This window comes from Beta vulgaris, chromosome 4, assembly GCF_026745355.1.
Source record: "Beta vulgaris subsp. vulgaris cultivar EL10 chromosome 4, EL10.2, whole genome shotgun sequence".
NCBI classification, from domain to species: domain Eukaryota; kingdom Viridiplantae; phylum Streptophyta; class Magnoliopsida; order Caryophyllales; family Amaranthaceae; genus Beta; species Beta vulgaris.
The window spans coordinates 12,758,153-12,829,594 of record NC_079205.1 but is presented as its reverse complement, the minus strand read 5'-3'; the positions used below and the strand labels follow the sequence as shown (position 1 = coordinate 12,829,594).

The 71,442-nt window shown below is 35.6% G+C and overlaps 6 protein-coding genes and 2 long non-coding RNA genes across 15 annotated transcripts; 4 read left to right on the top strand and 4 right to left on the bottom strand.

The window, feature by feature from the left end:
• Nucleotides 1-481: 481 nt before the first annotated feature.
• On the top strand, nt 482-3,047 carry LOC104891483 (protein PLANT CADMIUM RESISTANCE 2). 2 transcript variants are annotated; one of them, XM_010677180.4, is made up of 4 exons: nt 767-1,296; nt 1,596-1,667; nt 1,958-2,170; nt 2,727-3,047. In XM_010677180.4, exons 1-4 carry the CDS (start codon nt 1,146-1,148, stop codon nt 2,801-2,803), a joined length of 513 nt encoding a protein of 170 aa, XP_010675482.2. In that variant the 5' UTR covers nt 767-1,145; the 3' UTR covers nt 2,804-3,047. The 2 variants fall into 2 exon arrangements, with proteins under 2 accessions (XP_048498768.1, XP_010675482.2); XM_048642811.2 differs by lacking the exon at nt 1,596-1,667 and having other exon boundaries at nt 482-1,296.
• A 14,380-nt stretch (nt 3,048-17,427) lies between these two features.
• Nucleotides 17,428-18,102, bottom strand: LOC125496488 (uncharacterized). The gene is made up of 2 exons (XM_048641959.2): nt 17,997-18,102; nt 17,428-17,885 (listed from the first exon to the last, which is right to left on the bottom strand). Exons 1-2 carry the CDS (start codon nt 18,100-18,102, stop codon nt 17,428-17,430), a joined length of 564 nt encoding a protein of 187 aa, XP_048497916.2.
• Nucleotides 18,103-19,844: 1,742 nt separating this feature from the next.
• Nucleotides 19,845-23,145, top strand: LOC104891542 (photosystem II D1 precursor processing protein PSB27-H2, chloroplastic). 3 transcript variants are annotated; one of them, XM_057394197.1, is made up of 4 exons: nt 19,885-20,014; nt 20,988-21,081; nt 21,643-22,040; nt 22,914-23,145. In XM_057394197.1, exons 2-4 carry the CDS (start codon nt 21,006-21,008, stop codon nt 23,049-23,051), a joined length of 612 nt encoding a protein of 203 aa, XP_057250180.1. In that variant the 5' UTR covers nt 19,885-20,014; nt 20,988-21,005; the 3' UTR covers nt 23,052-23,145. The 3 variants fall into 3 exon arrangements, with proteins under 3 accessions (XP_057250178.1, XP_057250180.1, XP_057250179.1); XM_057394195.1 differs by lacking the exon at nt 20,988-21,081 and having other exon boundaries at nt 19,845-20,014; XM_057394196.1 differs by lacking the exon at nt 19,885-20,014 and having other exon boundaries at nt 20,021-21,081.
• A 3,662-nt stretch (nt 23,146-26,807) lies between these two features.
• On the top strand, nt 26,808-29,423 carry LOC104891484 (hypothetical protein). Its single transcript, XM_010677181.4, has 2 exons — nt 26,808-27,238; nt 29,182-29,423. Exons 1-2 carry the CDS (start codon nt 26,936-26,938, stop codon nt 29,347-29,349), a joined length of 471 nt encoding a protein of 156 aa, XP_010675483.2. The 5' UTR covers nt 26,808-26,935; the 3' UTR covers nt 29,350-29,423.
• A 10,032-nt stretch (nt 29,424-39,455) lies between these two features.
• LOC104891486 (hypothetical protein) lies at nt 39,456-47,431 on the bottom strand. 4 transcript variants are annotated; one of them, XM_048642803.2, is made up of 9 exons: nt 47,036-47,431; nt 44,586-44,669; nt 43,266-43,403; nt 43,058-43,150; nt 42,883-42,972; nt 42,728-42,793; nt 42,349-42,516; nt 40,952-41,281; nt 39,456-40,117 (listed from the first exon to the last, which is right to left on the bottom strand). In XM_048642803.2, exons 1-9 carry the CDS (start codon nt 47,309-47,311, stop codon nt 40,013-40,015), a joined length of 1,350 nt encoding a protein of 449 aa, XP_048498760.1. In that variant the 5' UTR covers nt 47,312-47,431; the 3' UTR covers nt 39,456-40,012. The 4 variants fall into 4 exon arrangements, with proteins under 4 accessions (XP_048498760.1, XP_048498761.1, XP_048498762.1 ...); XM_048642804.1 differs by having other exon boundaries at nt 44,586-45,045; nt 47,036-47,172; XM_048642805.1 differs by having other exon boundaries at nt 44,586-44,949; nt 47,036-47,168.
• Nucleotides 47,432-48,486: 1,055 nt separating this feature from the next.
• Nucleotides 48,487-49,573, bottom strand: LOC125496883 (uncharacterized). Its single transcript, XR_007273261.1, has 2 exons — nt 49,092-49,573; nt 48,487-48,593 (listed from the first exon to the last, which is right to left on the bottom strand). It is a non-coding gene; the product is annotated as an uncharacterized LOC125496883 (long non-coding RNA).
• Nucleotides 49,574-53,168: 3,595 nt separating this feature from the next.
• Nucleotides 53,169-57,658, bottom strand: LOC104891485 (CASP-like protein 1B2). The gene is given in 4 exon segments (XM_010677182.4): nt 53,169-53,449; nt 53,452-53,539; nt 54,417-54,540; nt 56,215-57,658. Coding segments are annotated over 4 exon segments (606 nt in total). The 5' UTR covers nt 56,454-57,658; the 3' UTR covers nt 53,169-53,294.
• Nucleotides 56,955-67,551, top strand: LOC104883230 (uncharacterized). Of its 2 annotated transcripts, none has more exons than XR_008968962.1 (5): nt 56,955-57,096; nt 60,881-60,939; nt 61,336-66,479; nt 66,562-66,606; nt 67,215-67,551. It is a non-coding gene; the product is annotated as an uncharacterized LOC104883230 (long non-coding RNA). The 2 variants fall into 2 exon arrangements; XR_008968961.1 differs by having other exon boundaries at nt 67,190-67,551.
• Nucleotides 67,552-71,442: the final 3,891 nt, after the last annotated feature.

Sequence of the window (71,442 nt, the reverse complement as noted above, 5' to 3'; positions counted from 1 at the left end):
TTTCATCATCAAAAATTTCATTGCATTGCAGGAGTATAAAATCATAATCATTAATCAGATGTGCGATAAAAAATGATTTGGCTACTAAAAATGTGATAGAAAGGGTTTTGAAAGATTTAAGAATTAGTCATGATGGGAATTAATGAGACAAATAAAAAACATTTCTCTTAGAAAACATCTTATATTATAATATTTACTTTCTCCGTTTTATTTTAATCTACACACTTATACTTTTCACACGTGCCAATGCAAAACTTTGACAACATATATATTTTTAGTTTTGTATTTGTAAAAATTATAAAAAGTACATATTAATAAGATGCATGTTATGATTAATCTAACAAGATCCCACATAACTATATTTTCATTAGCGTATAAATCACAAATGATGGTCAAAGTGAAATTTGTGAATAGTGTAAATTATCAAAGTGTAACGATTAAAATAATGAAACGGAGGGAGTACATCTTTAAGTTTTCACATTACACTTCTTCCGTTTCTCAATGACATTTACATACAAGGAAAAAATTTATCCAGTGATTGTTTTAGATTTGTCTCGACATACACTTTCATAATATTTGCGTTTTATAATTTTTACTTATAAGTAATTATAAGTATTAATCGTCAAAATTGTGCGTAGGGAAGCATGAATACTCTTACAATATGCTTTTGTTGCAATTAACATGGAACACATATATGTCTATGTAACTATGTTTGTAATTTCACCAACATAATGCTCTTGAAAAATGGGAAGTATTTATGTACTTCTAAATTACAAAAGGGAACTAAAGGAATTAAGAAGAAGAAGAGCATGGACCACTAATTCTTTACGATAGAGTTTGAGTGTATGGATAGGACCAATTGTTTCATATTGACTGGGGCAACTTTAAGCTGCTACTTGATTGATCGAGCTGGTTAGATATCTCCAAGAATTAATACCTTACCAGACGCAATCAACTTTCTAACCACTCATAACTTACAAATTAGAACATGTACTTCTTAACCAGTAACTACCCATATCATTCATAGCTGAAATTACTCCAAATAAATAGGAGTTAGGACTCTTTCAAATGATCAAATTTGCATTTCTCGATCAGCCTAGTTAGTTTAGCAACTTCTTGTCCTGTTGATTGACCATTATTGCACCATGAAGGTGACAACCGGGATTCCGATCCCCCAGCAGCCCTATGCTGCTCCTCCTCCGCAACCGCAATATTATGCTCCTCCGCCGCAACGTCAATCAGCCACTGGAGACTTTTCTACTAGTCTATGTGATTGTTGCTCTGACATGCCATTGTGTAAGTATTTTTCACAATGGAATTTTCTTGCATTTATATGTTGTTCAGATCCTACATTCCGACTGGTGTCTTATTTTACAATTTACACCCAAGTTCCTTTTCTACTTGGGCTTCTGTTGATGACATAAAGACATCTCTTTCCATATCTTCGGATACATCCCATAAGGGTTTGCCCATAAGGGTTCATTGTCCATAGACCCTTGTGGGGATTTCGCTCAATTTCAAAAGTTCTACCGCTTCCTGGAGAAATTCTCCCGTTTGGGCCTTGGTACTTTTAATGGATGCTCCTAAGTTTACAGGTTGCCTAACATTATGGTGTCCCTGCATCACTTTCGGACGGATAGCTGAAATAGTTGACAGAGGCTCATCATGTAAGTACACAACATAGAAGTTCTACCACACCATAATTCGATCAAGTATATATTTCACTCTTTCTATGAGTCATAACTCATAACCTACAGTTTCCATTGACCACTAGTATCTCCTATATAATTTTTAACAATGTGGATTAAGCGGAATTTAGTAACAAATTTTCCTTAGCTCAAATATCATCCTTGTCTTACAGAAAGAAAAAAAGAGACTACAATGGAGTAATTCTAGATGGCAATATTACTCCCACTATATGAGTGCTTTAACATTATTAGTTATTTTTGTGGTATAGCATGTGGTGTGAATGGAACCTTGTTTACACTACTTCTGTGCTTCACTGGATTCCAATGGATATACTCATGCACATACCGGTCGAAGATGAAGGCACAGTATGGGATACCAGAGAACTGTTGTGAAGATTGTTGCATTCACTTTTGCTGCGAGTGTTGTGCCTTATGCCAAGAGTACCGTGAACTTGAACACCGTGGCTACAATCTTGCACTTGGTAACCTATCTTTTCTTCATCTCCCAATCTATATTTTGTTACATATTATGCAAATACGCTTGTCTAATATTTTAGATGTGTCAAATTAATAAAATTTAACCTTTTTATAGTGTTTTTTAGTGCACAAACTTAAACAAATGACTGTACTTTGGAGGTTTAAGGATTTGAATAAATACTGGCGACTTTTTCGTCTTAGGCTTGATCACGTTTTCTTTAATTTTAGGCCCTGTTTAGGCTTTTGGGCGATTGATCTTATTGTAAATGCCCAGAAACGAGCCTAAGTGCTAATATAAGAGATCTTCATTACTGCATACAGTACTTCTTAATAATAGGAGTTGAGAAAATGTGATAACGAATCAGACGCAATGACTCGGGATTTTGCATCATTGTGCAACGCCATACTAGATCACTAGATGGTGCATTATAGAGGATAGAGGATCTTTAATGTGCAGACCATTCAGCTAAAGTCACTTCAAATAAAAGGAAATAATGTATAGTATAATATACAATAGAAATTTTGGCCTGAAATTTCATTAAAGTTTATGAATGTGTTTAGGATGGCATGGGAACATCGAAAGACAAAACCCTGGAGTTGTGATGCCTCCTCAAGTTCATGGTGGAATGATGCGATAGGTTCAAGACTCTGCAGCAGCAGTACCCGTCTAAATTATGTGAACATTTCCATTGTTGATCTGTTAGTATGATAGGCTGATAGGATCTTCTAAGATTATTCTTTGTGTGATTTATCTTTTTTTATTGTTATTATTGTAAATTTTTATTATTTGATTAATGTTGTATTGATGGATACATGAACATAACTACATAAGAAAAAAAAAATCTGCTTCTGTTCTATACAAATTGCTTACCAATTAGACTAGCTTTTACGGTTCGTTTGGTATTGTTAATAAATGGTGGGAATGATAATGGATTTCAAGCATAATTAAACAAGAAAAACACCCTTAAAATCTCTATAAGAAACAATCTCTCACCCCCAAACTTGTATTCTTTTCTCCAAGTAGTGGTGTCAAACAAGTTCTCGAACAACATCTGGGTATACCCACGGCAAACCAAGTCATACCCGGACAGATCGAGATTCTGTCAGTTAGTGCCTCAGGTCGTGATTGGTCAGATTTTGTTCATCTGAGTCGATCACATTTGAATCATGAGATTGACGGGTGTCGGATAGGTCTGAGCTTTCCAATTACAAGTCGATTCATTCCCAGATATGATCACACCTGGACATTTTTTTAGCCGGGTTTGCACATGCCGTGTTTGAGTTTCATGTACGATTGGGTCGAGTCACGTGTACTCTGGTTGAATCACTTATGACCTTAGTTCGATCATTGTGAAGCATCAGCTCCAATTGCTATTGAACGTCAATTCAACTTCGATTAACTCCTCATCGGATCAGTTTGATTTTGTTAAAAGTATCAAAATCGACATATATATACAAACGTGTGTGTGTGATAAATATATGGATGATCACGAAAAACTATATTGTTTATCGTCATGTTTAGTGTATTCTATTAGTTAACTCTTATTTCAACTAATCAACTGCGTAAAACCACTCTAATAAGTAAATGAGTAGAATGACTCTTCATATGTTCTAATATTACATATTATAACCAACGACAATAATAACGAGTAGACGATTAATTCCAAGGTTTATATAAATGATTTATTATTATAAGCATTATGATTGATATATAAGTTTGTAAATAGCTATGATGATAATGATAATAGCAATAATAATAAACAGAAATCGATGATGATAATAATAACAATACAAATAATAATAGTAATAGTAACAATGCTAACAATAGCAATAGTAATACAAATAAGAATAGGAATACTAACAATAATAGTAACAATAGAAATAATAATAGTATCAGTAGCAACAATGCTAATTATAGCAATAACAATAACAAACATAACGCGGTATATATATATATATATTATGTTGTGACTATAAATGATAAAGTATAAACAAACTATCTTATCAATATGTTTATTCATTTTAGTAGAAATTTGGTATCAAAATAATTCTAAAACCAATCTAATACTCTGTTTATTATAAATTAGCATAACGACTCTTGATATGTTATAATATTATAACAAATGATAATCATACATTCGTATATTTACAACTTCATATGAGGCCTAAGTGATTTTAACGAGGATTCATATGTTGCACAATAATAATAATAATAATAATAATAATAATAATAATAATAATAATAATAATAATAATAATAATAATAATAATTATTATTATTATTATTATTATTATTATTATTATTATTATTATTATTATTATTATAATAATAATAATAATAATAATAATAATAATAATAATAATAATAATAATAATAAATCATACCACTAAATCGTTCTCCCCTATAAAGTTAACCGTAACTTATTAAAAAGTAAAATCAATAATAAACTGTTAACAAGTAACAACCATAAGTAAATTAGTTAACAAATACTCCCTCTGTTTTTTTTATCTTTCTCACTTAGAATCTTGGTACTATTAGTACTTAGAGAGAATCTTCTAATTGTTTCACAATTTATAAGGAAAAACATAGTCATGTGGGGTCTTGTTTGATTCGTCTCAATTAGTACATTATTAATATTCAATCGTTATAATTTTTACTAATATATAATGAAAGATATTTAAGCTCAAAGAGGTGTATTGGGAGACGTGCATAGGAAAGTGAGAATGATAAAAAAAACAGAGGGAGTACTTACTAGTTACTAGATAGTAACTTGTTAACAACCATATAAAAAGTTAATAACTTAACACTTTACTCCATTGTCTTTATAAGTGATAAGATTATATATTTACTCCCTTGTCTTTATATATATATATATATATATATATATATATATATATGCAAGATCACATGAACAGGACAATATTTATAAAGATAACAAAGTTAATTATTTAGTAATCGTATTTTCTTTGGCTAGAGAATATATGTGATGAACAGGACAATATGAATTGGTCCTATAACTAAAATAGATTAATCCTTTGAGGTCACACATTGTAGCACAAGTTGGACAAAGCAATCCAAATCCGTTTAGGAATTAGGATTAGGATTGGGCCGATCCAAAGGGGAATAGGAGGAGAATTAGTTCTTCTAACTAGCCTATGACTCTTCTATTATATATAAGATATAATATTAGGGTTTATGTGATCAATTCATTAATCAGTTTCTTTTCACTAGAGAGAGAAAGTGAAACCCTAAACAATTCCCTCTAAACCGGCGCCTATACCACAAAAGCAAGAGAATTTATACTCTTCCGCTCCAGCAAACGTTGGTGTTCAACTAGTGCTCGAGGACTGATTAGAGGAGCAACACTTGGGCTCTTGGATCTTCAAAGTTTGGATACAACAGGGAAATCACGCTACAAAGGTTTGATATTTAATCCCTATTGAATGATTCATGAGTTTGATTATGTTTGCGATCCTATGATAGATGTTAGGAAATTGTTTCCTAAAATTCCGATATTTGCATGTATATATTCCTACAAATAATAATGAGTATTATATATTAACTATGAATGTACAATCAATTCAACTCGTTTACCGTGATAAATATATAGATGATAATGAAAAACTAATAAAAAATACTATATTCTTTATCGTGATGTTCAGTGTATTATCTTAGCCAACTCGTGTTTGGACTAGTTAATTGTGTAAAATCACTCTTATATGTTAATGAGTATAATGACTCTTCATATTTTTTAATATTATAACCAACGACCATAATAACGAGTAAAGGATCATTTTCAAAATTTATACAAATGACTCTATTATTATAAGCACTATAATTGATATATAAGTTTGTGAATAGTTATGATGATAATGGTAATAATAATAAACATAAATTATAAGAAGTCACTATTAACTCAATAAAATTCATATAAGTTATATTGTTATACTATAAGTTTACTTAAATAGATATAATCTAATTATTACATAATCGGGTGATAGTTGTATAAGTAACACTATAAGAAGTCTAGCTTAATAAGTAAATAACCATAGAGCTGTAGAGCTAGTAACTTAACATGAGACATTGAATCTAATTATTTCAATAACAAAATTTGTTACAACATATAAGGAGGTTTGTTAAATTACTAACCGATTTTGCATATTAACAATATTTTAATTGATTAAATCTTATTGTTGAGCTTATTAATTAGCAAGATCTTGATACGAAGTAAAATGAAGTGTACTATAAAGTTTGTTATAACATGAGTTCATTGATTAAGTGAATATAAGCAAAAGTATATGTATATAATAACACATGAATATAAGTATATTGTTATACTATAATTCACGTGAATGACTATAACCAAAACATCAATTAAGCAAGTAAGAGTTCTATATGTAATATTTCAAGAAGTATAGTTTCATAAGTAATGACATTATAGCAATATAACTCCGTGGCAGAGCCAAGATTTTAAAATCAAGGGGTCACAAGAAAAAGACAAAGGATATTCAATATTGAAAATTTTACAACTCAAAGACACATTGCCTTTGATTTTTTTGATCTAGGTGTATCACTCATCAATTCCTATATTCATTATTTAATACAAATTAACACATATGAACTAACTATTAAACTATATGAAAATCAATCAATAAATTACAATCTTAAAGAAACTAAATACTTATAGAAAATTTTAAATTAATTAACACTACCTAATTTATACAAATTCACATTTCACAACTTCACTACTAGACTTCTATATAAAGCTGGATCACAATAGTAGTCTCCTAAGTCTGCTACAAGTTTCATATTAGATGGAAGAGGAGCCTTAGCATGTTTAAACAAATCTAAACCAGATGCTAGCAAGAGTTCCTTTGTGAATTTCTTTTGGGTCATGATGATCCCTTGCTGAACATGACTTACTTCCATCCCTAGGAAATAATGTGATTTCCAAGTCTTTTATACGAAAGACTTTATGAAGATGAGCCTTCAAGTCTTCAATATCAGAGTCATCATTGCCTGTTAATATAATGGCATCCACATAGATGGTTGCAATTAGGATTGATGTATCACTATTTTTGAGAAATAGAGAGTAATCGTTCCTAAATTGTATAAATCCTTGCAATAATAATTCGGTAGTAAGCTTTGCAAACCACTGCCATAAAGTGATTTTTTTAATGTACATACAAGGTTCTGTGGATTTGGAATCCCTTGTTTTATCTTCATGTAGATTTCCTTAGTCAAATCTCCATGCAAGAATGCACTATTGATGTCTAGTTGAAAAAGATTCCATTGCTTACTGGCAGCAAGAGCTAAGAGACACCTCACAGTTGACATTTTCACTACTAGTGAAGATGTTTCTTCAAAATCTATCCCATACTGTTGTGTATAACCCTTAGCAACAAGCCTTGCTTTGAGTCTTTCCAAGCTTCCATCAGCCTTTAGTTTTACCTTAAACACCCATTTACACCCTATGCCTTTTTTATTGGGAGGAAGAGAAGTAAGCTCCCATGTGTCATTTGATTCCAAAGCATCAACTTCCTTTTTTATCATTGTTGTAATCCAACCTTCATTTTGAGAAGCTTGTAGGTAGCTACTTAGTACCGTAATTGTGGATGTTTGAGTTATTAAAATTTTAAGAGAGGAAGGAAGATCTTGAAATTATACTAAGTTATACCAGTGAGAACCAGTACTAGTAGCAGCAACATATTCTGTTAACCAAGCAGGTGGCTTAGTTGTTCTAACAGATTATCTGATTGGTGGTATAGGTGGTGATGTGTTGGGCTATGTTCTGTGATGAAGAGGATGAAGGTGGAGAAATAGGAGAGGAGTGGGAAGGCATAAAACTTGATGGAGAATGTATAGAAGTAGGTGTATCAAGGCCAAAAGATTCTGGAATATCATAGGAGAAATCTGGATCAGGAATTGTGTTTACAGGTAAGAAAATAGGGGAAGGATGAGGGTTAGAGTAATGGTAAGGAAGGTGTTTTTCATGAAACTGAATATCTCTTGTTATGAAGACCTTTTTTGTTGCAAGATCCATAACCTTGCAAGCTTTCTGATCAGGGGGATAACCAAGCAAAATGCAAGATGTAGCTCTAGGATCAAACTTGCTTCTATTCACTTTCAATGTTGAAACAAAGCACAAACATTCAAATACTCTTAAGTATGTCAAATCAAGTTTGTTTCCATAAACAAATGATAAGTGCGTTCTTAACGCACTTTATGGCTTCCTTTTGGCTTGTTTTGGTTCCCTTTTTCCCCTTTTCTTCCCTCTTTCTCCTCACTTTTCCCTTTTATTTCATTCACTTGATCATACTTGATCATAGTGACATTTTGCTAGATTTTCGATCTATTTTGATCGAATTTCTAGCACATATGCTTTCACCATGTTTGCTCGTGTTTCTATTGCAGGTATGACCCTTTTCGGGGCCTAGAAATGCGAGACATGGCACAAGGGAACGAGCCAGAGGCTGAGAGGTAGCCTGAGGTGCGCTTGGTATTCCCTGCACACGATGGTGCGCCCGCACACGATACTGGTGCGCCCGCACACGATACTGGTGCGCCCGCAATATCGACCAATTTTGGAGCACAAAACAGACGACATTGGTGCGCCCGCACCTGTGTCTGGTGCGCCCGCACCAACCCATGGTGCGCCCGCACCATCTACGGAGGATTTCCAGCTTAAGGCAGAAGGGTCAGGTGCGCCCGCACCTGACGTATGCGCCCGCACCTATGCATGGTGCGCCCTCACCCCCGCACCATGCGATTCCGGAAGAATTCTTCGTTTCATTTAAAACCTTTTTTCTTTTAGTTTTAGAAGTTACGCTTTATTCTAGTTTTTCACACAATATTTTAGGGTTTTGTATTAGAGAGAAAACACTTTAGTTTGATTGAGATTTGAGAATTGTTAATCATAGTTTGTGATTTCCAATACATTCAAGGTACTTTTTATTCAATTTGATTCAACGTTTTAGTTTTTAATTTGTTTCATTCTTTCCGTGTTTGTTCTTGCTTTTGGTTATTCTAGATCTTCATTCTCTTAGTTTCATAATTGTAATTTCCATTAGTTTAATTATTACTTAATCATGTTTAGCCTTAGATTAGTCATAGATTTATTGTTTAATTGCTTTAACTCCATGATTAGTGAGTAGTTTCATAATCTAGGGTTAGGGTGAAAGTATGAATTAGGATTTTAAATATATATGTTGTTGATGTGATTGTGATGTTTAGAAAAGTTTATGCATTGATCTTGGTGTTTTGATCCCTTAGGATAGATATTGATCACATTTATACTTTGGTATTTAGATTTCAAAAGTTCTTTAATCGAATTTTGACTCTTTTATCATCCCCAAGAATCAACTTAATTTCTAGGCCAACATATTGGGTAGAAATTAAGGGGATCCTTTATTAGGGGTTTTTCGAACTTATTGAATCTCTTAATCAATTGACTAAAGACCATTCGAGAGAGGATTTAGTTGATTGATTAAGTGATTATTCTTGAGGACCATTCGAGAGAGGACTAAAGTAATTTAGAGGGAAACTAAACCTTGCATAATCATCTCCATACATCACAATCGCATTAGCATTCATTGGCTATTCTTATTCATACTAGTAACCTTAACTCTAGTGTCTTTTATCTGATATTTAAACTCGTGTTATTTGCTTGTTCGTGCTATTAGTTAGACTTAATCGATACCAAAACTCTTTCAAACCCCAAATACCCTTCAATTAGGTAGTCTAGACTTGATAGACTTTAACCAATCCCTGTTTCCCTGTGGATCGACCCTTGACTTGCCCTTACTATTCCCTTAGTAATTGCTTGTTAGGACTATAAATATTATTTGGAAAGCGGTTCTTGGTGCCTTAACGACACACTAAAAACCTCTTATCAACAACTTCATAAGGTGAGGAAGAATTAATAGAACTCAGAGGCATTTTATTAATCAAATGTGCTACTGTTAACAAACATTCACCCCCACAAGAAAGCAGGAATATGTGATTGAAAGTAAAGAGCTCTTCCTGTTTCTAGAAGGTGATTGTGTTTTCTCTCCACAACACCATTTTATTGTGGAGTATCAGGGAAATTTCTTTGATGTTGAATGTCATGGTGATGATAAATACTCATGATAGATCCTTCACAAAACTCTTTGCCATTGTTAGATCTTATGCATTTGATATGAGCATGAAATTGTGTTTGAAGAAAGACAATCAAATGTTCAAGTATCTTAACTGCATCAGATTTATGTTTCATGAGAAATATCCATGTAAATCTGGAAAAATAATCATCCACAACTATAAGGAATTGATGGAATCCATCATGTATACAAACCTTATAATTAAGGCCCCCGGGTATTTATATGAAGCATTTCAAAACAAGAAGATGTTTGAGTAACACTTGTAGAAAATGATACATTAGGCTGTTTTGCTTAGGACAAACTTGCAAATAGACTCACAAGCTCCATTACAAGGCATGACTTCAACAACATGATGTATTTTATTGTAAGGTAAATGTCCTCATCTAAGATGTCATAGCTTCATGGCTTCATTATCAGCAATGCAAGTTGTTCTACTAGTAGTCAAAGATTGTTGCAGAATCACAAATCCGTCACTGGCAGCATAAAGTCCAGAATCCAGCTTACTAAGAACTAGGGAATTATTCAGAGAATGTTCCTGAAGTATACACTTATCACTTGTAAACACTATATCACAAATTAAGATCTTGACATAATTTGTGAGTGCTAATCAAGTTGAAAGTAAAATAAGGAACATGGAGGAAATTTTTAAGTTCAACACCATTCTAAAATTTCACAGTACCAATATGTTGCACCATAGCTTGTTTTCCATCAGCAATTGTTATAGTGTTTTGTATCTTAGTAAACTTTTCATATGAGTCAAATAAATTCTATATTTGAACAAATATGGTATGTGGCTCCACTATCAATTATCCACTTTGAATTGAGAGAGGATAGCAAGCAAGTACCTACGATGTATGCTGAGGTTCAGTTAGAATGCACAAGATTCTCTGCATTCTGAGAAGTGGAAGCATGAGTTTTGTTGCTGACTTTGTCATGAGAAGATTCTTGTACCAGTTGCACAAGCTTGTGTCATTGGTTAGAGTGAGTTGAACAATTTCATCAGAACCATATTGATTTGAATCATCATCTTCATCTCCATAGACAATGGCTGTAATCTTTTGCCTTTGCCTTCTTTGAAGGTGGAAGGATGGCCATGGAGTTCATAGCAACAATCAATGGTATTTCCATTCATCTTGCAATGCTCACAAAAGAAGGTTCTTCTTGTGCCATTATCGCCTCCTCTATAATTACCAGAATTCTTGTTCCAAGAGCTAGGAGGCTTATAAAGAGCAATTTTAGAGTCAAACTTTCTGTCTTCAGCTACAAATGTCATAGCATGAGCTTCACCAGTTACAACAATACTTCTTTGTTTTTCATCTTGAATTAATAACCTATATGCCATAAACACATTAGGTAAAGGCTGCATCATTAAAATGTTAGACCTCACATTAAAATATTTTGTATCCAGCATCATCAATAACAGAATCCAACGCTCTTATTATTGTTGCTTGACTATCTTCTGAGTAATGTTACAAGTACATCCAGTGCATGTACAGATCGACATCAGGAACTGGATTTATTCCACTAAGTTGATCCCATTGAGCTTTGATCTCTGTAAAGAACTCTGCAACAACAATCTTTCCTTGAGATAGCTCATGTAAAGTTTATTGTGTTGAGTACAATTGTACGGTGCTCCAGAATTTTGAGAGTAATGTTCTTCAAGATCTTTCCATATGTCTCTAGCACTGGTGAAATAGATCATAGTTTTAGCTATAGTACGTAGTTTCCGAGGAATGAAGGATATCAGATGTAACCATAACATTACATCTCTCCCAAGCAGCATGAGCAGAATCAGTAGAAGAAGGCTTAGGAAGAGATCCATTAATGAATGACAATTTAATTTATTCTTGCATGATAAAGCAATCATGATTCCTCGTTGCCATTTAGAGAAGTTCTCTTCATTGAATTTTACAGAAACAAGAGAATTTACTGGATTTTTAGAAGGATGATCAATGAAATATACACTAGAAGGATCTGTGTAAGAGGAATATTAGAAGAAGTTTTGGATGAATTAGTCGCTTTATCAACTAGATTTAAGATGAAATCACGGTAAGAAACTACACAGGACCAATCTCACAAATTAATTTCAAATTCCAAAATAAAATTGAAGGAAGAAATTTAGAAAAAGAAACAGAACGAATCAATCTAAGATTTCAAGAAACGAATCAATCTAAGATTTCAACTAAGTTTCAACAACACAAAATCACAAACAATCAAATGATGATTCTAGAAAAAAATCAGATCAAACCTCAATTTTCAATCGACGAACTGGAATTAAGCTTCAATGAAAACTTCAGATCAACAAAGTTACAGTGAAATGGAAATGGAATCAACAAGAACGGGCTTCCTAAGCTCTGATACTATGAAGAAATTCATGAAATGAATTTCATACTTTGCGAAACTAAAGAATACAGAAGAAGAAAAATGTGGAGAGAGGGAGGAGATCTTTTATTAATGTATTAGAGAAAGGAAAATGAATGAATGATCTATACACATTAACTACAACATATATACACAGCTGAATTTCTAAGCTAAAGAGTAAACTAAAGCTTTACAACAAATTAGTTATAACTAACTATGAGCTGGCAGTTAGTTACACAACTAATAACTAACTAATATCTTCAACACACTATAAGTTGAAAAGGTGATTATATGAAGAAAAAAGTCACTATAATATAAAAATAGTAGATATAACAAAACAATAACTAATATGTTGTAAATAAACTGAAGAGAGAAGAGAGAAGAGAGAAGAGAGAATCGTATTGTATATATTATTCCATGTAGTCCGGGGTATATATATATAATACAATAGTTAGGGTTTGCTTGGAGAACAAAACCCTAGAATATCCCGGATATATTAACGGGGGTATAATGGGCATCCATATTATATTTCATAACACTCCCCCTTGGATGTCCATTATACAAAATAAAAGTTCTCTCTTAAAATAAAATATTTCTAATGCGCGTAAGATGCTGCCTCATTAAAAACCTTACCAGGAAAACCCAGTGGGAAAAACCATGGTTAAGGGAAAAAGAGTGCAGCGCGCATCTACTCCCCCTCATGATTACATAACTTGAGATCTTTGAGACGACGTAATCCAATACGGTAAACTAATTTCTTGAAAGTAGCGTGGAAGTGCCTTGGTAAATAGGTCTGCCAAATTTTCACTTGAACGAATCTGTAGAACCTGTACATCACCATTCTTCTGTAGTTCATGGGTGAAGAAGAATTTTGGTAAAATGTGTTTTGTTCTATCACCCTTGATGTATCCTTCCTTGAGCTGTGCAATGCATGCTGCATTATCCTCATACATAACTGTTGGAGCTTCTTTCCCTATAGATATGCCACAATCTTCTCGTATATGTTGAATTACGGACCTTAACCATACACATTCACGACTAGCTTCGTGGATAGCTAAAATCTCTGCATGGTTGGAAGAAGTGGCTGCAATGGTTTGCTTCATGGAACGCCAAGAAATGGCAGTACCACCACTTGTGAACACATATCCTGTTTGTGATCGAGCATTATGGGGATCAGACAAATACCCTGCATCTGCAAAACCAATTAAGTCTTCTTTGGGTTGGTTAGAAAAGAATAAACCCATATCTTTCGTTCCTTGGAGGTAACGAAGTACATGTTTTATTCCATTCCAATGCCTTCGAGTTGGCATGAGCTAAACCTTGCTAGCAAGTTCACAGGAAATGATATGTCAGGTCTCGTATGGCTAGCAAGATACATCAATGCCCCTATTGCACTTAAGTATGGTACTTCAGGACCAAGGATTTCTTCATTATTTCTCGAGGACGGAATGGGTCTTTATCAACATCAAGTGATCTTACAACCATTGGGCTACTCAACGGATGTGCTTGATCCAAATAAAACCTTTTTAACACCTTTTCCGTATATGTTGTTTGATGCACAAGGATTCCATTCTTTAGATGCTCAATTTGTAGCCCCAAGCAAAATTTTGTCTTTCCAAGATCTTTCATCTCAAATTCTTTCTTCAAATATTCCACTGTGTGTGAAATCTCTTCAGGGGTCCCAATAATATTTAAATCATCAACATACACTGCAATTATTACAAATCCTGCCCAAATCTCTTTATAAAAATGCATGGACTGATAGGGTCATTCTTATAGCCTTCACTTAAAAGTACTCACTGAGGCGATTATACCACATACGCCCTGATTGCTTCAATCCATAAAGAGATCTGTTTAATTTTATGCAGTAATGTTCTCGAGAATTAGAATTTGCTGCTTCTGGCAGTTTAAATCCTTCTGGGACTTTCATATAAATGTCATTGTCCAGTGGCCCATATAAGTAGGCTGTGACTACATCCATTAAACGTAAATCAAGTCCTTCTCTTATTGCCAGACTGATAAGAAATCTGAAAGTAGTTGCGTCCACCACAGGGGAGTATGTTTCTTCATAATCAATTCCAGGTCTTTGTGAGAATCCTTGTGCAACTAAACGTGCTTTGTATCTCACAATTTCACCATCTTCATTCTTCTTTCGTACAAAGACCCATTTATGTCCCACTGGTTTTACACCTTTAGGTGTACGGACTACTGGTCCAAAGACTTCTCTCTTTGCAAGAGATTTTAATTCTGCCTCAATTGCTTCCTTCCATTTTGGCCAATTATCACTTTGTGCACACTCTTCAATAGACTTTGGTTCATGATCCTCATTTTCTTCCATAACATCAACTGCTACATTGCATGCAAAAATTTCATCGACGTCGATTTGATTTCGGTTCCATTTTATTCCAGACATGACATAATCAGTTGAGATCTCTTCATTGTCAGGTACCTGAATTTCTTCCTTTGCCATGTCTAAAGTCTCTCCTGGAGATCCTTCAAAATTCTTTGTTTCCTCGGCTGGCCATTATCAATTCCTGCTCCTTTTCTTTTCCGAGGATTCTTATCTTTGGAACCAATAGGTCTACCACGCTTCAGGCGTGCTGTAGACTCACTAGCAGTTTGATGTTTTCCTTCTGGGACATCAATTTTGATTGGAGCATTCACAGCTGGTATATGCGACTTGGTTACTCTATTTGGGTCAGTAAATGCGTCTGGCAATCGATTTGCTAAGCTTTGTAAATGAATTATCTTTTGGACTTCTAATTCACATTGTTTATTACGAGGATCAAGATGAGATAATGATAATTCATTCCAACTGATTTCCTTCTCCAGCTGTTTATTCTCTCCCCCTAATGTTGGAAAAACTGACTCATTAAAGTGACAGTCTGCAAATCGAGCCTTAAATAGATTCCCTGTGGATGGCTCTAGATATTTAATTATTGATGGAGATTCATATCCAACATATATTCCTAACCTCCTTTGAGGACCCATCTTAGAACGATGTGGTGGAGCAATTGGAACATATACAGCACATCCAAAAACTTTTAGATGGGAAATATTTGGTTCCTGACCAAAAACCAATTGTGATGGGGAGAACTTTTGATTACTCGTTGGCCTGATGCGAATTAATGCTGCTGCATGTAATATAGCATGTCCCAAGCAGAGATTGGGAGTTTGGACTTCATAAGTAGTGGTCTAGCAATCAACTGGAGACGCTTTATTAATGATTCAGCTAGACCATTTTGTGTGTGAACATGTGCTACAGGATGTTCAACACTTATCCCAATAGACATGCAATAATCATCAAAGGCTTGAGAAGTGAATTCACCAGCATTATCAAGGCGGATTGCCTTCATAGGGAAATCTGGAAAATGTGCTCGTAATCTAATCAATTGAGCAAGTAGTCTCGCAAACGCCAGGTTGCGAGTTGATATATAGCAAGGATACATGTGACCATCTACTCGATGCGTCAATTAAAACCATAAAATATCTAAATGTTCCACATGGTGGGTGAATTGGCCCACAAATATCTCCCTGTATACGTTCCAAAAAATTGATAGATTCAAAATCTATTTTGGTTGGTGAAGGTCGTATTATCAACTTGCCTTGTGAGCAAGCAGCACATGAGAAATCATTAGGAAGAATCTTCTGGTTCTTCAATGAATGTCCACATGAATTTTCAATTATTTTTCGCATCATTATTGAACCAGGGTGGCCCAACCGGTCATGCCAAATAGTGAAATTATCTGCAAACTTCCTGTTTACTATGGCCATATGTTTCAATTGTATTGATTTTAGTGTAGTACAGACCAGTGGAAAATGCAGGTAATTTCTCCAAAATATTCTTAGTGCCTTGGGTAATACTCGTGATATGAAGGTATTCAACATTTCCTTCACTTATTGTCTCAATATGATATCCATTATGGCGAATATCTTTAAAGCTCAATAAATTTCTTTGAGATTTGGGAGAATATAGTGCATCAATGATTTCAAATTTCGTTCCCATAGGCAATAATATATTTGCTCTTCCGGAGCCTTCAATTATCTTTGTACTACCTGATATAGTACTCACACTAGTTTCTTTCATTGTCAAATAAGAGAAATATCTCTTGCTTTTTAGTATGGTATGAGTAGTTGCACTGTCTGCTAGGCATAAATCTTCACCATTCATTGCTAACTGAACTTGAGGGGTATTCATATTCTTCAAATAAATGAAATAACAATAATATATAAGAATAACTAAATAACCAAAATTTAACAATGTCATATAAAATCATAGTACTAACAAATAAAATCTAAAATAAAATAAAATAACATAATCCAAACAAAAATCCATAGTAATAACTTAATAAACAAAACGAAGTTTTATTCTTTAAATGACCATAATCTAATCTAAGGATTAATTATTCCCTTCAGGGGTGGTGAAGAAATCAGCAACTTCCAGGTGAGTTGTATTGCCACAATCAAAGTCACCTTCGCCATCTTCGTACACAAGATTTGTTTCTACTTTCTTTCCCTTTTGCTTAATGATTGTTGATAAGGTCAACCAAGTGTTTTGGTGTACGACACGTACGAGACCAATGACCTTTTCCTCCACATCTGTAACATACATTGGTCACGTTCTCATTTTTATCTTTCTCTTGTTTGTTATCATCTTTATTGTCCCCCTTCTGGTGGGAATATGAATTCTGGAAAGAACCACCTCGGCCTCGACCTCGACCATCCATATCCATGTCCACGTCCACACTCGACCATGTCCATATCACGCATCGTCCACGTCCACGTCACCACGTCCACTATTGTTGGCATGATATTTTTCTTTCCCATTATGGGATGTCGCATTCGCTTCAGGGAATGGAGCAGAACCAGTTGGACGTGATTCATGATTTTTCATCAGTAGCTCATTATTTTGCTCAGCCACAAGGAGACAAGATATAAGTTCAGAATATTTCTTAAATTCCTTTTCACGGTATTGTGTCTGCAGGACAACATTATTCGCATGAAAGGTAGTGTATGTTTTCTCTAGCATTTCTGCATCAGTGATTTTCTCTCCACATAATTTCAACTGTGAAGTAATTCTGAACATAGCTGAGTTATATTCACTTACAGACTTAAAGTCTTGTAGTCTTAAATGTAACCAGTCATAACGAGCTTTGGGTAGTATTACAGTTTTCTGGTGGTCATACCTTTCCTTTAGATTACTCCAAAGGACTTGTGGATCTTTCACAGTCAAGTACTCAATCTTAAGACCTCATGGAGGTGGTGGCGAAGAAATATCATAGCCTTAGCTTTGTTTTGACTTGTTGCTTTTTCCTTCTTTGATTGTATCACCAAGGTCTTTTGCATCTAGGTGAATTTCAGCATCTAGCACCCAAGACAAATAGTTCTTTCCAGTAATATCAAGGGCCGCAAATTCAAGTTTTGTAAGGTTCGACATAGTTCACTATATACAATTGAAACGAAAGCAGAAGGGTCACGGGGGTGACAGCATGTGATAAACAGCAGTTATACAAATTTTAACCACGAAAAGAAAAAAATACAAAAATATGTAAGCATCAGTTACTAAGCAAATTCCTACTACCCTACATGTATAACATGAAGCACCGCAAGCCCGCAACACAATACTACAATAAGTCAAACCAAGTTGACATCACAGTGGCAAACATATGGCAATAAGTCTCAAAAACATGAATTCTCTAAGCTCAGGCAAACATATGGCAGTAATGATCAGGTGTATATATAGTCCACCAAATAGTCATCAAAGACTGAATAGTGAACAAGTATGATGCAGCGAGGAATAATATATTATGCAGCGCGTAATAGACAAAGACGAACATTAATCGAGTACATCAAAAAAAATCTGGACATCGCAGCCAACAAAAACCAACGGCAAAATTGAAGTTTCAATAAAACATACATAGCACAGATCAATTCGATAATCATACCGCGACGATAAACTCACTTAGTTCAAGAATTCAATAGTAGAATTTCGCTTCTAAACAATTCGACTTTAGAATGTTAGACATCATTACTAGTATAAATAAATTGAAGCAAACTTATAAAAAAAAAACATGCAGTAATACAAAACCATAATCAAAATTTTATACAGTTCCTTTGTTTATAATAATTAGTAAAAAAAAATCCAACAAATAAGGGTAGTCGCTAATAACAAAAGTGATAATACTTTACCTCAATGACAGATGATTTTTTTGGTTTCTTGTTTGCTCAGTCGGCTAGGGTTTGGTGCTGATAACGTGTTGTAAATAAACTGAAGAGAGAAGAGAGAAGAGAGAATCATATTGTATATATTATTCCATGTAGTCCGGGGTATATATATATAATACAATAGTTAGGGTTTGCTTGGAGAACAAAACCCTAGAATATCCCGGATATATTAACGGGGGTATAATGGGCATCCATATTATATTTCATAACATAATATAAATTAAATAAATGGGCACTTAATTAATAAATACTATAGATAAAAATAAGATACATTAGGACAAACAATTAAATAATCATAATTATTTTAACACATTAACACTAATCCATATACATCAAAAGTTAGTACATTTAAATACATACATCAACATACATCTAACTAGCATTTTTTGCATGATATGCGTGCGTGTCGTATTAACATTTTTCTCACTTAGTTATACATCAATGTTGCAAAAAAATTAATTTGAACAGACATTATAATTATTTTTAATTTTTTAAATATGTTTTTCTTAAATCAATGTTTTGTTAGTTTATTTACATATTTGTTCATCATTCTTAAGCTATATTATTGAGAGGAGGAAATATAAAGCAGAATAAAGCTTGTGCTCAAATAAAATGGAAGAATTTGTGTATCAGGTTCAATCGTTGAATATTAATAAAATGGAAGAGTTTGATTCATATAATAGAGATTACTGGAAAATAGTCAACATTTAGATCTTAAAATACTATGAGTATAATTATTACTATGAAATTCAAGTTTTTATTTTTTGTTCTAATTGTGTCAATCAAGTTATATTGCCAAATTATTTTTTTCTCAGAGTTTTTACAATTATGTAAGAAGAGGAAATCATTCTCTTTAATTTATTTAATTAAAATTGTAAATTCAATTTCTTTTTTGACTTATTCAATATAAATGGTGTGGCAATAAAAGATTATTTAACATACATGACAATTTAAATTGATGAAGAGTTTATTAGACTTTTGTAATGGAGATATTTGTAATTCCAATGCCCTAGCCCAGCATTTTCGGCCCATTTGCATCAAAGACAACCAAAAACGACATCAACAGTTTGAACAAACAGAATTCTGGGGCTCGAATTCATCTTCAAAATCAAACCTCGTTCCAGGTTCTTCTTTCTTATTTCTTTTGCGCCCTTTTGTTTAAAATGTGATTATACATGTGATATTCATTTCTTGCAATTTTTAAGACTTACTTCATTGGAATCTACTTCATGCAATTTTATGCTATTGTTATTGTTTGTTTCATGAATTCAACTTCTTCTTCTTTTTTCTTATCTCATGTTTTTAGGGATAATTTACATGGTATAAACTTATGATTCAAATAATTGGTATAACTTCTTAATTCATGTTTGTTTCATAGAATCAAATGAATTTTTATAGTATCGTGATTGGGAATTTGGAATAAATGACCTGTATCCCTAGTCTGGCAATAATAGTAGGGACATTTCGACTTATGCACTATTCTATACAACTTGAACCACAGCTCTTTTACTAGTATAAAAAAATGTGACATTTTGTATAAAAATTGCTGTCAGTATTTCTAATGACATCTATGGTCCGTTTAGTTAGTAGTACTAAATAGTGGTAATGGTAATGCTTTTAGTGTAATTTTGTGAAGACATGGCAATGTTAGCATCCATCGTAATGAAATTTGATGTCAAACATTTGTTTACCTTCATAGATTTTCATTGACATCCAATAACAACTTCTCAAGTGGTAATGGATGGTAATAAAATTTTAAGAAGAAAATAGGTGTTTTGTGATAAAGTAGTATGATCATGAATGTTGACATGAGAATGTCTACACAAATTTACACTATAAATCATTACCATTACCACCATTTACTACCGCTAATCAAACGAGCCACTAGTACTCTGAGAAAAGGAATGGGTGGAGAAGGTTGTTCTGTATCTTTGACTGAAAACTAGAAAGTGGCACACAGCTAGTAAGTAGTAAGACTGAATTTTTGGCGATGCCATACAAGATACGAAGATGAATCTTATAGCGAGGCATTTGTGTTTTTAAGATAATTTTGAATCGTTGTATTACAAAATGAAGTGAAAATTGTTAGTTATGCAGTTCACACGAGAATTGTACATGCAGATAGCTCTACTTTTGAAGGGGCGACTGCCCACAAGTAGTTGCGAGGTAGTGGCAAAACTTGTCAAAGATTGTAAGAATACTTTTTTTATGTTTGTTTTCACTTTCTAAATTTGTCAGAAATTGAAATTTTCGTTCTTTATCTATGACTTCCTTTCGTCAAGGGTTGTCCTAGGCTCCTAGCTTACTTCTACTATTCTGTAAGACTCTGAGTCTGCATAACAATGTATAATTTTTTATCTCTGCAAGCCAAAGGATGACATTCATGAACGCAGATAGTATGCTGCAAAGATACAGATATTGTAAATGAAGAAACGTAAATTTCATAGAATTTAGAAAGGTCTTAACACTAGAGCAGTAAATCAGTAATCTTGCGTAGAGATAGTTGGGTGTGTGAATTCCTGGTAATTCAAAGAAAACTTCTCCCAATAAGTTTCTGACTATCCAGGTTTTAGAAACAGGAAACATGACCTTCATGAGAGTTCCCGTACATCAAGGCGGCAACCTCTAAAGCGCTAGGAGATCTTTCACTTCATTAAGCATGTAATAATGATATATAGAGCAATTTATAACTTTTATTAAGAGACTTGTTGCATCATCTTCTTACAAATTCAGTCCTTTTGACATGTAACAGGCAAATGGGAGTCTCACTCGGTATTATTTCCTCAAGAAACCCACTTCACCCGCAGACAGTTATGTACTACTTCTTCATTGGTCGCGATTTTAACATTCCAGCAGGCCACAATATTAGAACCAGTTAATGCTGTGGATAAAGCCAATATCAAAGAGGATGATGAGGGCGTATTTGGCACAATCAACTCATTGTTTGATCCTAATGAAAAAACTAAGTCAGGCAAAGTGTTGCCTAAAGCCTACTTGAAGTCAGCTAGGGAGGTTTTGAATACTCTACGAGAGTCGTTGAAGGAAAATCCAAAAGATATGGCTAAATTTAGACGAACTGCCGATGCTGCAAAGGAATCGATTCGAGATTATTTAAGTAACTGGAGGGGGCAACAAGCTGTAGCAAAAGAGGTGAATGCATTAAGATTTCATACCACATAATGGAATGTAGAATCAATTATGCCTATAGCCTTGAAATCTAAGACCGGAAAGTACTTTACATGGATTGTGAACTGAACTTTTCTTTTGATACCTTGCTGCTTCGACTATTACCAGCTCGCCTTCCACTTAGAAAGTTAGAACCCATTTAGTAGGTGGTAATATATGGTGGTAATTTTAATGAATTCATTGCTTATTTTGTGTTGAAATTTTTTGTGTGCCAATGTTCATAAATCATGATAATGTCCGTCCATCCCAAATAGCTCTATTCCTTTATAAACGTTAATTATCATCCATTACCATGTAGAGGTGCGAGTGATAATGGAAATTTATGGAGAGAAAATCACATGTTCTGGCCTTCTGGGTGAACTTTATCATCATGGCATTTACATGAAATTTTCTTTACAAAATTACACTTAAATACTAAACTATTTTCACTATTTATTAGAGGCTAGAAAACATACCATAAGATTCATCGTGAGAATAAGTACAAGGATGAACTGTTCTTCTAGTACCCTTAAGCTGTGATGTGATCAGTTTGTGAATGTCCAGTACTTCTTCACTGTGATAAGAGCCTGTACTTTGGTTATTCGTACTTCCAGGTGTAACACCCTTTCACCTTCTCCATTTCACGTCTCACGTGCAAAGCATGTGAGAAGGAGAATGTCAGATGGTGTAATTTACACCCAAATAAAAGATACACCTTGATTAATTATTAAAGCATAACAAGTTGAAATCCAAGAAGTTTCTGATCTGTTTTGCAATTCAGCTCCTTCTTTTTCGGGTTGGTAGTGAGGTGGCAGAGGGCTTTGCTTAAAACTGGCTGAAAAAGTTTTGGTCTTGCAGGAATCTTATATGGAGTTGGAGAAGGTTTTTAGAACTCTTGCCAGCTTTTATGCAAAGGCAGGTCCGTCAGCTTCTCTCAGCGATGAAGTGAAGTCCAAAATCTTGCATGATTTAGATATTGTTGAAGAATTTTTGTAGCTGCACATACTTGCCTGTACAAGTTGCATTCCAGGTTATTCGTGTCTTAACACATTCTTCACTGAAAGAGCTGTAATATAATTTTTCTGCTACACATCTGCATATTCTTATCGATTCAGCCATTGTTAGACCCTATATGCTGAGGTGGATTCAGACAACTGCATCATCAAGTTGCAGCAGGATTTATGTTTTTGTTATGTACTTCGTCAACAGATCCAGAAAGGGATTACCAAAATTTCTGGAAAAATTGATATAGGAGACTAAAATTCATATTAGTACAAGATCTCATCCATGTATTCCGGTGTGTAATGGTCTGTGCTATCAGCGTACTTCAAGAAACAAGCAGATGCATCGGGGCTTTGTAATCAAATACCATCAATCCAGGGGATTAAAACATTCATAAGGGAGTTAAACACAATCATTTGTGAACGGAAGGTGGATGAACGTACTATCCAACCATTTCCAGAGCAAAATAAATAGAAAAACATTCATAATGGCTAACTTGGCTGTCAATTTTGCCTGCAGAAGAGTATGATGGACATCTCTGTTATCTTTGTGCAGAAAAATTCACCTTCCTTGGCACTGTCCTTGCACGACTGAGGGTTGTACTCTGTAGCCTACCTTAGAGGCTAGAGCTCTGGGAAAAGCCTTAAAAGTTGCCTCAACAATGTGGTTCGAATTTTTTCCCAGTATGATGCTTCGAGCAAAAACCTCAAATAACAGCCCTTTCAAGAAAACAGACTTCAAAAGTAAATAGCTTCAGGGGCAAGGACGAACACAGAGAGACTTTAAAGTAAATAGCCAATGGTATCAAAATTCGATATGATACAATTAAGAAGATAGATGAAATATCTCTATTTTTATAAGGTAACATCTGACAACTTTGATGCCCTCCTATCTCCCCTTCACAACACATGAGGTATTCATGAACCAACTTTCGCAATATTTCTCACTATTATGTAAGAAAAATATAGTTAAATGAGATTTTGTCAGATTTGTTTAAAATACCCGACAAATTAAAAAATTCATCATATACCCACAATGTTCCTAAAATTCACCATATACCCTTGAGTTTTCAAAAACGTTCACCAAATGCCCTTTTTCTAATTTTCGGTTCTCGCCGTTAGTTTTATTTACGATTTTGCTATCATCAAGCCTAAACCCTAATTGTAATCTAACCCTAACCCTATTTCTTACCCTAATCTTAAACCTAAACACTTACCCTTACCCTTACTCTAATCCTAAACCCTTACTTTAACCCTAACACCACCCCTAACCCTAATCCATTGGCAGCCCCCACCCCTCCCCTCCACCCCACCTCAGCCCCCACCCCTCCCCTCCCCTCCCTTACTGTCGCAACACCCTTCCCTCTCCCCCACCGCCGCAGCACCCCTTCCCCTCCCCTTCCCCTTCCCCCTCCCCCTGTCAACCCAGTCACTTTATTTCGCTGGGAAAACGCAGGCCAAAGAAACCCAGCCAACCGATCGACAATGAACGAAGAGGGTGGGGGAAATCGACGGTGAACGAAGAGGAGGTGGGGAGAAATCGGCGGTGAACGAAGAAAAGGTGGGGAAAATCGACGGTGAACGAAGAGGGAGTGGGGGAAATTGCCGGTGAACGAAGAGGGGGTGGGGGTGGCTGCAAGGGGGTTAGGGTTTGTGTTAGGGGGTTAGGGTTTGGTGGGTTAGGGTTTACATGTTAGGATTAGGGCTCGATGATGGCAAAATTGTAAATAACGTTAACGGTGAGTTAACGGAAGTTAGAAAAAGGGCATTTGGTGAACGTTTTCAAATACTCAAGGGTATATGGTGAATTTTTGGAACATTGAGGATATATGGTGATTTTTGAATTTGTCGGGGTTATTTGATGAGAAAACCTTAATTTTTAATATTTGTGCTTAATTAAAGATATTAATCTCTATTATATAAGCCAAGAGGGGAGTTATGGTATCCCCTTAAAAAGATTTATATACCCTTAATCTCACAAACAATAATAAACAAAAGAGTTTCTAAATTCTTTCCTCATTTACAAATATAGGTAATATGAAAAGTTCTATATTACCAAAAAGAAATACACAAAAATGTATAAAAGAGAAAACTTGCAATTGACAATAAGCTAATGACAAAATCAATTTTCAAACAATTATAAAAGCAAAAAATTATAGAGATTCTTACTATCTAAACTCTCATTTGCATAACAATTGCAAATAACATGCGTTAACAAACTATAAAAGAATTAAGGAACTTAGAGAATATTCATTTTTTTTTTAATTTTTTGAGGCTCACAATTAGTTGGAATAATAAATAATTAAAGAAATAAACATAAAACATAAGGTAATATCAATTTATAATTTATTTTTGTTATTGAAGCCCTGCTCACCATAGTATGCTTAAATTATCCAGTGAAATTAAATTAAACTACTACTCGTAAAATATGCCTATAAAACATATGTATTTTTAAATAAATAAAAAAACATAACCTAGATCGTTGTTTAAAAGTTGAGTTGTTGAATTATCTACCAAATACAAGATAACAAATCCTACCTCGACATAGTTCTTTATGGAAATACTCTTTTACACTAGAGCAATGCAAATAAAAAATCATAACGCTCATCAATATTCACCATAAATATTAGATTCTTAAGTTAGTTTTTTTAACAATTCTTGATTTTACTATTAATATTAATATACTGTCACACGCATCGCGTGCATATGGTGCCAGTGTCCAAAGAAATGTACTAAGAGTACGTGAAAAAGCAAATGTTGGACGTATTGTCAAACTGTAGTATTTGAATTGTTGAAAAAATGTCATTATTTTAACTTTTAGTGATTAAATAAATGCTTAAAACTACTTTTTTTTTCAAGAAAATTTTGTTAATAAATACCATACTTAGGGCATTTTTTAAAATAAATAATTAGGTTGTCTGAAATTTTATATAAATACCAACTTTCTGCCATTTCTTTTGGAATCACTAACACTTTAATATCTTCGCAAAACAATTCATTTTGCTATGTTAGTATCATGTGAAATTACCTTCTTACCTTTCTTTAATCTCCTCCATCACCACCAAAGCCCCACGAAACTCACTACCCCTGCAGTCCAATTCTCTTTCCTAACCACCCTTACGAGGTGGTGGTAGTTTCCTAGTTGGTTAGTATTATAGGGTGGGTCGATTTTTTGGTGTATGAATGTGATGGGGGTTTCTTAGTTGGTTAGGGTGGAGGGGGGATGATTTTTGAATGGGTGGAGGTGGTGGTGGATTTGTAATTGCTTGAGGGTGGGTCGATTTTCAAGTGGTTGGGTGGCGGGAACGCTGACTAGCATGGTGTTGGATATGGCACGGGACGTGGTGGTGAGGGAAGGGCAAAATCATAATTTCATGTGCCACTAATGAAGCAAAATTAATGTTTTTCTAAAAGATTTAGTTGAGTGGTAGTGATTCCAAAAAAAAATATTCAACCTTACTAATTATATAAAATTTCAAACGATCTAAATATTTATTTAAAAAAAATAGCCAAAATATAATATTTATACTAACAAATATTCCTTTTTTCAACCAATTTCTTTTTTTTTTTTTTTTTTTTTTTTTTTTTTTTTTTTTTTTTTTTTGTATATCAAGGCACGAGTAGTATAGTGAATTAGTGATGCCATGATGGGGCCAAGTTGCCAACGAGACCCATTTGAGCCCAGGCAAAGAAAAACAAAAAAATCATTAGCAACCATGACCATATGTATATTTATCAGTTATCTTTTTAATTTCATTCTATGACATCCCTATTCCTAGAGAACCCAACGAAAAACCTGCCACAACATCCAACACACACACACACTCTCTCATCGCCGTTCGTCAAAGAAGTCAACCATCACACCGCCACTAGTGAAAGATGGCAGCAGAAAAACAACTAACGACCGAAACATCTGACGCTCCGTCGCAAAAACCACCAAACCCTTTCTTGTTTTTGTCTCTTATTCCTAAGTTAATCTTAAAACCCTTTGCTAATTTTAATAATAATAATAATAATAATAATGAAAGTGACAAATCTGTGAAAAGGGTTGATTCAGAAGGAAGCAAAACCAAAACCCCAGATGTTGTCAGGTTTCCTGTTACTCAGAAGTCTGAAGTTCCTCCATTAAAGGTTGAAAATGAAGATGCTCAAGAAGATACTAATCCTATTGTTCTTTGGCAGGTAATGTTTTTATCTTTATAATTTATTTTGTTTGTTATTGTTTATGTGTCACGGAAACGATTTCTTATGACGATTCATGTTAGCCGACCTCATATTGTTTTGGGACTAGGCTTTGTTGTTGTTGTTGTTGTTATGCAATTTGACAGAAATTGTGTTGAAGGGGTTTTTGTAAGTAATTTAATAAGTAGCTGTATAGTGATTAATGAACATGATTGTGACTCTTCTGATTTGCTTATACGAAAATATTAGGTGGTCAATTTTTTTTCGAGGATTGATTACCTTGTTCAATGGTTGGAGACTAATTTAATGCTCTCGTTCTTCAGAATTAGTTGTCAATGTCAATGATATTCATAGTGTAATCTGAACTAGTTTTGTGATAAGGTCTGATAAAGCATCATTTTCAAGCGTTACTACACGGTTTCGTAGTTCTTTTATGTGGATAAGCAAATAAGTTAGGTGCAAATGCTAGCTAGTTTACTTGGTGCAAGTTTTTTTGGGGGGTGAGGGCAAACCAAGATTTGAGGTGTTTGGAATTCGTCTGCAATGGCTTTTTTGCCTCCTGCTAAGTTGAATGTAGATTACCATATGCAATATTAAATGATAAGTATTAAAAAAAAAGAAGACATGGAGTTAAAAGTTGAAGCTGTCGTTATCAAACCTCAAAAAAGCACCATATGCTATGTAGATCCTAGATTCATTGATTTTTTAATGATTGAGCGCAAATAAGCTTTGCCTTCGGGGTAGTTCATCTCAAATAGATAGTAAGTGTATTGTCGCAATTGAAGATTTCGTACACACTGTTTTCCCTTTCTTAGAAAGGCAAGGTGGTTTGCGAAGATTTTAATATGTGATTAGGTGATTAGAATTAGTATTGTACTTTTTGCACTTAGTGTTCCAAGAATCTAAGTGTGACAGCTTTGGGTAAAATGGTATTCCTTTGTCTAGAATTAGACTCTGTTACTTCACTGTAAAGATCATTATTTCAGTTTAAGTTAGGAGCAATTTGGTTCACACTATGCAAAGAAAGGAAAAATAATGGGAAACGTGATTTTTTTTTTGTTTGGTTCAAGTAATTATATACAAGTCTCTTATCATATGTTTGGTTGTGGAATTGAATGAAAAGGCAATTCTCTTAACCTTTGTACCTAACTGGTGGTACTAGCAGACCCGCTACCACATTTTCCAATACCATGTTCCCCCTACAATGGTTTCTTTGACAATCATCACGTTCCATCATCATCTCTTGTAACCATTCTCAATCACCCTAATTGACAACCATCACTACCTTATCACAACAACTATCACCATCTCATCATTGATACCTCCACCTTGAATTCCTTCTATAGCGGTAAGATATTTTAAAGAATAAGATCTAGGAACTCTGTGGCCAATTCGACCACAATAGGTTTGAATTACAGAAGTTCAACCACCAGTTAATACCCTTTGTCGTTCTCTGTTCTATGGTATTCCTTGGTAGTAGGCGGTGGTATGGATGGTGAGATACTTATTATTGCAAAATCCGCCAGAAGTTGAAGGCGGGGGACATGGTAGGTGACTGTAGTCTAAGACATGCGAGTTGTGGGCTTTGAAGTAGAGGGGAGAGATGAAAACCCCCAACTTTCTTTTCAAAAAGACTTTAGAATAGTTGTCTATTTTCCTTTTTCCTTCCACCACTCCATTTAAGTCGGGGTATGCCAGAAATCTAACTATAAGATATTTGATATTTCAATATGTGAAAAATGTATTGTTTCCTATAATAATACACGTGACTATTATATCTTTTCATTGGGCAGTATCTGATTTGAGCCTCTCCTACCCTTTCCGTTCATGGGATTTGCACTGTGGTTATCGGATTTTGTGGTTATAAGCTTCTTGAAGAAGAAGATATTATTTGTAGTATGAGATTCAGAATTGTCTAATTGATCATTTGAACACTTTGACAGGTATATGCTCTTGGAGGATTTATCATCTTGAAGTGGGCATGGGGGAAGTGGCAGGAAAGGAAGGCAAGTGCCAAAAAGGACGCATCTGGTGAAGAAGAGCAACCTCCAGCCCCAGTCCCAGCTCCAGCTCCGGCTCCAGCTCCGGCTCCAGCTCCAACTGAGGATTAGTCCTCTCTCTGTAATTTGTTTATTATGCTGTGATTTACAAATAACCTTTTGAATTTATAGTGATGTTTCCCCAATTGTGAAGTCTTACAGATCGAATAGATGATAAGATGAAAATGTACAGGATTTGTTTGCGCGAGGGGGGAGGGAGAGGGATGCAGACGAGTAAGCTGTCTGTCCAGGGTGTCTATGCAAGATGGTACAAAATAGAATGACAACACTTTGGTTAACATGTTGTGACAAATTTGTAAAGGTTATTACAAGTTTGGTGAGCACTGATAAATCCATAATGGTGGTGGCCCTTCCCAAAAATAAAAGATGAAAAAAAAGAAGTAAGGGTTGGATTGAGCCATTATAGTGTATGGTCTAAATAAGAGAATGAAGATAAGACATTACTGGGAATAATGGAGTTCTGTTTGATACTTTGAGCTGAGGAAAAATATTAAGGGAAGGAAAAGCTTATCAACTCGTTAAATATCTTCACCTACTTAGAAAATTCTCAAATACAACTTTCATGTCTTTGCTGAAAAATTAAGCGATTCTTTGGTTGACAAGGAAATACATTTTTAATGGAATTTCACGAACAACTGTGGTTGACATTACACATACGAAGTCACAACTCACAATCCATGAAAAAACATTTTTAATGGAAATTCATGAAGAACTGTGGTTGACTTTAAACATATGAAGTCACAACTCACAATCTAAGGAAAGTTTATAATTAACCTAAGTAGCAAGTTAACTTAGGGCTTGTTCTCCCCAACTTATTTTCAGTTCAGTTCAGTTCCAATCAGTTCAGTTCAGTTCCATTCTTTTATAATCATTTTGTTAAATATTATTATTATGTTGGTATAATTTATTTTACTAATTACTCTTTATTATTATTATTATTATTATTATTATTATTATTATTATTATTATTATTATTATTATTATTATTATTATTATTATTATTATTATTTATTTTCATATCATTACTATTAAGTATTATTATTATTATATATTATTTTTTTATTATAGTTTACTTATTATTATTAGTATTATTATTAGGAGGAACATGGTTTAGGTCAAAGCGCAAATAACCCACGTTTTTAAGCCCATAAACCAATCAAATCGCGTCAAAACGGTTTATGATGCAATTTTTGCGATCAAATCCAATCATTATTTTTAATTACCAAATATTATTATATTATTAAATCTAATTATTAAAATAGTACTATTAATTTACTTCTTAGATATTATTGTTATTATATAATCATCATCAAGTATTAATATATTAATACAAATAATATAAAATAATTATTATTAATTATTATTATCATTAATTATTATTATTATTATTAATTTATGATTATTAATATTATTTATTTATAACTATCATTTAAAAATATTCAAAATACTATTATTATTATTATTCATTATTATTACTTATCATTATAATTATTATTTAATATTTATATTATTATTGTTTAAATATTGTTTATATATTTATTACATTCAATTTAATTCAATTCAATTCAATTCAATTCAGTTTAGTTTAGTTCATTTCAGCTCCAATCAGTTCAGTTCAATTTAGCTGTTTTATGCCGAAGAGAACAGATCCTTACTCCCTTTTTTGTTTTTTATTTTAGTTTTAACCAATGTTGCATGAGTTGCAATTTATTCCAATTTGGCCGGCTGAGTTCTTTTGTTTAGAAAATGGGTGTATGTTCTTTTACCAATTTGGCTGATTGACTAATCATCATTTTCTAAAAGTCCAAAAGTTTTATTGCCTTTGTTAGAAAAGTAATATTATATCGATGTCCAATACATAATCAGACACAAAACACACTTGACAGTACCTATAATTTGTTTACTTAGTCAAGTTTTTGCTAGATAAGTAGTCATCTTTCTTTTCTTTTTTTTTTACAACAAGGAAATTTGCATTAATGAAAAGTTGGAGTACAACCTAATGATAATACTACCAAACGAAACAAAAACAAGAAACAACTAACGCTATGAAAAACAACACTAACTCTTACAATCAACTTAACATAAACACTAACTAATAATAGTCCAGTCTGAATAAAGTTTGTCCTGAGTGATAAGGAATGAAGTAGGATATGAGAGGAAATCTGCTGAAATACACAACTTTGACGATCTTCATAAAGAGATTGCCGTACAAACCCTAGTAGATCACAATGTCCACTAGGCACGAAATCACAAGGTCCTTGACGAGCCTCCTGGGATTCTCCTGATTCGACGAACAAAGAAGTCACGTTTGAGAGTGACTTCGGGCCCTGCTGCGAGGGCATTCGAAAATCAGTCACATTAGACTGAAACCCGAAAAACGAGGTGGAGGTCTTAACATGCCCCAAATCAAGTTGGGGGGGCCTCCCACAAGATGCGTTTTTTAAGTGTATCACACATGAAGGCATCACGAGAATTTTGGGCGAGTGAACTACGCCCCACTGACAGATCCGAAGATCCAAAAAGACAATCCCAAAGCCAGAAGACCGACAAGCAACAGATCGAAATAAACAAACATGTAAATAATGAAAACAGAAACTACCACCCGACACATAGAGCCACGCCGGCAAAAACACACCACCAAAGAACCTGCACTGTATGCTTCCTTGGCACGCTAAAGAAACTGACACCAACTAACACTAGCGGGGGGGACGGGAAGGGGATACTCGACTACACCTAATCCTAACCAGGGGACGGGGAAGGGGAAACTGAGCCTAAACTACCTTGAGAGGGGGGACCGGGAAGGGGAGACACTTGACCAGGGAAGCTGGGGGTTGACCACGCAGACGAGCCAAAACGAGGGGGTGGGAGACACAGAAGGCAGAAGAAACAAACCACGAAAAGTTAAGGACCGACGAAAGCCAAAACGAGGGGGGAAAAGGAATTAGGACTCACCAAACAGGGGAGGGGGGGAAATGCTCGGACACAGGGACGACGACGGACTGGGAAACTACGACGGACTGGGGAAAACAAAAAACGAACGACGCTTAATTACCTACTGTGGCGGACCGACCACCACGACCCCACCACCAAAGCAACTCGAAACCTGAAAAAGTTAAGGACCGACGAGTGAGAAACAGAGAAAAGGGATGCGATGAGAAGAGGCAGAGGCCTAAGCTCGTCGGAGATGAGGCTAAACAGCCAGCCTCCGGCGAGCCTAGAAGAAAAACGGCGGGGAGGGGGGGTTGTAGGGTTAGGGTTTGGAGGGTTTTTTTCTTTTAGAGAGAGAGAGGCGCGTTGTTCGAGAGAGATTTGTCCTATATGTAGTAGTCATCTTTCATTGAACAGTGTATTGAGACTTGTTGACTGAACTGGAGGAATGATACTTCATGCAAGGGTTAACGCATTTATTTCCCCGTTTAAAGGTCATAGCACTCTAGTCCAATATCTTCCACCGGTATATTTTTTCTTTTTTCATGGCAATCTTTGACCACCATATATATATATATATATATATATATATATATATATAATATATATTAATAATTATATAATAATTATATTATAATATATATATATATATATATAGTTTCTGTTTAAAAATTGAGGATTACTGAAGTGTGCTGAGTAGAAGTGAGTTTCAAGAACGTTCGCCTGAATTGATCGTCCATACGTCGGAAACTTGAAAGACAAGGTTAGAATACCCTAGGGATTGTTCCGGGATTGCCCCTCATACGCTCAAGTCAATTGAAGTAGAGAGAGATGCTCTAGTTTGTTAGGTGAAAATTCAATATCTGTTGATTGGTGAGACGGTATTTATAGCATTGAGAATTCCCAGATAAACAACATTGATGGGATGGGCTTTCTTGGGATCAATGGCTATGTTGCCTTTTCAGGCAATCAGGCCTGTTCAGCCCCATCTGTGGATCCCTAGACAACCTGAAACTAGATCAACTTACAAGTGGAAGCCAATCCTTCCACCTGGACTTGGGAGGCTTTTATGTAACTGTTGGGATGTTGATTAATTGAGCCCAAACAATTATCCCCACGTTGGGGATGGGAGATCATGAAGATTCGACTGAGTGGCGCCCATTCGTGGCGGAATAGTAGCTTTCCCTTCACGGGGATCCGATAGAAGAGCGAGATCTTTTGAAACTTACACAGCGCCGACCAGATTTGTGTCCCTTGAGGGTTGTTGAGCCGACCGAGTCACCTCCATTAAGGAATTACCTGACCGAATAGGTTACCTTCCTTGAAGGGATTTCTTGACCGACCGGTCACCTTCCTCAAAAGCTATTAAAGCCGTTTGAGTCACCTCTCCTTGAGGAAGCTACTTGGTCGACCGGGTAACCTCCCCTTGAATAGACTACTTAGCCGACGGGTCACCCTCGTTAAAGGTTATTGAAGCCGACCGAGTCACCTTCCCTGGAGGGTGCTGCTTGGCCAACCGGGTCATCCTTCATCGGGAAGCCATTAATGCAAATCGAGTGAGTACTAAGCATTATTTAACCATATTTGGCTAAGTATATGAGTGGTTCGACAGAGGAGGGAGTTCCTCCTACTAGCCGGGTCGGTTGGGTGCCACTTGGATGAGGGGCTTGAGCCCCAAGCTGTCCGAGTGGGTGGCAGTTGGTACTTAGCCATATTTGGCTGAATATGGGGGTAGCTCGGCAGAGGAGGGGGCACCTCGTGCTGGCCGAGTCGGTTGGATGCCACTTGCGCGAGGGATAATGAGCCCCAAGTTGTTCCAGTGGGTGTCAGTTGGTACTTTAGCCATATTTGGCTAAGTAAGGAAGTGACTCGACCAAGGGGAGAGGGTCCCCCGTGAGCCGCGTTGGGTGGACGCCACTCGGATGAGGGGTCAATGAGCCTCAAGCTGTCTGAGTGGGTGCCAATTGATACTTCGCCATATTTGGCTAAGTATGGAAGTGACTCGGCAAAGGGGACAAGGTCCTCTATATGCCGAGTAGGGTTGACGCCACTCGGATGAGGGGTTAATAAGCTATAGGTTGTCCGAGGGGGTGCCACTTAATAGTTAGTCATATTTGGCCAAGTATGGAAGTGACTCGGCAAAGGGGAGAGGGTCCTCTATGTGCCAAGTGGGGGTGGACGCCACTCGGATGAAGGACTAATAAGCCCCAGGTTGTCCGAGTGGGTGCCAATTGATGCTTGGGTTTTCGTCAGATGAAGAGGCAACGATTACTTTGTCTGAGCGGGTGCATCCGACTCCAAATGCCATATGGCAATCTTGTATACTTGGGAATTTGGGGCCCCTCCTGAGAGTTAAGCTGACTATGCATTATTGAGAATTTTTGACGTTTCGTCTTCCTTGGATAGTGGCCTTTGGGTTGAGTTGGTCCATTTGGGCTGCTTAAAACGCCCATCAAGACGACGCGGGGGGATTCGCGTTGCACTTCCTCCTAGGAGTGTCTGTATATATGAGGGAGGAGAGAGAAATCTGGATCATTTGCTCATTTCTTAAATTCTCCTCTCTCAAAAATCTCCAACTTCTCTTAACTTTCAAGTCCAGTTTGCCAGTTTTCTCCGTCCGATTAGGTACGCTCCGGATTTCTGTCTAAGTTTCTTCTTCTTTTCTTTCAAATAACCTTGGCCGACTCCCTTGCCCATAAATAATGGGAAATTCGTCCGAGCCAGTGACACCCCCAACGTCACCTCCTTATAAATTGTCCGAGGAGGCGACAGGGATGGGAATAACGTTGGTGTTTATTGTAATAAGTTGTCCCGACCCCTCGACTGTCCCCGATGCCGTCTCTCTTTCGAATCCCTCGTCGTCGGTGGAGGAGGAGGCCGAGAGCATCGTTCCCTATCCTTGGAAGGTCTCCCTAGCCTTTCTCTTCTCAAGGAGTTACATAGATAAGTATATTTCTGATGGTGTAGTTAGGATCACCATGTCGAGTGATGAAGAAGGGGCGTCAACCTCAGGCCCGATTGGAGTACCTTGACCTAGATCCGAAAGGGGGTCCAGGCTCGAAATTCCTTCTCCCTTCCTTGATTAAGGCGTTGATGGAGGATCCTTGGGGTCAAGCGGTTAGATTTCAAATAAGGGACCCGTATCATCTGGTCCGACTAAAGGCCTTTAATACTATTTTGACACCTCCTCCATGGTGCACCGCGGTGTACTACAAGGCCGTGCACATGGGGTTTCGATCCCTCTGACCCCCTTTGTCAAGGAGTTCTCGAACGCCTACAACATAACACTTAGCCAAATTTCTCCCAACTCTTGGGGAGGAATAATAGCAGTTCAAGTTCTTAACGAGATGCTCGGTGTCCGACCGACTCTGACTCTTTGGCGTCATATGTATAAGCTGGTCGAGATGATGGCGGGGGAGAATGATCCTGGATGGTGGTGCTTCCAAGTTCGACGGGGGTAACGGACCGTGCTCGACCTTCCATCTTCTCAGAAAGGCTTTCTGAGGGAGTTTGCCTTCGTATATTTTGGCGGATAATGGGAGGTTCTAACGGTACGACCAGATGTCGAACCTAACTTCGGACTTAACTTCCGAGTCCCTGAACTCTCCGAGGAGGAAGTGGTAGCGGCTTGCTATATGCAAACAGAACCGAATATAGTCCGAGGGGGTGAGACCTTCGTGGTGAGTAACTGGCTCCCCAGTCGACGCTTGTTTAAAAGCGAGCATCTTCTCTCTGCTATGGGCCTGAGTCGGACTTTTCCAAAGAATAAATGTCGAAGGGGGTCTCCGATTTGCGGTCAGTTTTGATTCTATATTTATTTTGACGACTAACTGTCATTTTCTTCTTTGTAGCTTCTTCCCGAGCCTACTTAATCGAAACCGACCCCTACATGGCGAACAAACTCAGTAATGCGGCCAGAGGGCGGCAGGATCAGGCCGAAATGAAGGCGAAGGCCGTGGGCGTGCCTCCGCTTCCCAAGATTAGTATCATGCTTATTTCCTCAATTTTTCTTTTGAGGATTTTACTGATCTTTCATCAAACTCAGGACCATGCCAAGCCAAAGACCTCCAAGAAGAGGAAAGAGCGAGTTGCCGACAAGGTCGCTCAGACTGAAAAGGTTGTGGCCAAATCTTGGGTCAAGCGGGAAAAGGCCAAAAGAGCCAAGTCGGTGGAAGTGAATAGCCCATCTAACCAGGACAAGGATCCCTTACTGTCGACCGAGGAGGCAATTCTATCCCTCTACTCTTCGGACTTTCGTCCAATTGGGGTTAGTCCGTAGTATACCCCTCTCTCCCCACAACAAGAGCAGGCGAAGGGGGTTCCTAATGACATGGTTGTGGTCCTGACCAGACCCTTCTTTGTGTTGAATCGCCAGGATAAGGATAAGTGATAGACTAATGCCATCGACTTCATCTATACCCTCGCGACCAGGAGTATATCAACTCCACTTTGGGGGAGAATGAGACGAACGAGTTGTTCGGCTCATGGGTCGAGGTGAGTTTCCTTTCTAGATGCCGACTAACTTCTTCTAATTTTTCATTTTTCTCTTGTCTAACTGTTGCTCTATTTCTTGGGCAGTTCTCCGCCCGACTGGCCAATGTTGCCCAGAATCGGGTTTACCTAGCCGAGGAGGTACAAAAGCTAAAGGCGAAGGGGAAGACCTACTTCGATGACCTCTACCGGGCTAAGGAGGCCGAGCGCATCACCGAGTCCAAGCTCGCGGATGCCGAGAGGGCCATGAAGGTCGACCATCAGGGGTTTGAAGAAGAATGGGAGCTCTGGGGAAAGGAGAAGGTCAATCTCATCCTTACTTGTGATTATGCTGTCACTACAAAGGTCGATGTCGAGGCCAAAGTTAAGGCAGCCGAGCTGAGGGTGACTGAGATGGAGGGTCGGCTGGCGGAGGCTGAGGAGCTCGTCAAGACTGAGTAGCAATAGTTCCGCAACTGGCAGCAGTACGAGGCTTGCGACGTTTTTGAAAACGAGGTGGGCAGCAAGGCCTAGAAAATAGGAGAGGACGAGGCGCTGGATCACCTGAAGAATGTATTGGCCAAGTCTCACCCTGATCTAGCTTGGGCTCACGTCTTCTCCAAATACCAAGCGTTTGTTGAAGCCAAGGATGCTGCAATCCGGGCGAAGATGGGCGTGGTTGAGGAGGATGAGTAAGAGGACTCCGAGGAGGATGAGGAGGGCGCTGATCGGGGGGATCTACTGGCTGACCCCATCGATGATGTGGCGGACGAGGTAGCCCGATCTGACGAGCTAGTTGGCGACAACACTATTGCCGGTACCAATGATGCATCTGATCGTCCCCCGAGTTCTTAGGCTTTTGTATTTTTCTTGCTTTTTGGCCTTTGATAGTACCTGGCCTTGTATTGTAACTTTTGCTTTATGAAATGAAACTTTTGCAACTCTAATTGTTTGTTATTTGCAATATTGTCTATTTTTTTCTGAACATCCGATTGACTTCTATATTTGCATAACTGGTTAAGTTAAACAATTGTTAAGCTTTTTAACTGGTTGAGTTATCGCATTTTTTCTAATTGGCTAAGTCGTAGTTGTTCGACTGGTTAAGTCATTTGATCTTGGTTAAGTCCTTTTGATTGATTACAATAATGTCCAACTATTTCGACTAGTTAAGTCTAGTAGTCCGAGTCATTATAAGATAAGCCGACTGGCTGCATTTCGCTACCAATCTATTATATATGCCCCTATTGAAAGTAACAAACATTAAACATAGAATCTCTTGAGGTTGTCTGCGTTCCAAGATCGGGCCAGGGGCACACCTCCCAATGATTCTAGTCAAAATGTACCGGGTTTGATTACTTTTGTCACCTTGTAAGGGTCGCGCCAGTTGGCGCCCAACTTTCCTTTCATGTGTGAAAGTCCAGTAGCTTCGACAATCCGAACCACCCATTCACCAAGTTGGATTGTCCTGATCTTTACTCGATGGTTGAATTGTCGGGTGACTCTTTGTTTGTAACGCATGGACCTTAGCTATGCATTGCCCCTGGGATTTGGCATTGTGTCCAAATTGACAAGTTCCTCCTCTTCGCTCTTCTCAAATTCGTAGAAGGTCATTCGGGGTGACGGGATGCCGACCTCTACTGCTTCTCTTCCATACACAAGGTTGAACGGAGAATATTTTGTGGCTTATTTTGTAGTGGTCCGAGCCGACCATAGGACTCGTGGTAGGTCGTTGACCCATGCTCCTTTGGAACCTCTAAGGTTTTTTTGATAACTATCTTGTTGGCCGATTCGGCCTGTCCGTTGGATTGTGGTTTGGACACAACAGAAAAACTTGGTGTGTATTCTGAACGGAGCACAGTACTCCCAAGTAGGGCCGCTATTGAATTGTCTCCCATTGTCCGACACCAATGCTATTGGCACTCCGAACCTGGTGATGATGTTCCTCCATATGAATGCCTGTTATATTATTGGTCTTTTTTTTCTTTTATTTAATCCCCCCTTTATTTTCCAGCTCACTTTTTATCTATAAATCTCCCCCCCCAAGTAAAAATATAGTTGAAGCTAATGAATATGTTTTTTTTTCATTCTCTTCCTATTTCCCTTGCTTAAGCAATCAAATAATCATGTCCTAAGTATAATTAGTTACTAAAATTTGTTTACAATGTTTACTATATTGATTACTTGTTTATTGCTCAAGTATTTATATGATATGCAATGAGAAGTTTGTTAAAATGAAAGTTATTAATGCTGATTTGTTGTTAATTTGTCATTTTAGATTTCAAATTTGTGCTAGTTGTTCAAGTTTCATAATTTTTTTCATCATTTCATATCATATTTAGTTTTAACTTTAAACACTTAATTGATAAGTTGATTGAATGAAAAATTTCTTAATAAATGATAGTCGAATTTTAGTTTTGTATAACTATGTAGTATATTACAGGAAATTGATAGTCTCTTATTATTGCAAGTAATTAATTGGATTTTTTTTGTAATGACGTAATCAATAATGGAAGCTCCATTAAGTACAATTGTTTTGAAACTAAATACAATTGTTAAGAGCTCCTCTTTTCTTTAAAAAATTTTAACTCCTAATAGTAAAACTTAATTTGAAATTTATATTCGAACTACTACGAACTCACATGGCTCAATTCCTAGATCCGCCATTGCAACGACTAGGGCTTAAATTGAGTCGGTTCCCCAGGGGTCGGGTTTAATTGGGAACGATGGCTGAAATTTTTCTTTGATGCACTTGCCACTACTGATGAGAAATTAAAATTGATTGACCAAATACCAAATTCCAGCCATAGACCAATTAGTACCTCACTTCCGATATTATAATCTAGCTTACATGCTTCCCAGTGAATTGCAACACAGGCTAACTTACATGCTTGTAATTACAGTCAAGCAACTTACAGAAAATATATATACATCAAGAACTAGACAGCTTGACTATAGGATAACATAATTAGTTTCCATAAATGCCTCCTTCAGCTACGGATGTCATATTCAAAAGTGTAGCCCCTGCTATTTAAAAAGTAGTGAGGTTATTTGGAAATTTACTCCACCAAAAGATGTGAAGAGAGATCATTTTGGTAAATCCACTTATTGTGGACCCACACCATGATACAAATTCCTCCTCCGTGTTCGGTGGAGAACAAGTTCTCCATTTAGCCTTTTTCTTTAGTAATTGATGCTTCATTTTCTCAAAGCAACATACATGTTCACCATTCTTGTAGTCGTTCCTTCTTCATTTTCACAGCTTTGAGTTCAACCAGTTCTGCTCTCTCCATATTTGAACATGGTGTTCAATTTGCACTCAAATTGCCACCTTCTTCTTTCCCTTTATGCAAGCCCAATCTTCCATCTCTGATACTGAAATGTCTTCCAGAATCGGTGAATATCGTTCTATGACAGATGAAACCTGCAGCAATATCAACAATGAAGAAGCTTGTACTAAATGTAAGATACTAATAATAGTCCTTCACATGCATGTAAAGAATACACCAGAATCAGAAGTTGGACCTACAAACAAGCAAACCATCAACTACCAAAATGTTTTGCTAGCATTGACTTACAGCCATCACTCCGTGGACTGTTATTGACTTATTGATTCAATATACATGGGCTATCATTTTACCGTCAGCACGAACTTTTCTGTTGTCAGGTATATATTTCCATCAGTTGATCATCGTTTATCTTTTACTTGTACTAGGAAATTCCATTACATATACCCTATTTAGTGCGTTTTATGCTCTCGCCATAATTCCTAAGATATCTTCTTTTAAGAATCTTCTCAGACTTGACAACAAATCTACACTGGTTCACCATTTTTATTTTGTTATAGGCTCAAAGACAAGATTATCCAGCAGATCAGGAGTAAAGTTGAACCTAGGGGTCCAAGTCAGCAATGTGGTCTTCTATAGTCTGTTTGGACAAGGCAATTTCAAGGATAAGCGATAGGAAGAAGAGTGAGGGATCTCTTTTCCCTTGTTTGGATATGAAATGGAGAAAGGAAAAGGAAAGCTAAGAAATCCGAAGGATCCATTTTCCTTCCCCTTTGAATAAACCACATCCTTCTACTATTGGGAAGATTTGCGCGAAAAACGGAAACAATCTCTCTCTTTCCCTCCCTCCCCTTCCCTCTACAAAAATGCTAACCAAACACACTGCTAGATCCACTTTTGAACCAAGGACGGGAGAAGATACCAAAAAACAACATAATTCTTCAAAGTAAGATCCAAAAGCTATGAATTACCTGCTCATTTAATATACCAGAGAGACCAACAGTTGCTCCTACTTTAGCATGTGAAACAATCTCATCTGCTAATGCCAGCAGCGGATTTAGCAATATATTTGCAATGACTATGTCATATTCATTCGTGTTATTAGAATTTTGTTCTGCAGCTGATTCCTTAGCATGCATATCTTCTTGCACCTTTTCGTCCACCAAGGAAGCACTGTCTTCTGAGGAAACTAAATACAACTTCAATTTCTCAGGTTCTATATTGTTGAGTTCAGCATTCTGACGCGCAGCTGTTATTGCTTGAGGATCAATATCAACTCCAACTGACAAAGCAGCACCCAACTGCATTCGATAAAATAAAAACAGTTTTGTCAGACCAAAAAGCCATCATGAATTAGCAAAAGTAGCATAGAAAATAAATTTTAAAAAATAAAATAAAATCTGCATCAGTTCCAATTCTTCTCAGGAGATAGTAAGATTTAAATGAGACACTCTCTTCCCAAAAATTAACGTCATGCTTTTCAGTAAATATATTTTAAGAATATATCTCTAGAGTACAATAGGCATAAGACGAGTCAAATGAAGGCATCTCATTTATTTTGATGCCCTTTACCTCTTTCCGTCACCCTACACTTTTCTCCTGGTACTCATTTTCTCTTTCTTGTTTATGAAGCTGTAGTTCCTCATGAACGTGGATCACTTTCTATGGCATTAAAGAACATATTTAGTGAAGATTACCCTACAACTGTATTCAAAAGCTTTGAAGAAAGGAGCAACAATAAGGTGTTCATAGCAGTTCTTGTTAGACAAACTCCTTCGACTCAGACAGTCTACTTCCACAACTACTTTAGTTATGGTTCCGGGGTTTACATATACTCATAGTTGTTGTTATAATTGAAATTGAGAAAAAGAAAAATGGAAATTAAGATTTTTCGGTTTTCTTTTTGAAAAGATGCAATACTGATTAGTTATCATTTGGATTTTCTTATGTCATTAGGTAAACAAAATTTGAAATCAAAATCGAAGAATCGTTCATGAACTCGCAGTCAAGTCAATAGTTAATGGTTCCAATTTCTCATGTTTATGATGAATTTTCACTTTTTTGACTGAAAGTTCATATTTGTTGGTATGGAGCGAATCAAAACAAAAAAAGACAGATTTTCGTTTTAGATATGATATGCTAAAACATCACTGAAAGATTATTAAACTTGTGATCTGAAGTAACATTCATACTGCACAAAGACAAAAAAAAAAGAATATTACTCATATGAGTTATCGGTCTAACAAAGAAAGAAGCTGCTTTTTTGTCTACCCAAAAAGTAGAAAGTCGTATGTCTGCAGAAGAGATAGTGGAAACACGTAGAAGATGATAACCTATTTGGCTTTCTTTTAAGTTGATGATTTTGTACCTTCAAAGCTGCAATGGAGAGAATTCCAGACCCTGTGCCATAGTCTAAGAAGTTTTCACCTCCTTGTACAGTTTGATGTAGCAACAGCAGACACATCTTGGTTGTGGCATGCTCTCCAGTTCCAAAAGCTAAACCAGGGTTCAGAATAATATTTGTCGCTCGTGCATCCTGCAGAAAGCTAGATTGCCTAAATATGAATGACCAAATGAACATGAAATCCTTGGATTTATAAGCTTCTAGGTTTAGCTACAGATTGTGGAAAGGGAAGCTGACACTTGGATGGATATTTTGTTTATTATATTAGATGGTAAATAAAAGAGCACTATAAATCACAAACTAAAACCAGATTCCTGAAAAAATAAGCGAACAATGATCATACAGGAGGAGTTTTCCACTCTGGCACAACCCAGAGGCCAGTGGTTACTTCTACCGGATCAAATGATTCCTGCAAAAGGGCAATGAAAAATTGCATCAGGAACTTTCTGCAGGATATTAAGCCAAGTCTGATGCCCTAGTCATCAATATCAGTAAAACCTCTAGAGATATCTTTTTAGCCAACTGAATCATTCCTTCCCATGCAATCTCTTTGCTGAGGATAACGATACTTAGACGGGTAGCATATGCCTGAATTAACAGGGTAAATAATAAACAAAAGTCCAAAACTGAGTTAATACTGTAGAGGCGTAAGTATAATGGGGTCCATTAGAACCTTGAGGTATTTGGAAACTGCTGTGGTGCAGTGTGGTATAATCATTGACACCTCACTGTAAACAACACATTCATTTGTGCTGATTTGTACGTACTACGTAGTATTGTCAAACTCGTTAGAATCAGAGGATAACATGATCTTATAGAAGCATGGCTCAGAACTTAAACATCAAAAAGCAGTGGGAATAGCAAAAAAGCAGCAGCTCAACCTGAGTTCTTTTAATCCAGTCATAGGGATCATACTTCAAGTGTTCAAAAATTGGCATCTCTATGCCAATGGAATCAGCAGCATACGATATGCATGAAGTCACATCTCCATCCCCAGCGAATATCGAACAAATGCTGACCTGCACATGGAAGTAATGAGAAGGCATCAGATCTAATATTCTTTATATCGAAATCTGTGAGTGACATCCATAACAGAGTGCATAATTCTGAACTGGAAGCTGAAGTATAGATGCAGAACCGGAAGGGGTTAGTTAGAGCAGTGGAGAGATAACATCACAATGCCAACCGTAAGTCAACTATTGGAGATGGTGGAGGCTCCTACGCGGGAACCCCAAGAAACGCCGCCCACTGTCCACTGATCTATGCCCAGAGTTAGGAAATAAAGGGTCCTTTGACCATAGTTCAATGAACTTAGAGAACGTTAAGAAAAAGAGAGATGTAGTGATCGAATATATGAAGCAGGACATTCGACTCCTTGGAGGTGTCATGCAAAAAGCCCAAGATTAAAAAAATACATAACACTACCTTTTATAACCAGCTTTTTTCAAAAGAAAACTACCTTTTAAAAATTTTCTTTCAAAAAACTACCTTATATAACAAATATATTTTTCATTATACTACCATTTGACTGTTAATGAGGTTTAACCACCTATAATGCGGTCACCACAAAATGTTTTTCTCTCCTCCCCTCTCGTTTCCCTCGCTACCCCTCCGGCAACAACCCTTAAAGCGACATTCATTTAATGATAATATTAAATATAAATATAAACATAAAATGGTAGTATATTGACAGAAATTTGTTATATAAGGTAGTTTTTTGAAAAAGTTAGTTATAAAAGGTAGTTTTTTGAAATTTTACCTTTTTAGAATAATATGCACATGCATTTATCAAATATGGCAGATCTTTCATCATCAGATTCACCATTCATGAAGCTTAGACACGCAATTCTTAGATGACAAAAGCAAGGGCACATTACTTTTATGTCAAAGGTCAAAGCCAGAGTACAAGCTGCATAGAGAGACAGAAGTCTCTCTTCTCTTATCAGAAGCATTTGGTGTTCCCTATGTAACTCAAATGTGACAGTTTGGACGTTCATGGCCGAGTTCACAGCTATCAGCATGAGAGCAGTATAAATCAAGTATGTAAACAACAACAGTATAGAACCAGAGTATCATAATTCATAGTGGATCCAAAGTTCCAAATGAAAGGAAAAATTGATAATAGAAAAGTCGGAAAGGATAGTGAAAGAATCATATTTCTAGTAAGATAAATACAAGTCAAGGTTTTGTAATCAATGTACCTCATCAGAGTCCTCGTAGTCATCATGCTCATCCATACTGACAGAATTTGCACCGAAACTTAAAAGAGCTTCCGAAAACGAGTCCTGCATATTAAAGATAAATTCATCAACATCCTGGAAAACTAACCTGACCATTTTTTTATCGACTTTTGCGCGTCCTGTAGTCCCCCAGGAAAGAAAAAAGTTCTGCCTACACATATATAAGTACTTCTAATGCTATATACTTCCTCTAACCCATTAGATTGGCCAAAGCATCCATTACTAGTCCCATAAAGCTGTCGAATATTACTTCTTGACCACGGTGCCCAAACTCGCCTTCCAGAATTGGAACAATTTCAGGTGTCAGCCTCACCATTTTATAAGCCTGAACATATTTTTCATCCACAATCAGCGTATAATTTCACAATAACGCCAAATGTCGGATATCCACCACAAGCTCTTGAAATGAACTTAAGATTCCCTGTGGCAATGTTTCGGTAAAAATTACTATGATTCATTAGTAAAACATTATTACTTATAAGCCAGAGGTAACATCATTAATGCTAATTTTCATATATTTCCCACAATCCTACTCAGCACATTTGCAATACTTGGTTTAGGTACTTGTATGTCTAACCAGTATCTTTCGCAGTCAGTAATGAGATGAACTGGAATCAAAACACAGAGGAATACTCTCCTCATTAGCATTAGAAAGAAGTCCAAGTTCAAGCATCTGTCATTTCACATCAAAACGTTGGTATAACAAACCAAGTCAGATGGTCAATAAGCCATGAAACCTTTGCAAACCAATTAAATTCATAATCTTTGGCCCAGCATAATAGAGACCAAAACATTATGACATCTACCTGACTCATTTTTACTCGTATATTCCCTCAAGTGGCTTGGGGTAATTAAGACCCATCAAACGAGTCTGATTCTGGCCTATAAATCTAATCCTATGAGTTTGAAGTGGTACTAACTTTTAGTGGCCTTTTGGATATCAACTTAATTTTCCCCAATATAGTTCAAGTTGGATTCTGCTCATTTTGGATAAAGAGCAAATTTACGCTAATTTTAGGTCGGCTCAGTCAAGCTGAATTTGTGGATTTGAAGTGCAACTTTCTAAGAAACTTTAATCATCTTTACAAATTTCAAGTCAATTTTGATCGGATTTTGCTTAGTTCTGGCTGGTTAAATAACTGATAACCTCAGCAAGATCCAAATTGTGCACCTCAAGAATCAACCACCATCTCCTCATTGATATTGTGAGCCACAAGTTAGCTTTTCATTTGCCCCAATCGTTATTGAATAGTATGCTATACTTGTCAACTAACTTCTTCTGTCTATATATTAGTCATGTGATCCCTAAATCAATACATAGGGCAATGAATATAGTAGTCCCACCCTGCGGAAAAAGATTTTAGTTTTCCTAAAAGTATAATAAGAGTTGAATGATATACTTGATTCATCCTTACTTTGCTTATTCCACCAGTTCACTACTTACCACATTGATCACAATAACCATACTCTAAAACACAAGTTACGCATACATATTGAAAAGTAAATCCAGATTCCTGAAATTTCACCATAATGCCCAAACACCTTTGTGTTATACAATTTCGAGAGAAATTTTCCCCCCACTCTATAAAAACTCAAACATGATCTTCACTATGTTACCAAATGGCAAATACTACTACCTACATAAGTCCAGTTTCACAAGCTCTCTCATAAAATAGCCTTTACTCATTGGATTCTTGCCAACATGCAGAGCCTCAAGCATATCCGTGTTTCACAGCATTTATGTAATCAGCCTCACGTTAATATATATCAGACTAACATCAGCCAATGGATGATCGTGCCAACAACTTTATACTTGACAATGCAATTTCAAATAAATACATACTTGTTCATCTCTACTTGATTCATTTTCATTTCCTATCTATAATTTTCCAAAGTTAGCTTAAACCACATGGGAGTATGAGACCTCTTAACCTACCATTAGTGAAGAAAGCAACAATGAATAAGGAAACACCCAACATTTCCAAATCAACCACCATTTCTAGTTTCCTACATAACTCAACCACAATTTAAGCATATATACTAAAATTTCTCAGAAGAATTCTGCCACTATATTCCGCAACAAAACCCATCTGAGTTCAAATGTTGTTTTTACTTCACAAGGAAACTCACTTGCTAATTATGTTGGTTTCCGAATTGGCACAATATCACTATTATGCATTTCTGTGCAACATAATACTCCCCTCTTTTTTTCTTCTTCCTTCCTATATAGAATCTTGACACAATTAGAGAGAATCTTCTAAATTCTTTTAAAAAATATAGTTACGTGGATGTTGTTTGATTCGTCAGAGTACTGTGTTAACGTTCAAAGAACCGCAAATGTGAAATAGCAAATAATGCAACTAAAAAACTATTTTAGCATATGGACAAGGAGACATTATGCATAAACTTACAGCGACATCTTTACGGCATTTGATGAGGATAGAAAGGTAAGGGGGCAAGGTGGAATCTTTGGAGGCTGGCGGAAAAGAGAGAGAAGAAGCAGCAGCAGAGAATGAAGATGGTCGCCATTGATGGTTGAGGTTGAGCTTCGGAAAAGAGGAGGAGGTACGGTGAGAGGAGGTAGACGAGGAGAGAGAATGAAGAAGGCGACGTGAGTGCCTAGGAATTTGGAAACGCGTAGTGAAGGTAAGGTGTTTGAAGAAATGACTCAATGAAGCTCCCGACATTTTTCACTGTTTCAACTTTCAACTTCAACTCCGAGAAGAATCAGTCATGTGTTATGTGTACATTGATAACCTGGTGATATTGACTTTTGAGATACAAAACCTTATCAATAGGTAGGCACTAGGTAGAATAAATATTATGGACTTCTATTTTGACTGCTTTTACAACTCTCTCTTCAGTCTCCACTATCACCTAAAATTACTAATCACCAATTGCTACCTCCAATCCATCAACGACAACAATATTTTCCGACAAGGTAAAAAAAAATTTAAACAAATTCCATGGGGCTAACGTGTGGCATGGACGTTGCATCCATGTACACAACGTCTAAGCCCAACGTTGTGTCCATGGAATTCGTCAAAAAAAATTACCTCGTTGAAATTTTGTGTTTCGTCGGTGGTGCTCGTCGGTGGTGATGGCGAAGATGAGAGAGAATATGAAGTAGAGGAGGAGTTAAGTTGGAGTAAAAAATCAAAAAAAAAAATCGTAAGGGTATAATAGTACATTTACATGGTGGAGGCGATTTTAAGTAATTTCAGGACGATGTTTAACAATCCACCTAAATATTTGGTTAATCTCTATGGCAATAGGGTTCGAACACCAAAAATAGAAAAAGAATTAAAATATAAAAGAATATAACTACTTGATTAATTAAAAAAAAAGAAGGTATTGTGTCAGACTGGTCTGACATAATACAACTGGTCAGACCACTTTAGTTAGAAGCACTTGTGCTTCAATTAGAAGCACTTGTGCTTCAATTAGAAGTAGGCCTGTCAATCAGGTCGGGTTGGGTCGGGTTCGTGTTTGGGTCAAGTTAAATCGGGTTGAAAACCCCCAACCTGAACCTGATCTGTTTAAATTTTCGGGTCAATATCATCAACCCTAACCTGATCTGAAAGTTATCGGGTCAAACTGACCTGATCTGTTTGACCTGATATTTTTTAAACGGGTTGTAAATGGGTCAACCTAAACCTGTTTAACCCGATTTTTTCAGGTTGACCCGACCCATATAACCTAATTTTTTTTCAAAACAGTTGCATGGTTTATAATTGGCACTTGGGCCTTGAAATTTCAACAAAGTTCTAGCTAACCAAGATAATACTTGGCAATATTACAAACCAAATCAACAAAGTTTTATAAAAACAAATTACAAAACAACATTAATGTAGCACCCTAGGCTTATTAAGATCAACTTTCTCCTTTTTTTTTTTGGTTTCACAGCATTTGTAGGAGTGGAGTCAATCTCCTCCTCTGCCTCTGAATCTCTGATGAGAGCTCAATTTGCTAGAACAAGAAAAGATAGGAAAACAGGAAAAAAAAAATATTAATACTAATTGGTAGGAAAAATAGAAAATAACATAGAAAAATAACATTAAACAGAAAAATAGCATAGACATCTTAAACAAAAAATAAATGACAGAACACTAATCAAAAAATCAAACAGAAAATAGCATAGAAAAATTAAACAGAAAATAAATAACATAACATTAAACAGAAAATTAAACAAAAAAAACAAGAAAATTAAACAAATAAAAAACAGAACATTAAACAGAAAATAACATAGAAAAATAGAAAATAAATGACAAAATACGAAAAAAACGAAAGACAAAATACGAAAATCACATAAATAACATAAAATAAATGACAAAATACGAAAAAAAGGTCAAAATACAAAAATCCCATAAATAACATAAAATAGTAGAAAAAAACGAAAGAAAATAAATGAGAAAATAAGAAAATAAAGGACAAAAGAAGAAAAAAAAATTGACAAAAGAACAATACCTGATGTAGAAGAAGAGCAACATGTATTCTAATATTGCGCTAATGGAGACGAAATTGCGAAACTTTGCGAGACAAAGAAGAGCGAAACTTTGCGAGACAAAGAAGAGCAAATGTTGAAGAATCGAGACAAATTTGCGACTTTGCGAGACGTTGCGAGACGAAGAACACCAAATATTGAAGAAAAGCACCGAAGAAGAAGGTTGTGAGAGAGAGAGAGAGAGTGAAAGACTGAGAGATTTCACTCTTAGAGAAAGAGATAGAGTGAGAGGCGCTAAAAAATTAGGTTAGGAGAATGAGAGAGTGTGAAAGACATAGGGTTAGGAAAAGAGAGTGTGAAAGACTTAGGGTTAGAAATTCACTTTTTGGGCTGGGGAAATCATTTGGGTTGGGGAAATATTTGGGCTGGGCGGCAAACATCAATATCTTTTTCATCACTACTTCTTTTTCTTGAAATTTCTAAATCTCTTTTAACTTTATCAAGTTCTTCACTTATCTTAGCATCACTTGGCAGCATTAGTGAAATTTTTTTTGATTTATGTCTTGAATTCTTAAGTTCAACTAACTCATGATTTTATGATTCAATTTGTTTTTCAAGACACGATTTTTCAGCTTCTAATACAGTGGATGGCGCTGTGCCATTTACGATTTCATCATCAAGAGATTTTTCGTATCTTAGTGCGTTTATCTCAGTGTCTTTCTCTTCAATTATTTTCTCTCGTTCATCAATCTTTTTCATCAGTATTTTATGTTCTTTTAGAAAGTCATTATATTCAAGTTCTAGTCCTATCTTTTGCTTGGTCAAGTTCTTTATTTCCTTTTTCATAATAGCAAAGTTATCACTCATATCTTGACAGTCATCAATAACGTTTCCAAGCAAGGTAACAAGTTGATTTTTCGAGAGAAGATGAATTGGAGGTTTCAAGGATAGTAGGCTTACCTCACTTTCTTCGATTTCTTCTAGAGGGATCGAACTTTTAGCCATAAGGCACAGATGGGAGTCATCGTGGCACTGTGCTACGCTCTGTTCTTCATCAGAATTCGAGTCTCCCCAAACTGCAGCTATCATTACTTTCTTGAATTCTCTCTTTGATTGTTCTCGTTTCTCCTTGGGTTTTTCATCATCAAATAGAGGGCATTCCTTAATCTTGTGGTCGAACTCTCCACACTTGAAACAACCAGAGTTAGTAGCACTTTTCTTAAAGTTAGAAGTAGTACCCTTACCTTTGTAGTTTCCACTTCTTCTGGCGTTATTGTTCATGTTCTTTTTGAGAAATTTCTGAAATTTTCTAGTGAGAAACGCAACTTCATCATCACTATCACTATCTTCAATTTATAATTCAGTTTTCAAGGCTAAACCTTTATTCTTTGGTTCATTAGTTTTGTATTCTAAGACTAGTTCATGAGTCATTAATGAGCCAATCAGTTGTTCTAGTGAGAGTTTAGTCAAATCTTTTGCCTCTTGGATAGCAGTGATTGTAGGAAGCCATCGATTAGTTAAACTTCTTACAACTTTTCTTACTAGATCTTCAGATGAATAGGTTTTGCCTAGAGATCGCAGTTCATTAGTGATTAGCGTGAATCTATGAACATCTCTTTAATAGATTCGTCCTAATTCATAGTAAACATTTCATATTATTGTTGGACAAGCAAATCTATTCTAGATTATTTTACCTCATTCGTACCTTCGTGGGCCAGCTCCGGTGTGTCCCATATTTCCTTTGCGGTAGTACATGTAGAGATTATTCTTGAGTATTCCTCAGGTCCAATTCCATATTGGAGAATACTCATGGCCTTGAAATTTTTTTCAGCTTTTGCATAGTCAACATAATTGTAGTCGTCTTCTTCCTTGTCGACCATCTTTCCTTCAGCATCTTTGACTTGGATTAAGATTGGTCCTGTTCTTATGATTCTCCAGTACTCATAGTCTGAACCTTGAATGTAAATCCTCATTCTTACCTTCCACCATCCGTAATCCTTTCCATTGAAAATTGCACACTTAAAGTGTCTATCTCAAGAGTCATCTTGCATATTCATGATTTCTATTCTATAGAGATTAGTCTTATGAGAATAGCCTGCTCTGATACCACTTGTTGGAACATAAGGTGACACTCAAGAAAGGGGAGGGGGTTGAATTGAGTGGCTAAATCAAATCGATTTTCGCAAAAACTTAGTTATGGCACTGTGCGACACACTCGTAAATCTCTGATTTGAGTTTTTGCGAAAACTAAAACTTCAAACAATATAAAATCAACACTTGAACACAACATATAACGTGGCTCAATATCACCTCTGAGATCTACGTCCACACAAACCAAACTCTTTATTACTTTGAATCCTAAAATATCAAACTCTTGATACAATAAGATTCCCCCACTACTAACTCTAGTAGTGCTCCCCAACACTTAACTCTAAGTGTTGCCACCCTCTATAATTATAAAACTACAGAAAGAAAAGATCCTCAAACATGTGCTTCTTATTCAAGCAATTTAGAGGATAATTACAATCATTGAATAGTTACTCAAACTGACTCGAACAGTGATATAATATGTGCCTTAGGAAATTGTTTTCAGCTTTTAAAATCTCCAAATTTTCTCTCCCTAAAAACGTGAAAAATAGAACTGAATTAATAATCCCTTTTATAGTCCATGGACTGATCAAAAATCCTTAAAAAAATATTTATCTTTTTACTCCTTAATTTGAGCGATAATACTTTTCTTTCTAGAAAATAAACTTTATCCTTTTCATCTTTATCTTCAATTCTAAAAAGATAAGTAAATCAATTTCTATCTTATATCTTTGATAACCAATGGATTTTCTTTTCATCTCATATTCTTTGTTTTAATTCGAAAATCCCTTTTCTCAAAACTGTTTTCGAAAATCTTATTTTTATCAAAAACATTTTTACTCGGTTTTTACCAAAAACACGTTTTAATGAAAATTCTTTCATAAATCGTTTTTATTAAAACTTTATCATTTTTAATAAACTTTATTTTCGAATTTCTATTTCCTTTTATATAGATATATAAAATTAACATAATTATTTATTTCCTTAACTCTAAGAAAATAATAATTATCCTAATTTTATATTTTTATACTTGGCACATAATATATCATTTAGTTCAAGTATATTATATTTTGCATATAGTAACTAAACTTAGGAATATAAACTTGGACTTCAATCTTGATTCTTCATTTCTTCAAAGTCTTTATTTATTTATTCCTTTCTCAACCATCTGTATGTTACAAACTTTCATACTAGAACATATTATATTATTTTTCATCATCAAAACTTAACATGCACATGCACATGCACAACAGATCTTATCTGTCCCTCAGCACACTGAACTTGTTCACAAGCTAGGAGTTCAGGACAACCCTTCCCTCACAGCTTGAAGGGGAGTATTAAGAAATATTTGTCAAAATTTCTTGTACTAAGTTATTTACTCTCAATTTATTAGCTAAATATCTTGTTTGTCCTATGTGCTGGAATATTCCTTGTACTGTACTGCCTTTTATGGCCGTTGTATTTTGTTGAGTCATGCTAGGTTGTATTTCTTTGTACTTCCTATATATAGTATTGTAATACCTCAAGTTCAATACACTAGTGAAATGCAGTAATATAGCTGCAAACTTCTCTCATTCTCTCTCTTTTATCTCTTTCTCACTCTATTCTAATTTTAATGAATCTTATGCATTGATCCTAATATACTTATCAATTAGTATGTACAAGTTTCTAGCTAGTAACACAAAGCATTCTAGGCGAGGAAGATCAAATGATAATTACAAAGAATGAAGATTTAAAGATTGGGTTCTAGAGAGAAACTAGTATCGAGGTCCTGTAAGAAGCTACATTTGACTTCCTGTATAAAGAAACTAACGCAGAAGAAATTGTCTTTATGGGATTTCATATCCAGCTCGTGTGAAGAACTCATATCAAGGTCCAGTTACGTTGATGGACAATAAAGTGAAGAATCTAAGTTGAAAGTTCATGAAGAGAAGACATAAAGACTAAATATTAGCCAATTGCTAATTTTGGATCCAATGCCACATAATATATTAATATCATTAATCATAGACTTCCTAAATATGTAAGAACTTATATTCATTCACATATAATCACCCATGCGAGTACAAGGATACAAGATAATAATGAAACCTAAAAAAAAAACAACAAAGGCACAACATCATCAAAGCCCTTAAACATTACATTTGGATCGAGGCATCACTTTTGTTCTCAATTTTATGACGTTTAATAGTAGAGAGGAGAATAACAACGAGAAAGATAGCAAGGCCTAGGAATGAAGCTAGAATGGCACCAGCACCATGGCTACAAAAGGTCGCAAATTTATCACAAATTTGTTCCATTGTGCATGAGAATTCCCCTTTTTTGCTATCTCGGCCATATATGCAGCAGAAGTTGTTCCAGCGGATAATATAGCTAAATTTGTCTGCATTATTGGAATCAAAAGTAAAATGTTAGCACTGTATATAAGTTTTTCTTTTACATCGACTATTTTTGTTATGTTAAGGTGCTTCATATAATTTCAAAATGAATGTCAGGCAATGACGCAAGTTTTTTTTTTATTAAAAAAACAGGTAGCTGATATTGTAATTTTTTTTAATAATAAAGTAAGGTGAAACCTTGACGAGTCAAGGGAATAAAAGGGATCTCAACTTGCCAAGGGTGGGAATCGATCCTAAGAACTCATGGAACCGAGAAAAACACTCTAACCACTAGGCTATCCCTCACTCTCAGTTGATACTGCAACCTGAGTCAGACCTAGGCATTAAACATGAATATACTAGCCTGAAATAAGTAAACTCTAGTATCTCTAAAATTCTCCTAGTAATCATTTTAAAATAAGTGTGTTTTGAAATTAAGTAAGCAATTAAACACAACATTAGTATTATTTTGGTAATGTAATATAAAGTTTTCAGACCCCCTCAATATATATATTTATATATATATATATATATATATATATATATTATATATATAATATATATATATATATATATATATATATATATATATATATATATATATATATATATGAGAAGAAAAGTTCCAAACGATAAATGAATAGCTAATTGTTAAATATTTAAATTTTGAAATAAATGGGAATTTGTAAATGATTCACTTGGTACGCATCATATTTTCCATTACACATTTTAATATCTAATAATATGATGTGTAGTTCTTTTGAGTCTCCCCTTTATTAGTTCTTTGCCTTATGAACGTATAGAGTGGAGAATATAATAAGGTGTCAAATTATTAATGATGTATAATTAAAAAATATAGAGGAAAAAAAGATGAATCATTACTATATCTAAAATAGGGATAGCCATAAAGCGAACTCCTTTTGGATCGATCTTGTTTCCAAAGAACATTGCAACCAACACCAACAAGTTGTGCAACGTAGCCAATGCATTAGCCGCAACAAAGAATCTGGACGTGGGCAAAAAGTTATTAGTCCTTCAAACAAATTAACACAAAGGTCTAACAAGTACTAATAAGGAAAAAATAAGTTACGACAAGGTCTAACAAGTACTAATAAGGTTTGAAAAATTCATATAAGTTCTGTTCAGCAAAAAGAATTTGACACAAGCACAAAACAAGGTCTAATAAGTTCAGACAAGTTCTAAATATAGCCCTATTAATTCGATAAGTTGAGATAAGAAAAATTAAGTTGAAAATAACACACTCATAGTGTTTTAGTGTTAGAACAAGTCTCAAGTGAGATAAAGCTACACTAACTTGTAGTAAGACGTAAAATGCTACCTATAATAATAGTAAGGAATTACTTTTTAAAATCTAACAAATTACCCATTATATTACTGCAGATGATTGTAAGTCCACCTAATATAAAAATTAATGATTGCATTACTTAGGTGTACAGTTTATTCAAGGACATTTTAAGCAACTCAATTCTACATAAGTTTCAAGTTGATTAAATATAAACTAGGTTGTCGGTTGATTATATTTGTTAGCTTTTCCTGTATATATATGCCGGGAAGATTACTAGACTATAGACACATTAGATTCGCCTTAGACTGTTGTAATACTTGCACACTCTAAGGCGTGTCATAAAAACTGTTGTAACATGAGCCTTTAAGACTGTTGTAATACTTGCACATTCTACATAAGACTATTGTAACAAGAGCCTTTTAAGGTGTTAGATAAAAAATATATATAATGTCATATTTTTAAGGGATATTCCATTTGGTACCATTGAATTTTTGTCTTTTCCATTTGGTACCACTGTTATTTTAAAATTCCACATGATACCACTTTAATATAATATTAATCTTTATCATACCATTTTTTAAGTAAAATGTTAGTTAATGGTTGAACAAGAATACGATTTTGTTTGGGTTTGTATGTTTCTATTTGCAGTTGCAAAAATTTAATAAATTAAGATTTTAGGGTGTCGTTTTAACCCTTAAAGCTCTATTTTTCAGTTAAAAGTTTCATAAAAATGATCATAATATTCTATGTCTTTTTATTGTCAAATATGACCTTAACTTTGACCTTAACGACTAAAACGATTACTAAAACCTTAGCGCAAACTAAACTATGTAAATCGAAGTAAAACTCTAGCCTATTCTAACTTAAATTAACACTTTACTTAGTTGAATGGTACAATAGAGAATAAAATCAAATTATAGTGGTACCATGTAAAATATCTGAAAAATAGTGGTATTAAATGGAAAAGCCAAAAGTATAATGATACCAAATGGAATATCCTTTTTAATTATATTTAATTGAGACCCATCTAGGGAAATTAATCAAGTATACTCTCATAATCTTAAACAACTTGTGTCATTTCTTAAAAAAACTGGAAAACTAAAAGTAATTCCCGCTCTATTCCTTTTTTTTCCTGTTGTTTTTAATAAAAACTCGAAAACAAAAAATTGGAAAAATTAGTTTTCAATTTTCTATTGTTTTCTTAGAAAGATTAAAGAGTCCGAATTTCTAATGCTCAACTTAAAACAAACATAATTAACATGAGTAATAATAATATTTACGTTTATTATACCAGGTATATCATACAAATTAGAAAAATATAAAATCGAAAAAATGTAAAACTAAATGTAATACCAAATTAAAAATAAAACTCACATGTTTGCAGGGGTATCTTGAAACTTGGCGGTAAGTGTAGCTTTGACAGTACTAGTACCAATAGTAGCAACCACAAAAGTCTTGGTTTCTTTATTAAGGGCCATCACTATAGTAGCAGATAATGTGGCTGAAAGAGCCACCAACCTCAGTAATCCAATCACCATGCTTCTCCTCCCTATTTCTGATGATCTCAACGAGTTGTAGCCAAGATCCGACTTCTCAGCACCTGATTGAGCCATCAGATTTCGACGTAGAGCTAGCTAGATTATTGAATTTTCAAATTTATAGGTGATTAACGCTAATGATATTTGCTAATTCTAACTTATGTTCTTATATATAGTCTTATAATTTTGACTGTACATTGCTTGTTAAGAGAAGTTACTTTAAATTATGGTCCTGAATGTTGCACCAAACTTGTAAGTATAGTTTCTTGGGGTGGTATAACCATTTTTCATCCGATGGTAGTTGGGAATTTTGAGTTATCTACTATGGTTTATATCACAAGAATCTTGGCAGGAAAATAGATGAATTTAAATGTTTACTTGTGGCCCACGCGGACCTAGAAGGGGACTTGGGGTACAGCTGTATCCCCAAATTCAAAAAAAAAATCAGTTTAAAAAAAAAAAAAATTAAAAAAATTGAAAAAAAATCGCGCAGCGAGCCAGCGAGCGTTTCTTTCTTTCTTTTCTCACGCAGCAGACTCCTCTTTCTTCTCTCTCTTCTCTCTCCTCTCTCTCCTCTCTCTCTCTCACATAATAACGGCCGTCGGCCGACACGCCGCCCGCCGGTGGTCTAATTCGCTGAACTCACGCCGGTCGCCGGTGCCGCGGTGGCCTATTTCGCAAAACTCAAGCCACTGACGCAAATCGCAGCTTTGTTCTTGTAAGTTTTTAGTTCTTAGACTCTTAGTTCTTAGTTCTTAGTTTATACTTTTGTGTTTTAATTTCAGATTTTTCAACTTTTCTAAGTTTATATATTGTTAGATTCTTAATTTAATTGAATATTAAGATGTAAATTGTTGAATTTGAACATTGGTGATTAATTAGTTAGGGTTTATACTTTTGTGTTCTAATTTCAGATTTTTCATGTTATCTAAGTTTATATATTGTTAGATTCTTAATTTAATTGAAATATTTAGATGTAAATTGCTGAATTTGAACATTGGTGATTAATTAGTTAGGGTTTATATTATCAGAAGCATTTGGTGTTCCCTATGTAACTCAAATGTGACAGTTTGGACGTTCATGGCCGAGTTCACAGCTATCAGCATGAGAGCAGTATAAATCAAGTATGTAAACAACAACAGTATAGAACCAGAGTATCATAATTCATAGTGGATCCAAAGTTCCAAATGAAAGGAAAAATTGATAATAGAAAAGTCGGAAAGGATAGTGAAAGAATCATATTTCTAGTAAGATAAATACAAGTCAAGGTTTTGTAATCAATGTACCTCATCAGAGTCCTCGTAGTCATCATGCTCATCCATACTGACAGAATTTGCACCGAAATTAAAAGAGCTTCCGAAAACGAGTCCTGCATATTAAAAATAAATTCATCAACATCCTGGAAAACTAACCTGACCATTTTTTTATCGACTTTTGCGCGTCCTGTAGTCCCCCAGGAAAGAAAAAAGTTCTGCCTACGCATATATAAGTACTTCTAATGCTATATACTTCCTCTAACCCATTAGATTTCAGGAAAGAAAAAAGTTCTGCCTTCCAGAATTGGAACAATTTCAGGTGTCAGCCTCACCATTTTATAAGCCTGAACATATTTTTCATCCACAATCAGCGTATAATTTCACAATAACGCCAAATGTCGGATATCCACCACAAGCTCTTGAAATGAACTTAAGATTCCCTGTGGCAATCTTTCGGTAAAAATTACTATGATTCATTAGTAAAACATTATTACTTGTAAGCCAGAGGTAACATCATTAATGCTAATTTTCATATATTTCCCACAATCCTACTCAGCACATTTGCAATACTTGGTTTAGGTACTTGTATGTCTAACCAGTATCTTTTGCAGTCAGTAATGAGATGAACTGGAATCAAAACACAGAGGAATACTGTCCTCATTCGCATTAGAAAGAAGTCCAAGTTCAAGCATCTGTCATTTCACATCAAAACGTTGGTAGAACAAACCAAGTCAGATGGTCAATAAGCCATGAAACCTTTGCAAACCAATTAAATTCATAATCTTTGGCCCAGCGTAATAGAGACCAAAACATTATGACATCTATCTGACTCATTTTTACTCGTATATTCCCTCAAGTGGCTTGGGGTAATTAAGACCCATCAAACGAGTCTGATTCTGGCCTATAAATCTAATCCTATGAGTTTGAAGTGGTACTAACTTTTAGTGGCCTTTTGGTCTTTGGATATCAACTTAATTTTCCCCAATATAGTTCAAGTTGGATTCTACTCATTTTGGATAAAGAGCAAATTTACGCTAATTTTAGGTCGGCTCAGTCAAGCTGAATTTGTGGATTTGAAGTGCAACTTTCTAAGAAACTTTAATCATCTTTACAAATTTCAAGTTAATTTTGATCGGATTTTGCTTAGTTCTGGCTGGTTAAATAACTGATAACCTCAGCAAGATCCAAATTGTGCACCTCAAGAATCAACCACCATCTCCTCATTGATATTGTGAGCCACAAGTTAGCTTTTCATTTGCCCCAATCGTTATTGAATAGTATGCTATACTTGTCAACTAACTTCTTCTGTCTATATATTAGTCATGTGATCCCTAAATCAATACATAGGGAATGAATATAGTAGTCCCACCCTGCGGAAAAAGATTTTAGTTTTCCTAAAAGTATAATAAGAGTTGAATGATATACTTGATTCATCCTTACTTTGCTTATTCCACCAGTTCACTACTTACCACATTGATCACAATAACCATACTCCAAAACACAAGTTACGCATACATATTGAAAAGTAAATCCAGATTCCTGAAATTTCACCATAATGCCCAAACACCTTTGTGTTATACAATTTCGAGAGAAATTTTCCCCCACTCTATAAAAACCCAAACAACTTAAACATGATCTTCACTATGTTACCAAATACCACTACCTACATAAGTCCAGTTTCACAAGCTCTCTCATAAAATAGCCTTCACTCATTGGATTCTTGCCAACATGCAGAGCCTCAAGCATATCCGTGTTTCACAGCATTTATGTAATCAGCCTCACGTTAATATATATCAGACTAACATCAACCAATGGATGATCGTGCCAACAACTTTATAGTTGAAAAGTTACAGTGCATTTTCAAATAAATACATACTTGTTCATCTCTACTTGATTCATTTTCATTTCCTATCTATAATTTTCCAAAGTTAGCTTAAACCACATGGGAGTATGAGACCTCTTAACCTACCATTAGTGAAGAAAGCAACAATGAAGAAGGAAACACCCAACATTTCCAAATCAACTACCATTTCTAGTTTCCTACATAACTAAACCACAATTTAAGCATATATACTAAAGTTTCTCAGAAGAATTCTGCCACTATATTCCGAAACAAAACCCATCTGAGTTCAAATGTTGTTTTTACTTCACAAGGAAACTCACTTGCTAATTATGTTGGTTTCCAAATTGGCACAATATCACTATTATGCATTTTTCTGTGCAACATAATACTCCCTCTTTTTTTTTTCTTCCTTCCTATATAGAATCTTGACACAATTAGAGAGAATCTTCTAAATTCTTTTAAAAAAATATAGTTACGTGGATCTTGTTTGATTCGTCTGAGTACTGTGTTAAGTGTTAACGTTCAAAAAACCGTCTCAGCAAATGTGAAAAAGTAAATAATGCAACTAAAAAACTACAGAGTATGTTAGATTGTTAGTGTATGGACAAGGAGACATTATGCATAAACTTACAGCGACATCTTTACGGCATTTGATGAGGATACAAAGGTAAGGGGGCAAGGTGGAATCTTTGGAGGCTGGCGGAGAAGAGAGAGAAGAAGCAGCAGCAGAGGATGAAGATGGTCGCCATTGATGGTTGAGGTTGAGCTTCGGAAAAGAGGAGGTAGACGAGGAGAGAGAATGAAGAAGGCGACGTGAGTGCCTAGGAATTTGGAAACGCGTAGTGAAGGTAAGGTGTTTGAAGAAATGACTCAACGAAGCTCCCGACATTTTTCACTGTTTCAACTTTCAAGTTCAACTCCGAGAAGAATCACTACTGGGACACTGATATGGGGATGTGTTATGTGTACATTGATAACCTGGTTATTTTGACTTTTGAGATACAAAACCTTATCAATAGGTAGGCACTACTACGTAGAATAAATATTTGATTTAACGATACAAGAGGGTATTAATTTTCACATTTGTTTCAGTTAGGATACTGAACTTTAAAAAGTTTTAGTTAGGGTACTCAAAATGGACGGTCGTTACTTTTTGGGGAATTTCTGTGAAATGCGTCGTTTGGTGTGTATTCCTAGACGTGTGTGCCACACGAAACGCCACCTAATGATTAACTTTATTTAGGCGGTTTATTTGGCAGGTTTTATCAACTCTCTGTTTTCTCTATCTTCTTTCATTGTCCGTACTCTTTAACTCCTTATTTCCTTCTCACTCACTCTTTATTCAAATCACTACTACCTTTGTCCTCTTCATTTATATTCATTTACTCCATTTTTAAACATAGCATGTGGCCAGTATCACCACCAAGAAAATTCCCAAGAGTAACTGAGACTTCTGCAGAAGGTATATTCTTCTTCATTTACTCTATTTTTTTTACAGATCTTCATTTACGTCTTTTATTTTCCTTTTTGGTACTTTTTGGTTACCTTTTTTGTTGTTGTGCGTAACTGGAGTAAAAAGTAATGGTTTTTTTTCCTTTCTTGTTTAAAAAGTTGATTTTTGGAACTAGTTTAAGTTGTTTTTTATTGGATTTGTTTGTTTAATGTTAATAACGCTTAGGGTTTGATAATTAGGGTAAAGTTAGTAAATTGATTTTTTTCCTAATTGGGGTTTGGGTTTTGCAGAAGTAACATTTTGTGGGTGTTAATTGTGGTTGGAGTTGGTTTGTTAAAGTGAAAGTATAATTTTTAAAAATTAGGGTTATAGTGAATAATTTTAATTTTTTTTATAAATTACTAGGTATGGAAGCGTTACGCCATGCACACCCCTTATGTTCAAACCAAGACGTCCTAGTGACCCACATATTCACTAGACTAATGTGGGAGGATGAGCTCATGGTTGAGCAAACCTATAAAAAATGGAGGCTGTGGTGGAAACTCTGATCTTATGGTGGTGTTGTGTGGCTTAGCGAGCGTAGACAAACTGAGAAGTGGATATTGAATGATATAATCTACAACAATGGGAGGGACCTCCATGATTGGCTCAACAAGGACATGACGGTGTACTTTGATGGGTTTCTCCTATTATTCAAGGAGGATTGAAGAGGAAGATAGTTGGATTTTTTGCTTATTTTTGGGTGGATAGGTTATGGTGGTCGTTTTTGCCTCTGTCATAACTGTACTTATGGGAGAATGTACAGCCACGGGCTTTATTTAGGGTGGTTGTCACTGCTATGACAGTATTATTTTTGTTGTTGATATGCATGCAGGCTCCAAAAAAACCTAAGTATGTTGGTTATGTAATTAGTTGGAGCCTGCCAAATTTTGTATGAATGCTATATATGGGTTATTTATAGATGAAAGTATTTGAAGATTCTATAATATCATGTTTCACCATTCCTTGCACTTAATTTAATATATAAATAATAGTATGGCAGATTCTATGGAACCAAAACCTTGCATTATTGTGCATCATGGTGGAGAATGGTTTGTTAATAGTGACATTAGATAATATGGTGGTCAAGTAAGTTTGTATGAAAACTTACCCAATAATGTTGATGCTTCATATGTAAAACAAATCATAGAGAACTTGGGTTACAATGACATTATTAAGCTTCATTTTGTTGATCCTAGGAAAGACTTTAGTACAGGTATTAGGTACTTGGGCTATGCTAAGCAAATATTTGATCTATTTTTAGCACTGCTTTTACTATACAAGCTTGTACATATATGCACAGAACATGCAATAGTTAGGCCATTTGGGATGGGTAATGAAAGGAGTGGAGGTGGGTCAAGTCAGCCTAGTGAAGGGTCATTAGTGCAATTGTTGTGTGTTGGAGATGAGTCATTGGTTCCTGAAAATACTGGTCATACTAGAAATGATACTTATGTAGATATAGACTATGATACAAAAGGCACAGACGAGGATGATGATGAATTTGCACCTGCTAGAACCAAAGTGAGTGATGACAAGAAAAAGCAACAATCTTATGAGGAAGAAATAGATATCTTAAAGAGAGTATCTGCAAGTAAGGGCTTGACTGAGAGTTTGTTTGGAGGTGACTTTGAAGGAGATAGTGATCTTGACAATCCTAGTGAAGATGAAGATGAGGACTATGGGTACTTAGAAGCTCCACCTTCAAGAAAAAAGACACACAGTTCTAGCAAAGGGGTAGATGGAGAGGATGTTGGAGTTGACTGTAAGTTTTTTGTAGGTCAACAATTTGAAAATGCAAAGACTTTTAGAAAAGCATTAGTTGACTACTCAATTGAGATTGGGAGAGACCTACCATTCAGTAGGAATGACTGCAACAAGGTAGGGGGTAGATGCATCAACAAGGATAGAGGATGTCCTTGGAGAATTTGGGCTTCATTGGAGAAGGGGAAGAGAAACTTTATGGTGAAAACCTTGGTGCCCAATCACACTTGTGGAAGAGCCCCTAAAAACATAAACATGACAGCTTCATGGATTGCTAAAAATTATGAGAGTAGTTCAAAATAAACCCTTACATGAGGCTAAAAGATATAATAGAGACAGTCTGGCTAGAGTAGGGGATTAAGGTGAGCAGAGTTGTAGCATACAGAGCTAGGAGGAGGGGGCAAAGTTTGATTGTAGGCACTAGTAGAATAAATGTTACTTGCTGCGGTGGTATTGCTGCGGTTTTATCCATACGCAGCAATATATCACGTAAAAAGAAAAAGTAAAATATAAAATAACGATATTGCTGCGGTTTCGGCCTAAAACCGCAGCAATATTTGTTAACGCAAATTTTTTTTTTTTGAAAAAAGTTGACTATTTGACCAGATATATTGCTGCGGTTCTTGACAAAAACCGCAGCAATATATTAAAATAATATTAAAAATAATATTTTAATATATTGCTGCGGTTTTTAACAAAAACCGCAGCAATATTAAAAAATATTATTCTAAAATGCATATAAGGCGTATCAATTAGGGTTTGTTTTTCTTCCTTTACTATCTCGTGCGCCTCTTTCCCATTCAAATCTCACTCTTTCTCTTTCCTCTCACTCTCAGCCGTCTCTCATCTCCTCTCTCCTCACTCATCCTCTCTCTCTCCTCTCTCCTCTCTCATCCTCTCCCCTCTCACCTCTCACCTCCATTTTCGAACTCCATTTTCGAACTCCATTTTCTTAACCTCGAGTGACTAACAACGGAGACTCCTTCAGTCACCTCAACACCTCAATTTGGGCGCGACTCCTTCGGCCTCACTACCACACCAACTATCGCCACCACACCGACAAACAACGAAACCACCATCAACACCTCAATGCCTACCTTTCTTCGCACAACTCGTTTTAAGATTCATTCCAAAAAAAACCCAACACTCGTTCGTGTTTTCAGAGGTTGAGCAAATTTCACTTTTAGATCTCATGTTTTAAAAAATTAGAAAAAGAAAAAGGAAACTAAGAAATCACGACGTTGGATTATGGCGACAGTGAAGAGTTATCGGTGCTGACAAGATTCCAACGACGGTGAGATAAGCCATGGCGGCGAGCGTTCCTTGTGGATCGTTTTCTGGTCGTTGCTGTTTTGTTCTTTTTTTCATTTTTTCGTTTTAGATAGATTTTTTTCGTTTTTCGTTTTCCAGCGACTATCTTGTGTGTTCTTGTTTTTCGTTGATTTTTTATTTTATTCTTTTGTAATATTGATGTAATTACGTTTTAGATAGATTTTTTTTTCGTTTTTTTAATATGTTTATTGCTGTTTTCTGTTTCGTTTTTTAGATCTATTTATTGTGTTCTTGTTTTTCGTTGATTTTTTATTTTATTCTTTTGTAATATTGATGTGATTAGATTTCTCATATTTATATATTATTCACTGCGAATTTAATAGATAGTAAATGGGTGAGTTGTTGGTTTTAATATTCCAAATTTTCTTTGGCAAATGCAAAAAAAAAAAAAAAATTTACCTTTATCAGGACATATTGCTGCGATTTTGGCTAAAAATCGCAGCAATATTCTGAATTTTTCTGATATAAAATAATAATATTGCTGCGGTTTTAGCAAAAAACCGTAGTAATATATTGAATTTTTTCGATATAAAATAATAATATTGCTGCGGTTTGCGTTAAAAACCGCAGCAATATGTTGAAATATTGCTACGGTTAATAACCGCATCAATATATTATTTACCTATTGCTGCCCCCTTAATTGCTGCGCGGCCAAAACCGCCGCAATAGGCCAGTTAATCACCGCAGCAAATAGCATTTATTCTACTAGTGAGGGGAGTATATGGAGCAATATACCTTGCTGCCAAGGTATGCTGCAGAGATACAAAGAAGTAACCGGGCAAATACAGTCATAATTATGATGGATGGTAATGTTTTTGAAAGAATCTGCATTTGTTTTGAGGCACTGTAAAAGGGGTTCTTAGCTGGATGTAGGCCTTTTATATTTCTTGATGGTTGTTTCTTAAAAAGGACCCTATGGTGGACAACTTTTAGTTGTTGTTGGGAGAGATGGGAATAACCAAATGTTCCCGATTGCATGGGCTGTAGTAGAGGTCGAATCTACTTCTAGTTGGAGATGGTTTTTAACACTTTTAGGGGAGGTTTTGAGATCAAATGAAGGTGTTGGTTACACTTTCATGTCTGATCAGCAGAAGGGTTTATTGAGAGTTGTGTCAGATGTGTTTCCACAAGTTGAGACTAGTTTATATGCTAGGCATGTCTACTGTAACTTCAGAGGGGTGTTTGGTGGTGGTCTATAGTATAGGAAGCAGTTCTGGATCATAGCTAAGAGCACCACATAAAATGAATTTCTATGTAACATAGAAGAGATGAGGAAAATATCTACTGCAGCTGTTGAAGATCTTCTATATAGGAACTACAAGAAATGGTGTAAAGTCTTCTACACTCCTATGTCTTGTTGTGATAATGTGGATAACAATATGAGTGAGGTTTTCAATGCCTACATATTGAACTTAAGGCATAAACCTATCATAACTATGTTGGAGGACATTAGGGAGGGGTTAATGGAGAGGCTTCACAAGAAGAGGGATGAAATAGGTAAGAAAGAGATGTTAGTGTGTCCAAGAATACAACAGCAAGTTGAGAAGCACAAGATTTTTGCTAGGGGATGGAATGCATTCTGGGATGGGGGGTTCTGTTATGGGGTGAGGGAAGGGGCAACACAAACAAAATATGTTGTCAATTTGGATGTCAGAACGTGCAGCTGTAATGGATGGCGACTAAGTGGGATCCTTGCAAACATGGAGTAGTTGCAATTTGGAACAAAGCTGACCAACCAGAACATTATGTTAACCAATTCTTCACAAAACAAGGGTATTTGAAGGCATATGACTACTTGTTGGAGCCTCTAAATGGAGCAGAAGAGTGGCCTAGTGCAGAAACTTTGGTCATTGCACCAAAACTGAAGAAAGTGAAACAACAAGCGCCAAGTGAAGAGAAGGAAGGCAGTTGGAGAAGTTACAACTTCAGGGAAATTGAGAAGAACAGGCTCAGTAATGACATGCAGCCTATGTGGTCTTCAAGGGCATAACAAGAGAGGTTGCAAGAATGTACCTACAAAATCTGTGCACATAGGTGCAAGTGAGTCAAGTAGTAGCCGCCAGAGTGGGAGCACTAATGCACCCATGCACTATAGAGGTGTAGGTGTATACACCTACCCAAGTGGCTACCAAAGAGTTGCTACTCTCCAACCCCAACCACCACAGCAACCAACACCACAACAACCAACACCACAACAACCACCAAGTCATACAACACCCCAACCAATCAATCACCCAATCCCACATACAACACAACAACCACAAAACCCACCCATCCAAAGAAGAGTAGCATATTATTCAGATTATGAGGGTAAGCAGACTATATATTCATTCAGCCAAGACCACTCATTCAGTCAGTCACAACCAGAGAAGGGTTCACAAGTTTCACAAACAATGACAAGCCAAGCCTTACAGGTATGTGATTTGATTGAATCAGCTAACATTTTCTTACCTTATAATCTGTCCATGTATTCTGAATTAGTTTATTTATATTCAGGACCTAGCAATGGCTCAAGGATGCAAAGGCGACAATAGTTTAAAGGTAACTTACATTTAATTAATAATATGCTAGTACATAGCTTCATATGTCAATAAGAGTCCTAATATACCCTTTACATAGTTATATGGTACCATAAACAAACAAGGACCAAAATGAGTACAAAAATCCAAGCATTAACACTCATAAATTCACCTTTTTTCATTTTAAGCATCATATATTTTGATTCATTCTTCCTTGCCTTTTCATTTGTTGTCTTCAGATTATGCCTCAACAACATCACTTCACTTCTGAGCTCCTGTTTCTCCTCCATTAACCCCAAAATCACATTTTTCTGCCACTCTGTAGGCTCTTCAACATCACACCATTTGCATAACTTGCACCCCCTTGTATCAGTCTCAGCATCATAGTCAGGGCATGCTACAAACCTTCTACCAGGTTGACCCTTGTCCAGGCTCTGATTTTGGTTATAACAAACCCACAATGACATCTTTTGGGAATTAGGGGCATGGAACCATATCTATTTCTTGATATTATGCTGCCTAGGTGCACAAACTACTAAAAATTATAATTCACATTCGTAAAAGGAAGAAAACATTAACATTAGGTATAATGTTCCTTAATGCAGTTGCTTTGTACTTGATTAATTGAAGGTGATGAAGTTGATTTTTTTTGCTGCTGATGAACAATATCGGATTTTTTCGTGTTGTGGAAGTTGATATTTATGTTGATCCTGATTTCTTTAGAGATTGGATTTTTTGGATGTTCAATTATATCTGTTCATATGGTTCCATTTGAAATGTATATCTGATTTTATCACCGTTGAAGAATTTCGCTGTATTTTTTGAATTTTAGTATACTGAATTAACTGTCACTTTGTAATTATTACCACATCACATTTTTCTTTTATTTTTGGGGCTGATAACAGTACAAATCAAAGTTCAGTACCTTAAGGTAACGGTCGTCCATTTGAGTACCCTAACTGGAACTTTTTAAAGTTCAGTACCCTAACTGGAACAAATGTGAAAATTCAGTACCCTCTTGTATCCTTAACTCATAAATATTTGGGTAATCCATGGTAATAGGTTCTGGACACGAAAAATAGAAAAAGAAGTAAAATATAAAAGAATAGTATAATTATTTGATTAATTAAAAAAAGGAAAATTTGTCAATAAATATCATACTTTGAATACTTTTTTGAAATAAATATCTATATTGTTTGAAATTTAATATGAATACTAAGATTGACTTAATTTTTTGGAATCACTACCACTTAACATAATCTTGCAAAAAAAAACGTTAGTTTTTCTCCGTCAGTGGCATGTGAAATTACGATTTTTGTCTTTCCTCTACCACCACCTCCGCCCCAACACCCTAATCAACTACAAAACCACCACCACCTCCACCCATTAAAAAATCAAACCACCCCACACGATACTAACCAACTACGAAACCACCACAACTCGCAATGGTGGTTAGGAGAGAGAAGGAAATCGTAAGGGTACTGAATTTTATGGAGTTTGGTGGTAGTGGTGGTGGAGGAGATTAATGGAAGATAATAAAGTGATTTTACAGCATGCCACTAACATAGTAAAACTGTCAGTTTCGCAAAAATCTATGAAGTGGTATTGATTTCAAAAGAAATAGCAGAAAGTTAGTATTTATGTAAAATTTCAAACAATCTAGTTATTTATTTTTAAAAAGTACTCAAAGGGTGGTATTTATTATAAAATTTCCTTAAAAAAATAAAAAGATAAGAAAGGCACAATAACAAAACAAAAAAAAGACATTGAAAAGTTACAATATAGTGAGGGGGGTATTTGATTTTAACAAGATAAAGGAAATGGAATCAACAAAAAGATAAAAGGAGAAAGGAAAAAAAATCATTTTATTAAAAAGATTATTTGGTTGGTAAGTTGTTATATAACTCTTTCACCTTTCTTTCTCCTCTCACCATTCCTCCACCATAGATGTGCTGCCGACTGCCGTTTCCCCTCCCCACCCGGCACCGCCTCTGCTTCCCCATCCCATCCCCAACAACAGCCCGCCCCCACACCGTCGCAGCCGTCCCTTCTCCCCATTTCTTTCTCTTTCATCTCACCGCCTTGATAAAAGTCAAATTCAAGGTTTAAATGGTCGAATTCGACCATAAAATTTTCGTATCTGAAGTTTTGAAGATCGAATTTGACCTTCTAAATCCATGATTTGATAAGAAGAGGTTTTCCCTCCTTGGTGATCTGATGGATCTTTGGGGATGGTCGGTTTTCTTTTTCGAGTGGGTTATGGTGGTTTTTGAGGGGGGTATTATGGTGGTTGTCTAATGGGTGACAATCGGTTTTTAAGGTGGTGCAGTTGGGTGGTTTTTGGTGTTTGTCAGTGGTGGTTTCACGGGACAGTGCATGTTGGTGGCTCTTGGTGTTGGTTGCGGTGCTTGTGGTGACTCCTAGTGGTGTTTGTGGTACTTTTGGGGGTTGTGTTTGCGGTGGTTTCGGTGCTTGCGAGTGGTGGTGTAGTGGATTGATGTCGTGGGTAGGTGGTGGTGGTGGACTCAAGTGGTGGTGGTGGTGAAGGGGTGGTTTCGGTGGAGTGGGATGGTCAAGGTTGGTCAAGATAGGAGGAATCGATGCGGAGGAGCTTGGGTAACAAAGGGGTAAAGAGAATAATAAAAATGACTTACCAAACAAGCTATAAGGGGATTAGAGTTGTGTTTCATTTTCCCTTTCTTTAAATCCCTAAATAAATGACCTCTCACTTATTTCCCTCTCAATTAAATTTTTGAAAAAAAATTAAAGATCTCTAATTCATAGTGATATAAACTGATTTAAAAATTAAAAATTCATGATTTATTAAATGTATTTAGCAATAAATTTAATTTTCTACATGTTTTCGCACGCATCGCCTACATGTAAGGCTAATACTATTGGTATTAAGCCTGAGGATCAAGGTTGACCTAATGGTTGTAAGACCCTTCTTCCACCCTTGTGACAGGGGTTCGATTTTCACCCCTTAAAAGAAGGATCCCCAATTTCCCTCCTTCTTGTAAGGTAATTCTCCTTACCAAAAAAAATATTGGTATCAAGACCAGTAGCACTTATCAAATTTAAGTGCTAAATTTTACAATATTATTTTAAGGCTTTACAGAAATTGTCAATTCATCACCGAGATGGATAGATTGGTAAATTAAATGACATTTTCTTGATTCGATTGCTAACAATAGTACGGAATATATTAATTTGGGTGTAAAAAGTGTTACGCACATATCTTTATAGAAATTAACCATACTGTATTTTTCCCTATTTTTGATCGATATGAATTTTGAATGCTTTTTTTTGGCAAGGAGATTTTGGATTTTTGATCTAAACTTATCACACAATATCCCATAAAAAAAACTTTGTTGGTGCTGTGTAATTGGTAATTTTGATTAATCTTCCTTATTGATGATAAACATGCAATAATCTTTGTTTGGGTTTTTTTTATATAAAGCATAATATTTAAATTATTGAATTTAAGTTTTTACTTGTTTATAAATTATTGACTACTAGTTGTTGACCCAATAGTTCGGCATATATATAACATGTTTCTTGTACATTAAATTTATCATCTTAACTAAATAAGTTTATAAAATATAACTCAAAAAGATTATCTAAGATTTTTTTTTTGAAAGAAAGTAGCTTATTTTTAACGCCCTATTTTTTTGGACTTATTTTTAATTCAGTTTAATTCAGTTAATTTCAATTACAGATGACAATATCCAGTGGATCACCCGACCATCCGCTCCACCCGGTTTATTAAGTGGGTGAAAAACCCGGTTTAAACGGATGATAGCCGGTTGACGGATAATCGGGTGATGGATGCGGGTCGAGTTCGGGTGATATTTTTTCATCCATCACCCGATGCATCATCCGTTTATCACCCGATCCGTCACCCGTTTAAAGTAAAAAATATATATATAATTTTTTTAATATTTGGCTTTTTCATTTTTACAGCTTTATTAATCTATAGCCCAAAAGTTACAAGATGATAATATAATATAAGTATGTAAATGTTAATAATGTGGATTAGGGTTAGTTTGGAGACGATTTTACATAGTAAGTAGAATTATATAAATGGATTAGTGGTTTTTGTTAGTAATTTTTCTTTCTTCTCCTAATACTATTTGATTTCACCCGTTAATCACCCGATCCATCCGTTTAACCCGGTTACAATTGGATGGATAGATTCGGGTGGAGATGGATGCATGTGATGGATGGATCGGATGGAGTGGGTGGATGCGGGTGACACTCCACCCGCCCCGAACCCGATCCATTTACATCTCTAATTTCAATTCAGTTTATCTTTACAATTTAGTTTCTCTCAATTCAGTTTATCTCTACAATTCAGTTTCTCTCAATTCAATTCAGTTTCTCTCTGCAACTCAGTTTCTCTTAGTTCAATTCAGCTTATTTCAATCCAAAAGAATGGAACCTAATAGTTAGAAGCATGTTGTGATGCCGGTTATTGCACTTTCGTATGATCGGGTCACCAACTGTTTTCTTCTGGGTCATACTAAGTAGATGGAAGAAGCCATGGAGAGTTAGAAGATGGTAAAGAAATTTTGTAATTTGATTATTATTCATTTTTACATAATGACTGTTAGTGACCATTGTTGTGCATATACATGTTATGTTTTGATGATGAAAATTAATATAATATGTTATAGTATGAAAGTGTGTAACAGTTGCAATAGATGCATGAAGAAAGGAATTAATAAATGAAGACTTTGAGGAAAAGAAGAATCATGAATGAAGTCCAAGTTTATATGTTCCTTAGTATAGTTACTTTGTGTACAAATGTAATATGCTTGAATTAGGTGACATGCTATGTGCTAATTTGCTAAATATA

Excerpts from the sequence above, each read along its gene's own strand:
- LOC104891483 (XM_010677180.4), top strand. The coding sequence starts at position 1,146 with ATGAAGGTGACAACCGGGATTCCGATCCCCCAGCAGCCCTATGCTGCT. Across the intron at positions 1,668-1,957 it reads AGTTGACAGAGGCTCATCAT|CATGTGGTGTGAATGGAACC; the intron begins GTAAGTACACAA and ends TTTGTGGTATAG. Across the intron at positions 2,171-2,726 it reads TGGCTACAATCTTGCACTTG|GATGGCATGGGAACATCGAA; the intron begins GTAACCTATCTT and ends GAATGTGTTTAG.
- LOC125496488 (XM_048641959.2), bottom strand. The coding sequence starts at position 18,102 with ATGTCGAACCTTACAAAACTTGAATTTGCGGCCCTTGATATTACTGGA. Across the intron at positions 17,886-17,996 it reads CCTAGATGCAAAAGACCTTG|ATCCACAAGTCCTTTGGAGT; the intron begins GTGATACAATCA and ends TGACTGTGAAAG.
- LOC104891542 (XM_057394195.1), top strand. The coding sequence starts at position 19,849 with ATGAAGAGTTTATTAGACTTTTGTAATGGAGATATTTGTAATTCCAAT. Across the intron at positions 20,015-21,642 it reads AAAATCAAACCTCGTTCCAG|GCAAATGGGAGTCTCACTCG; the intron begins GTTCTTCTTTCT and ends GACATGTAACAG. Across the intron at positions 22,041-22,913 it reads AACAAGCTGTAGCAAAAGAG|GAATCTTATATGGAGTTGGA; the intron begins GTGAATGCATTA and ends TTGGTCTTGCAG.
- LOC104891484 (XM_010677181.4), top strand. The coding sequence starts at position 26,936 with ATGGCAGCAGAAAAACAACTAACGACCGAAACATCTGACGCTCCGTCG. Across the intron at positions 27,239-29,181 it reads ATCCTATTGTTCTTTGGCAG|GTATATGCTCTTGGAGGATT; the intron begins GTAATGTTTTTA and ends ACACTTTGACAG.
- LOC104891486 (XM_048642803.2), bottom strand. The coding sequence starts at position 47,311 with ATGTCGGGAGCTTCATTGAGTCATTTCTTCAAACACCTTACCTTCACT. Across the intron at positions 43,404-44,585 it reads ACTACGAGGACTCTGATGAG|GTCAGCATTTGTTCGATATT; the intron begins GTACATTGATTA and ends TTCCATGTGCAG. Across the intron at positions 43,151-43,265 it reads ACTGGATTAAAAGAACTCAG|TACGTACAAATCAGCACAAA; the intron begins GTTGAGCTGCTG and ends AATACTACGTAG.